The sequence below is a fragment of the Nyctereutes procyonoides genome, unplaced genomic scaffold (assembly GCF_905146905.1).
Source record: "Nyctereutes procyonoides isolate TBG_1078 unplaced genomic scaffold, NYPRO_anot_genome, whole genome shotgun sequence".
NCBI classification, from domain to species: domain Eukaryota; kingdom Metazoa; phylum Chordata; class Mammalia; order Carnivora; family Canidae; genus Nyctereutes; species Nyctereutes procyonoides.
In genome coordinates, this window is record NW_026575034.1 from 23,116,744 (window position 1) to 23,188,832 (window position 72,089).

The window sequence follows — 72,089 nt, forward strand, 5'->3', positions numbered from 1 at the left end:
ACAGTCAGAGTATTCTAGATTATTTAGCAATAAAGAGATACAGAAATATATGTATGCATATATTACTATCTATATATTAATGTATATATATCTCTATTTATTTAAATCTTTTTTTTAATAATAGTTTATTTTTTTTAATTTTTATTTATTTATGATAGTCACAGAGAGAGAGAGAGGCAGAGACACAGGCAGAGGGAGAAGCAGGCTCCATGCACCGGAAGCCCGACGTGGGACTCGATCCCGGGTCTCCAGGATCGCGCCCTGGGCCAAAGGCAGGCGCCAAACCGCTGCGCCACCCAGGGATCCCTAAATCTTTTTTTAAAAAAGAAGTAAAGGGATAGGATATAGAATTCCTGATATTTCACACATTTGTTTTATGATTTGACTATCTATGGAATAGATATTAGTATCAAATATCCTGATATTAATAAAAAATATATATTAATATCAATATCCTGACATTAATAAGACTATGCTTTACTTGCAGTTTATGTATCAAGTAAGGGCCTTTTACATTACACTGAGAAAAAGGTCTTTGAGAAAGGAAACTCAGATCCTGGGATAAAATATGTTATATAGCATTATACATTTTTTCCTCTTTCATTCAAGTGACATATTAAATCTCCCAATTATAAATGTGTTCTTTGGGACATCTTCAGTTACTTTTGTTTGAATTAGGCAAATCATTTATAAGCTTCACTATAAGCTTTAGTGAAGATATCATAAGCAACATAAACATATGCAAAATTAGTGGTGCAGTTGACGGTCTAGGGAAGTCTGTAATAGCAGATTGGACAGAGAAGACTAATGACAGGAGAAGTAGTAGAAAGGGGGACAAAATGACTCATTGAATGGTCTATTTTGACTTATGTCTGGGGTAATAATTGCTCCTTCATGGTCATCAATGATTGTCAGTACTAATTTAAAAGATTCTTTCCAAAGCTATCAATTAATCGCAATAAGGAATTTAATTACACTGCTTGACATTGTTACTTCGTTCTTCATGTCCATTTGGAAATGGAAATCTCAAGCTTACATTTGAAAGGCAATATTAAAAAACAACAACAACAATAATAAATATAAAATGACTTTTTGTCAAATAGTAAATAGGGAATTCTATTTTATATACTTCTAATTTTAATATCACAGAACCCCAGAAAAATAGATATCATCCTCCTTTTTAAGGTAAGGAAATAACATCAACTAAGCTGATATAACTTGGGCAATATCTGGAGGAAATATGAAATTTTAGGGAATATCTGAATACATATGATCATTTCAAGCTATCTCTGAGGCAGGTACTGCATGGGTAATACTTTATTGGCACGGCACCAAAACATACTGACTTAGAACTCTACTGTTCAGAAATGTGGGGCTATAGAAAGTTGAATCAACCTAATGTTGTGAAGATTGTTATTTTCCCTATACAATCTATACTGTTTAGTCCAACAAAAGTACAGTTAAACAATCACCATTATGACCCTAATACCCACAGACTCTTTAATTCTTAGTTCCTGAGGCTAGTCCTTTGGTGACCAAAACTCTTGAAGACTGTCATCTGTCTCCTCTAGAGGAACAAAGAGATATTCTCACTTTTGATCATTGACAGCCAACTCCATGAAACATTAATTTTCCATAACCCTCCTGAAAAACCCATGAGTACCAGAACAAGAAGTAGGAGGCAGCCAGTTTGTCTTATAGCCATCTGAAAGCACAGTACAACACAGTCAAAGACCAGCCAGATGAAGAAATAGGAGGAGTACCTAAGATAGGCATTTCTACTCAAGAGAAAAACTGAAGAATAATTAAAAGCATTAAACAGCTTATATGGCAAGTTTAGTGAGCAGCAAATGGACTCCAACCTAGGACAGAAGTAGGGTCAGAAAGGTCTTCTGCTGGGCCAGTCTTTATGTCAAAAGTTAAATTGTAGGGGCATCTAGAGGGTCTCCAGTATAGGCTAAGGTAAGTAAAAGAAAGGCAGCACTTAGGGAATTTAAAATGGAGGTTGTTTATCTAAAAGAACAGAATTATTTGAACATAATATTTTATGGACCTACTGGTGCAGCTGAACAAAATATTTTGAAGATGTAAAAAGAAATTTGAGACCAAACTTAATGACAAACAAAATAAACTCTAAAATAGTGCTCATTTAGCTGCCACTATAGTGATGTGTCTGAGAGATATGGCTGGATGCTTTGTTTGAACTTCATAAAGTGAGATTAATATAAAGATCAAGTAAAGCCAAAAATTAAGGTTTGGTTTTTAAAACTAAAAATCAGCATGTTATTAAATTGGCTTTATATGATATAGATCATCTCACTTTATTCACAATTTCCATATGACAGTGACTGTATACTTTTTCTGATAATGCAATTGAAATATTTTTTTTGAAAATTCAAACAACATTGAAAAGGCAAAAGGGAAACATTTGTCTAGAAGTGTAAACACAGGGATGCCTAGGTGGCATAACTGGTTAAGCATCTGACTCTTGGTTTTGGCTTGAGACATGATCTCAGGCTTGTGAGATCAAACCCCACGTCAGTCTCCTCACTCAGCAGAGAGTCTGTTTAAGTCTCTCTCTCCCTCTACCCCTCCCCCCCAAAATACATAAATAGATCTTTAAAAAAAGTGTAAATCCAGTATACTGACAACAAACACAATGGACATTTTGTTAGTGTTCCTTTCATGGAACTCTGTGGTTTGCAGTATACATAAATACAATTTTCCATAATGTGGACAGTATACATTTTTACTCTAGAAATTACCTTTTATTTTCTACCACCATTCCCTATATAGTCTAAAAGTCTCTCTCAAGTTAGGTAGTGTGACCAAATTGTCAATCCTGTTATACCTTTTACCATTCTTATTTGTAGTTTAAAGAAATATTAGGAAAAAAAAAGAAATATGAGAATCAAGAGAATGTAGGTGGTTTTAAAAATTGCTGAAAATGGAATACATATTTTACATGATATTCTACACTTTCTGACTCTGAGTGACTTAAGAATAATGCCACTGTCAATATCTAATCCTTTCTGATTTCCACAAAATATTTGTTAGTATAGATATATTGGACCTTATTAAACTCATTCTCTGTTGCTAGGCATTCAATTTAATAAAGAAAAAATTTCATTTATTATCTATCTAGTTATGTAAACTTTATTTTTTAGAAGACATTTAGTTTAGAAGCAAAATTGAGAAGAAGGTACAGAGAATTCCTGTATACTCTCTGACCCCACATACACATAGCATACCCTACTATCAACATCCCTCATAAAGGGGATGCATTTGTTATAGTCAGTTAACTTGCATTGGCACATGACTATTGCTCAAAGTCCACAGTTTGCATTAGGGTTAATCCTTGATATTGTACATTCTGTGTGTGGTGACAAACGTATCATGACATGTGGCGTGTATCCATTGTTATAGTATCATACAGAACAATTTCACTGCAATAAAAGCTTCTGTCCTCTCCATATTCTTCCTTCCCATCCCCCAACTGCTAAAACTGTCTCCCTAGTTTTACATTTTCCAGAGTGTCATAGAATTGGAATCATATAATATGTAGCCTTGGCTTCTTTCATTTAATAATATGCACTTAAGGTTCCTCCATGTTTTTTCATGGCTTGACTTGTTATTTATTTTTAGTGCTGAATAATATTCTATCTGAGTGTACCACAGACTTTTTTTTCTTTTTTTTTTTGTATAACAGACTATTTATTCATTCACCTACTAAAGAAGATCTTGGTTACCTCCATGTTTTGGCAATTAAGAATAAAGTTGTTATAAACATTCATGTGCAGATTTTTGTGTGGGCTTAAGGTTTTCAACTCCTTTGGGTAAATACTAAGGATAGCAATTGCTGACTCATATGGTAAGAGTATGTTTAGTTTTGTAAGAAACCACCAAACTGTCTTCCAAAGTGAGTGTACAATTTTGCATTTCCACAAACTACAAATAAGAGTTCCTATTCTTCTAGATCCTCATCAACATTTGGTATTGTCATTGTGTCTTGAATCTTCCCAATTACAACAGGTATGTTACGCTATATCATTGCTGGTTGAATTTGCAATTCCCTAATAGATGATGTTGAGCATCTTTTCATATGCTCTTTGCCATCTGTATAGCTTCTGGTGAGATGTCTGTTCAAATTGGGTTGATCATTTTCTTCTTGTTGAGTTTCAAGAATTCCTTATATATTTTGTGTAACAATCTTTTACCAGATATATCTTTGCAAATATTTTCTCCCACTTTGTGACTAGTCATCTTATTCTCTTGACTGTCCTTCACAGAACAAAAGTTTTAAATTTTAATTGGAGTCTAATAATCAATTATTATTTCATGTGTCGTGCCTTTGGTGTTGTAAAAACTGATCCCCCAATCCAAGGTCATCTGCATGTTCTCCTATGTTATCTTTCAAGAGTTTTCTAGTTTTGCATTTTACTTTTAAGTCTGATTCATTTAGAACTAATTTTTGTGAATGGTTGTAATATCTGTGTCTAGAATTACTTTTGGCAGGAATTCAATTTACATTTAAGTTTATGTCACTAAATTTTGCTATGCTAACTACTATTGTACATAGTTTCTGCTTCTATTTATTTTATTTGTTTATTTTTTAAAGATTTTATTCTTTTTTTAATTTTTTTTATTGGAGTTCAATTTGCCAACATATAGCATAACACCCAGTGCTCATCCCACCAAGTGCCCCCCTCAGTGCCCATTACCCAGTCACCCCAACCCCCCACCCACCTCCCTTTCCACTACCCCTTGTTCGTTTCCCAGAGTTAGGTGTCTCTCATGTTTTGTCACCCTCACTGATATTTTCACTCATTTTATTCTTAAGTAATTTCTACACCCAACATGGGACCTGAACCCACAACCCCAACATCGATAGTCAGATACTCAACTGACTCAACTAGCCAGGCTCCCTTATTCCTTCTTTTAAAGTCATGTTTATTAAAATATAATTTATGAAGTGTAAATTCTATCCTTTTTAGTGGGTAGTTCTATGAGTTCTATTTATTTATTTTTATAGTAGTCTCCATGCCCAACATGGGGCTTCAGCTCATGACCCTGAGATCCAGAATCACATGCTCTACCAACTGAGCTAGCTAGTGCCCCTCTGCTTCTATTTGTATGCAAATTCTGAATCATTATATTACTTGTTTTACTTATATTACTTGTATTATACTACATTTCAGTTCAAAGTTATATGCATATTGAATATTCTTTAATAAAATGAGCCATTTTTTAAAAAATGTGTAGTCCATAAGAATTGCTCTCTTTTGAATTACTTGCAGATACCCTTTCACTAACTTTTCTGTTTGTTTGAATTGTTTTGTCTTCCATGATCCATATTTCTTTGTACATTGGGGAATTTACCATTTTTGTGCAAGGTATTTTTTCTTCAAATCTCATTTTTTAAAAATTGTGATTGTGTTTTTTTGCAATGATTGTTAAAAATAATTTCTTAATAGTGAGGTAATTCTGTATTTTCATTTGATAATTCCTGCTTTAATTTTTTTATAACTAGCTAGCATGATAAGAAGATAGGTGTGTATATATATATATATATATATATATATATATGTATGTATAAAGAGGAGAGAATATAGATTATGATATATGAAATTAAATTCTATAATATAATGTAAGATATTGTATATACTAAACCATTTTTTGTTGTTTTTTATACATTTAAGTTTTCAGTATAATTTAGCTGAACCTTATTTTTCATATATATTTTGGAGTATTTTTGCATATAAGTAACCTGTTTTACTGGCACCAGTAGTTGCATAAAATGGATTTACCCTACAGATTTAGAAAACTGTATTAGACATATAAAAAATTCCAATGTATATTGGGGTTTATCAATGGGGCTCTTTATATTTTATTATTGTTGGTAGCAGTGGTCCTATTTAAGAGAGCAAAGCCTATTTCAAGATAATAAGATATTTCTGTTTTCTTCTAAAAGCAATATTTTTTATTTTTTTATTTTTAAGATTTTATTTATTTATTCATGAGAGACACAGAGAGAGAGAGAGAGAGGCAGAGACACAGGAAGAGGGAGAAGCAGGCTCCATCCAGGGAGCCTGACGTGGGACTCGATCCCAGGTCTCCAGGATCATGCCCTGGGCCAAAGGTGGCACTAACCCATTGAGCCACCCGGGCTGCCCTAAAAGCAATATTTTCTAATTCACTAATTGTACAAACAATATAAAGTTGATTTTTTTGGGGGGAGGAGGGTGTAATATAGGGTGGACATACACATTTCCTTGATATGGCTACCTAATAATCTAATATTCTTTGTTAGAAACTCCCATTCTATCCACACATTGTTATAGATCATATGTGGGTTTCTTTTTTCCCTGTTTTTTCTTTGTTGAGGTACAATACAGATAACAAAAGATTTACCATCATAACCACTTTTAGGTGTATAGTTCAGTGGAATTAATACATTCACATTGTTTGCTGCTATCAACACCATCCATTCCATGCCTCTTCACCCTGTAAAACTGAAATTCTATGCCTATGAAATAGTAATTCTTCACTTCTTCCTTCACCCAACTCCTAGCAACAAACAAATATATTTTCTCTTATGTTCTCTGTGCCTTTGGTTTCTTATTTAGTAAATCATTGCTAAATTCAATGTCATAAGGCTTTTTCCTGATATTTTCTCCTAAGAGTTTAGGTCTTTGATCTATTTTGAATTAACTTTCATTTATGGTGTTAAGTAAGAATACAACTTCATTCTTTTGCATGTAGATATCCAATATTCCCAGCACCATTTGTTGAAAAGACTGTCCTTTCTTCATTGAATAATGTTAGCACTATTCTGTGGTAGTGAACAAATGTGAAACATATACTTTAGGGTTGTGAACTAATAGTAAATATACATATGTATATACCTGCCTCCTGTTTCCGACTCAGGGCTCCTAAAACTGTTGTAAATTTCTAAGTGATTTGAGCATTAGGAACATCTTTTATTCTAATGAGATGACTCAGTGTGAGCTCCTGGATGGGCACTGGTCACCAGAAAGACCAAACCATAATTAGAAGCTCGAAAGTTTCATCCCTAACCCCCTGCCATTTCTCCAGATAGAGGAAAGGGGCTGGAAATGGACTTAGTCGTTGATCATGCCTAAATGACAAAGTCTACATAAAAATCCCAATTGTATTGGGTTGAAGAGCTTCCGGGTTGGTGAAAACATCATCCACCTACCAGGAGGGTGATGCACTTCAACTGCACAGGGACAAAAGCTCTTATGTCAGGACCTTCCTTGACCTTGTCTTATTATCTCTTCATCTAGCTGTTCATCTCTATCCTTTATCATACCTTTTAAGAAACTAGTAAACGTAGGTAAGTGTTTCTCTGACTTCTGTGACCCACTCTAGCAAATTAATCAAAAGTGAGGAAGATAATATAGCAACCTCTGACTTAGAGCTGATAAATCAGAAGCACAGATGACAGCCTGGATTTGTGACTGGCATCTGAAGTGAGAGCAATGTTGTGAGACTGAGCCTTAACGTGTGGGGTCTGATGCTATCTCTAGGTGGATAGTGTCAGAATTGAGTTATATATAGGACACCCAAATGGTTGTGCAGAATTGCTAGGTGGGGGAAGCCACCCTCACGTCTGGTATCGGAAGTGTTGTAAGGTAGTGGTGTAAGAGTAAATGAGAAATACAAGAGAAAGGACTGAGTTTTTCCTAACACAAAGGTTAAATCCCATTTGTTCATAGTGTGTACTCCTTCTAATATGCTGCTGAAGTTAGTTTGCTGGTATATTAATAAGGATTTGTGCATCAATGTTCATAATGAATATCATCTATAGTTTTCTTTTATCTTCTGGAACACCACATATGACTTTGTTTTATCCTTATTCTGTTTCACTGATCTATTTTTCTATCCCTGAACTGATCCACACTGTCTTAATTATCTTAGCTTTTAATTGTTCTACTATCTTGTATTGAATGCCCTCTAGGAAACTCAAGGGGGGAAATCAAATCTTTTGCCTTTAGTGTGATGCTTATTCTAAGGTTACTTATTTATGTTTTGAATATATTTTCTTGGATAGAGGACATTTCATTCTATAGTCAATTTCTGGGCCATACTAAGACCTTTTATCTTTAGTAATGAATGGCTATTGAATTTTAATAAATGCTTTTTCTGCATATATTAATATAATCATATGTTTCCCTTTCTGTTATATGCATTAATATCAGGTTATCAAATATTAAGTCAAACTTGCATTTCTGGGGTAAATTTAATTGACAATATTTTGATTATCATTAATGTTGAGAAGTCTTCTGTGAAGAATAATTTATATTTACATGCTTATTTGGCTAATCTGTCTTTTTATTCTATCTGCTTTTAAGATCTCTAGGAGTTCAGAACTCTTGACTTTTTTATTTTTATTTATTTATTTATTTATTTATTTATTTATTATTATTTTTTTAATAATAAATTTATTTTTTATTGGTGTTCAATTTGCCAACATACAGAATAACACCCAGTGCTTCTTGACTTTTTTTAAGAAATTATTTATATTGAGATACAGTTGATGTATGACATTGTATAAGTTTAAGTTGTACTGTTGTTAATTTGGCACATTTATATATTTATATATTACGGTGGTAATCATACTACAATATGTTAGCATTAGCTAACATCTTTAATCATATCTTTTTTTTTAATATTTTTGTGTCTTAGTACCATTTCTTTTTTGAAGGTAGGAACACTTAAAATATAATCTCTTAGCTACTTTGAAGTTTATAATACAGCATCTTTGTCTATAATCATTATGCTATGCATTAGATCTCCAGACATATTACTGGTTGCAACTTTCCATTGACTTTTTGTTAATTTTTAGAAGCCTCACTCAAATCAAATTTAATTATCAACTGACATCATGTGATAGAGTAATTGTGAGAATAATTGTGTACTCCCTCTGGTATCATTTATACTTCTCTGAAGGTAAAGAAACATGTGTTGCAGGGTTTGAGCCCTGGGACTGCCCCAGTAGAGCTATAAAATCTGAAATTAGCCTTTCATATGGGAATAATTCAAATCTCTGAGTTCCTGGCTTTCACTCAATACAACACAATTAATCTGGAGGGATAGACAACTCATCTATGTTTACTCAAGCCTAAGAAGTGAGAGAGGCAGTTATGAGGAGATTGTAATGTATTAGTATGAGGAAGACCTTTCTGGAGCTGAAGAACAAATACTCAAAACGACTTTGGACTCCTGAGACTCAACTGGGCCAAAAATCAACTGAGAGCATGAAAACAGGGTGGTCCCTCTGAAGATAAGTTAGAAACTTCTCTGGATTGCCTCGTAGTTGACAGGTACATCAGTGAAGCCCCATCATAAAGAACTACCCACTTAGAAGGTTAGATGAAGATGCTCTTGAAGTTTTCCTCAACCATCCTTTAGAAATTCTGGTTCACAAGTCAACTGGTACCAACTTTGGAAAAGGAAGTGTAACCAGGTATATTCTCTGGGCTTAGGAATAATTTAGTAAGAAATAACATACTAACCATTAGTTTCAGTGGGAATTGATTTCACAGTGAACATCTGGCATTAACAGATATTGTAATAGAAAGTTTAGTATTATTTTATGGATTTTATATAAGCCATATTAGTCAATCTATAAACCATAGTTATAAAACAAAGAAATAAGAATTTATGTCTTTATTGTCTCTCTTTATGCTGTGAGGTTCATTTATGATAAAATTGGTGAAAACCTTTATCATGAGCTTTCCCTTTGTTTTTATTGCATATTGTACTGGAACAAAGGTGAAGTATTGTTTTTTTTTTTTTCTTTTATAAGACTTCATTTATTTATTCATGAGAGACACAGAGAGAGGCAGAGGGAGAAGCAGGCTTCCTGCGGGGAGTCCTATGTGGGACTCAATCCCAGGATCATGACCTGAGTCAAAGGCAGATGCTCAACCACTGAACCACACCCAGGCGCCCCAAGATGAAGTTTTGAAATGAAACTACAGTGTGTTTTCCTTGATAACATGCTAATTGTGTGACTTTGGAGGAATAGTTAGCTTATGTAAAGTATAAGTCTCTTCTTTCAGGGGGATCCCTGGGTGGCTCGGCGGTTTAGCGCCTGCCCTTGGCCCAGGGCACGATCCTGGAGTCCCGGGATCGTGTCCCGCGTCGGGCTCCCTGTATGGAGCCTGCTTCTCCCTCTGCCTGTGTCTCTGTCTCTCTCTCTCTATGTCTATCATGAATAAGTAAATAAAATCTTTAAAAAAAACGTTTCTTCTTTCATAAATTGAGAGTAATATCAGCATCACTAGACTTTATACAAATCAGGAATTGGAGCACTAGAAATGACATTTGCATTTTGTGTGGTAACATGTTATGGTACAAGAAGGTAGCCACTGTTACTACTTTCAAATGTTGATGTTGTTTGATTGATTTAGAGCTCATCAGTCCTTCTTTCCCAAGTGTATTCTGATTTCTTTGGTGTGGTAAGAAGCTCGTGTACCTTAGTTAGCACTTCAGTATAAATCTGATAAGGAGAAAGATTTAATAACTTAATGAATAATGTATGAAATTGTGTAATCACTATGTTGCCTACTTGAAACTAATAAAAAATTGTATATCAACTACACTTCAATAATACTAAAAAGAGGCTGTGTTCTTTAGTAACTTCCTCTCCCTGGGAATTGTTTTAAACAAATTTAATGGTCATCCTTTTGGGGAAATTATATATACATATTATATATGTATATAGTATATATAATTCATATATATGTGTAATATGAATTACCATGAAAACACGGACAATCTGTCTAAGTCACATTTCCCCAGGAATCCTAGAAAATCCAGAGAACGTACTTTTTTGGGTATGTCAATGACTTTGTTGCTGCTTTTAAAGCTATTATACATTTAAGTGCTCAGATGCTGGTTCTTTTATTGCCAAAAACTCCTCAGGGCAGCAAATTTCAAAAGTATTGTCATTCAAAGCATTGTTAAGTTTGGAAAGCTTATTATTCCTTCAGGTCTTGCTTTCAAAAATCTCTATTTAGAATTGACCTCAGGCAAAACGTTTCCAAGACCATAATTATTTTGGAGAGGTACTTTTCACTGAGGACAATGTTATAGGTTCCCTCCATTGGCTTGTTAATGTGAAGAATCTGATTTATTTATCAAAACTTTTGCTCAGCCTGGTATCACAGACAGAAAGAGAATACTTAACATTAAGCAGAGTACTGTAGAGCTTCTGAGCCTTAGAAGGCACTCTCTACTCTAGCTGGTTCTTAGTGAGATTAATAACTTGCAGTGAGTAATGCAATACTTGTAATTTCAGAGAAGCTCATCAAGGAGGACTAAAAATTTGAATAAATTTGCACAGTTGTATTTTTTCACTAAGTAATTCTACCGTATATTTATCCGAGCGTATGTGCATTTGACTACTCCAGGGACAAAGGAGGGAAAGAAAGCAAGAATATATCTTCAGGTAGCCAGAATCACCATGGTTGACTTTAACTCCACTACATTCACCAATCCTAGTACCTTCTTCCTGATGGGCATACCCGGTCTAGAAGACTTGCACATTTGGATATCCATCCCTTTTTGCTCAATGTATATTGTTGCTCTCCTAGGAAACATATTCATCCTTTTCATCATCAAAACTGAGACTGCCCTCCATGAACCCATGTTCTATTTTCTTTCCATGTTAGCCATTACAGACCTCACCTTGTCAACCTCCACTCTTCCCAAGATGTTGGGTATATTCTGGTTCAGTGATCATGAAATCAGCTTCCATGCCTGCCTCACTCAGATGTTTTTCATCCATGCTTTTTCTGGGGTGGAGTCAGGGCTTCTTGTGGCCATGGCACTTGACCGGTATGTGGCAATCTGCAACCCACTGAGACACTCATCCATTCTTACAAATTCTGTGGTGGCTCATGTTGGCATGGTGGCACTTCTACGTGGATTAGTACTAATGACACCACATCCCTTCCTGGTGAGGAGATGGCCATATTGTCAGTCCAATGTAGTTCCCCACACATACTGTGAGCACATGGCTGTGGTGAAATTGGCTTGTGCTGACATTTCCATCAATAGTCTTTATAGTTTGGCTGTCATCATCTTAATTGTTGGGACTGATGTGACATGTATCTCTCTGTCCTATGTACAAATACTTCGTACCGTATTTAATCTCCCTTCTAATGATGCCAGGTTGAAAACTCTCAGCACTTGTGGGTCTCATGTGTGTGTCATCCTCACCTTCTACATCCCTGCTCTTTTCTCCTTCCTCACCCACCGTTTTAGTAAGCATATACCACTGCACACCCACACCCTGCTGGCCAACATATACTTGTTGGTACCTCCTATGCTGAACCCTATCATCTATGGAGTAAGGACCAGACACATCCGAGAATGTGTTCTACAATTATTTATGACTAAAATCAACTGAGAATTCTGGGTCCTACTTTTCCACTTATTCTCATCTTCCTATAATTCTTTGGTACAAATTTTTTTTTTTTTTTTGGATTCTATTCTAGCTTCAGTAAGACCAAGTATTAGAAGCTTAATTCTTCCACTTACTATTCTGTAAGTGGAAGTTATAGTTAATATATAGAGAATGAATATGGATTGTAAAGTGAGTCATTCCCATTGCTAGTGCAAACATTGTGTATCTTTCAAACTTGTGGAAACTTTCAATCAGAACTCTTATTCCTGAAATGAGCAAATAAAATAAAATGATGACTGATTTTGCATTATCTATTCACTCCTTATCTAGCAAGCATCTGTAATGTGCCTAGCATTTATATGGGCATAGAAAACATGACAGTAAACAAAAGAAGCAGAATTACTTCCCTTAGTGGAATTTGTAACCAATAAAAAAAGGTGCTAAATGAAAGTAATTAATGTATACTCACTATCATATAGCCTTTTCTAATACTGTTTAATATCATAAATTTTAGTCAGTTTTTTTAGTCATATCCCACACTTTTTGATTGCTGATTTTCTCTTTGTATTATTGGATACTAAAATAAGAATCTGAAATTCTCCAAATACAATAGTACGTTTGACTATATGTTCTTTCATTCCATCAGTTTCTCTTCATGTAATTTGAAGCTCTACACTTAAGTGCGTATGCACTTAGTATGGTTATGTCTTCTTGGAGGATTCTTTTTTCTTTATATAATACCCGTCTTTATCTTTGACAATATTCCTTTTCTGAATTCTACTTTGTCTTATATTAATATAGCTGCTTCAGCCTCTTTTAAAAACTATCTGCATGGAATATATTTCCCATCTTTTTAACTTACATATGTATTTATATTTAAAGTATGTTTGTGTACACAAATATAGTTTGGATTTTGTTCTTTTATTTTATTTCTATCTCTATCTTAAATTGGTGTGTTTAGACCATTTTCATTTAATGTAACTAGTGATATGGTTGATTTAAGTTTACCATTTTGATGTGTATTTCCTGTTTTTTATTCATCTTCATCCCCTTCCCTCACTGCCTACTTTTGGATTTGAATAGTTTTAGTATTGAGTTTTAATGTATCTATTAGTTTTTGGCTATAATTATTATATTTTTTAGGGATTGCTCCAGAACATGGTTTTCCAGTTTGAGCATGATTACTATTTTCAGCCAGATAATACTTTGATATGAAGGTTGTCCTGTGTACTGCAGGATGTTTAGCAGTTTTTATGGTCTGTGGCTGCTAGATACTAGTAACAACCAATAGTGCCTCTGGAAATTGTCAAATGTATTATTGAGAGCAAAAATAACTGAAAACTACCCATCTACAGATTGCAGTATACATACCTAACCATTCACAATTGACTTCAAGTTAATATTTACCACTTCAAGTGAAATCTAAATGAACCCTACCGTTATAGGATCCTGTACTTCCTTACATGCTGCAGTTGTCATATATACTCCACATGCCTGAAAACCCCACAAGGGCTATTTAAAAGTTATCTTAAACAACTGAAGCAAGTGTGTTTCATGTTTAGCCAAATTATTATAAATTCTGTTGCTCTTCCTTTACTACTGGTCTAATTTTCTCACTTGTATAATTTCCTTTCAAATGGATCTCATTTTAGGTTTTCATTTTAAGAATGTTTGCTGGTGATGGATTCTCTCAGATTTCCCCCATCTAGCAAAGCCTTTATTTCATCTATATTCCTGAAATATATTTTCTCTGTATATAGAATTCTGGGGTAACTGATTTTTTAGAAAGTAAATTTCAGCATTTTAAAAATATCGTTCTACTGTTTTCTGACGTTTCAGCTTCTTTTGAGGAATTACAGTCATTCAAATTATTATTCATCTATATATAATATGACATATATTTCTGACTCTGCAATAAATTTTCATTATCTTTGGTTTTTATCAATTCCATGTTTTTTCTATATGTATGATTTTCATCAAATTTACTTGTTTTGGGAATCTTAAAATCTGTAAATTTATGTCTTTAACAAGTTTGAAAATGATTTCCCATTTTTTTGTTAAATATATTTCTTGTCCAATATTTTTTTCTTTTCCTTCTGGGTTCCCAGTGACATGAATATTAGAGATTTTTAAATGTGCTCCACATCCCTGATGCTCTGTTCATGATTTTATTTTTTTCTCTATTCTTCAGATTGAATCATTTTTTCCTAATCTGTTTTCAAGTTTATGCTTTCCTCATCTTCATTCTGCTTTTGGGTTCATCTGATGAATTTCAGATGTTAAGACTTTTACTTGTAAAATCATGGCTTTGTTCTTTTTTAATACTTTCTATTTTCTCTGCTGAGGACCTCTCTTTTACATATTTTAACAGTGTTTGCTTTTAAGTCAGAATTTAGAGTTGTAATAACTGCTTTAGAGTCTTTGTATAATAATTCCAACACTGAGTGATATTGAGATTGGGATCTGTGGATTATTCTTTTCCTTGATAGTCACATGTTTTCTGGTTTTTCATATGTTTAACAATTTTTGAAAAAATTTATTCTGGACATTTTGAATATGGATCTTTTAAAACTCTTTATAGGGAGTTGATTTTGTTTTCCTTCATTTTGTTTTGCTTTACCAGGAAATCAATTTGGTTATATTCAGGCTACAAGTCCACTTTGCCTCCTGTCGTGGTTCTAATAAGTGCCTTTTGTCTGTCCAATATTTGTGTTACTCATCCGGAGATTTGGAGATGGTTTATACTGTAGTTCAGTTCTCAGTGCCTTTGTGTGTTCTGTTGGGTCTGTCCTATGCATGTGCAGTTCAGGAGTAAGCTCATGGTTTGTGTCAGTTCATATACAGAATTTAAAGAGCTACTTATCCATTTCTCTTCTCTCCAGGATTCTTTTAATATTCTGCAGTTATAAAGGGACACCTCTCACATTTCCATGATCAAAAAGGCAGCATTTCTGAAAGAGTTGTAGCTGCATGTATCACCCTTCCATCAAAACACGTACTGCCCTTGGGGAAAGAAGAAAGGAAAGAAGGAAGGAAGAAATGAAAAAAGGAAGAAAGGAAGAGAGGGAGGGAAGAAGGAAGAAAGGAAGGAAGGAAGAGAGGGAGAGAAACAAAGAAAGAGATAGAAAGAAAGAAGAAAGGGAAGATAATGATAGGAATTTCACATACATTCTCCAGTATCAGCCTTCTCTTTTTTCTTTCCTTTCCCCTCTCTTCCTTCTCTCCTCCTTCTTTCCCTCCCTCCCTTCCTTTCCTCTGTCCCTCCCTCCTCTTTTTTTTGCTTTGCTTTTTTAAAGATTTTATTTTATTTATTCATGACACACACACACACACACACACAGAGAGAGGCAGAGACACAGGCACAGGAAGAAGCAGGCTCCATGCAGGGAGCCCAATGTGGGACTCAATCCCGGGACTCCAGGATCACCACCTGAGCCAAAGACAGACACTTAACCGCTGAGCCACCCAGGCATTCCTTTTCCTGCTTTCCTTATTTTTCTTTCCTTCCTTCCTTCCTTCCTTCCTTCCTTCCTTCCTTCCTTCCTTCTTACTGGCCAGAAAGGTAAACCTTTTCTTGGAGTTTCAGCTGATTGTACTTTTCTATGAAAAGGATACAACTTTCAGTTGGGCCTAGTAGAAAAACAAAGAATAAATCAGGAGGATCCTCCTCTTTCTCTTCAGCCCACAGACACCTTTCTCTTGATCCTCTGACCAGAAAACAATGAGGTTTATTTTGTAATTTTGTTCCCTGTAAAACCTGCTATGTCTCTGTGGGATGCTTGTTCTCTAATAAGTGGAGGAAACAAATATAGGGAAAATTTTCTTGAGAACCTATATGCTATAAGTCATTTCTTCAAAATTTGACTTCAATTTTAACTTGTTTGATCTGCTAACTTTATATAATTCTATGGTAACTGTTTTATAATTTGTCCAGATTTTAGTTTTAATCTGTTGGAGACGCTGGCTATGGTGGACTTGTTGCATTTTAGTAAAACTAGACTCTGTTTATAATATAAAGTTTTAAGTATAAATATAGTAGAACAATTGAAGAGAAATGCTGTGGAAAAAATAAAGAAAGGAGAATGAAGAGATGTTGTGTATGCAGTGGAAGATATATTTCTATTTAGGGTTGTCAGAAAAGTAGCATTTAATAGATGGTACATGAGAAAGTATTTGGAGACAACAGATTTAACAAGACAAACTCTAAGAGTACTTTAAGGAGAAGAAATAGACAAAAGCATTGCATTTTGCACTCTCCTTCAAATCTGAAAGAAATGAGAAAGCCAATATAGCTTCAGAGTAAAAGGAAAATGTAAAGGAGAGAATAGTAGAAGAAATAGTTCAAGGATATCTCAACCCCATATGTAGAACACCCAGGTAATGCTAATATATTTGGCTTATGTTATGAGTAAGAATGGCAGTCATTGGGGATATGTTTTAACAACCTTATTGATGTCTGACATATAGTAAATATAGTTAAAATATACAATTTAAGATATGTTGTCATATGTATTCAACTGTGAAAGAATTCCCAAGATAATAAACATATCTTTTATTACTTTAAATTTCCTCATGTGCCTATGAAATACATACTTATTGTCTTCTCCTGAAGTCCATTCTGTTTTCCCAAGTAATGACAGCCTGTGTCTATAGATTAGGTTGGGGCTTTTGTTTTAATTTTATATAGATGTAATTATACACCATGCCTCTTTTCTTCTGGTATATTCTTTTTTCACTAAACACATTATTTTAATATTTATCCACATGTGATATATATCATCAGCTTATTCCCTTATAACGTTAGGGTATAATATTTATGTAAATAAGCCTGAGTTTGTCCATAAAGTCATTATTGATAAATATGTGAGTTGATTCCAGCTTTTGGGTATTGTGAATGAAGTAGCTCTGAGTATTTGTGCATAAAACTTTCTGTGAATATATGCCTACAATTTTCATAGGTAAAATTATTTAGCGGTAATAAGCAATTACAACAATGTTGCAGGATACAAGGTTAATATGCAAAAGTCAGTTACTTTCCAGACTTCCAGGGAAGATGGTGGAGTAGGAGGACCCTAAGCTCACTCATCCAAGATTCAACTAGAAAACACTCACATCAGTGTAAATAAGCCATAAAATGACCTGAAAACTGGCAGAAGAAACTCCACAACTACACGTAGAGAAGAGGTTTAGACACACCTCAGAGGGTAGACAGTGTAGAAATGCAATCAGGAACTAAACAGACTTGTGGAACTGTCCACAACAAGGAGAGATGCTGTAGGCCTGGAGGAGAGGAAAGCAGACGGTCACACCAGGGAGCCCACATGGGGAAGATGAATCACCATAGGAGTACCAGAACACCAGCTTCTTAAAACTAGCAGGACTTAAACTATGAATTTTTTAAAAAAAATCAGTGTGCTAAGTTCTGGGAGAGCTTGGAGGATGAGAAGACACTGAGTCCTTGCCCTTAAAGAGACAGCATAACAAACAGCCCAAGGAGATACAGCATAGAAGCAACAGTTTGAAAGGTGCTTGGAGCATACAGGAGAGTTATTTACTAATCTCAGAATGTGTCCTGGAGGGACAGAAATCACTGGGGAAGTCCTCCAGGAACAGAGAAACTGCCAGAAGCCATTTCCCCTCTCAGGATAAACACATGGCAACCTGTGGACTCCTTACCTAACTTGCTAGCACTGCTATGTCCCCCCACTCCATGCTGTATTTCCACCCTCTGGACACCCTCCTCCAATCTGGGTGGTATAGCTGCCCCACTGTACTGTACTTGAACAGATCTTCCTTTTCCAATACTCTCTTGGCAAGAGGCTATAGAAAGGGATACCACAGGACAGGCAGTGCATGCAGCCACTACAGTGTCAGCACCAGTCCAAAGTCAGTCCTGTTCTGGAAAGTGGGAAAGATAACCATACGCACTAGTTAGATAGAAATCCAGCAGTGGGCTGGAAGAAGACAACTGATCTGACTTCAGGCCCCACCCACCAAAAAAAGGTTCTCAGGGGACAACACAAGGAAAGCACCCTTCAGTTTTGTGCAACTAGTCTGAGTCAACCAAGCCCAAGGTATCCTTATACTGGCCCAGTAACACCACAGGAACCAAACACTGCCCACAAAAGGCCATTGCAGATGACTGGACTAAAGGAAAAAGTGGCTCAGCCACAAGAGCAGGGCATACACATCACACATAAAAGATACCCTTGAAGTGCCAGGTTCCAGTGAACAGAGGCACTGCATGGTAGGGCACTACAGGACCTCTTCATCATAAGGCAATTACTTTCAAGTGCAGGAGATACAACTGTCTTTCCTAACACAGAGAAACAGACACTGAGTTAAACAAAATGAAGAGACATAGAAATGTATATCAAATGAAAGAACAGGACAAAATCACAGCAAGACACTTAAGCAAGATGTAGATAAGTAGTATACCTAATAGAAAATTAATTAATTAATTTTATTTATTTATTTTTTAAATGTTTCATTTATTTATTCATGAGAGACACAAAGAGAGAGGCAGAGACATGGGCAGAGGGAGACATAGGCAGAGTCCTGCAGAACTCAATCCCAGTATCTCAACCTGGGCCAAAGGCAGATGCTCAACCACTGAGCCACTCAGGTGCCCCTGATAAAGAATTTAAAGTCATGATCATAAAGATAGTGGACTTGAGAAAAGAATAGAGGACATCAGCGAAACCCTTAACAATGAGATAAAAAAAAAGAACCAATCAGAGATGAAGTATTCAAGAAGTGAAATTTAAAACTCACCAGATGGAATAAATAAACTAAACAAAGCAAGAACAAATCAGTGACTTGGATGACAGAGAAATGGAATTAATCAAGCTGAGCAGGTGAAAGGAAAAAAATTGCAAAAGGAGAAAAGACTTAGGGAATTCGGAGGCACTATAAAGCATAATAATATTTACATTATATGAATCCTAGAAGGAGAAGAGGAAGAAAAAAGGAATTGGAAAATTTATTTGAAGAAATAATAGCTGAACACGTCCTGAATCTGGGGAAGAAAACAGAAATCCATATCCAGGAGGCACAGAGATCACCAAATAAAATCAACCCAAAAAGGTCCACATCAAGACACATAGCAATTAAAGATGGCAAAAAGTAGTGACAAAGAGACAATTTAAAAAGCAGCAAAAGAAAAGAAAGCAGTTATATATAAGGGAAACCCCATTAGTCTCTTAGCTTATTTTTCAGCAGAAATTTTGCAGTCCAGAGAGAGTGGCATAATATATTCAAAGCGCTGAAAAGAAAAAAAAAATCTATGGCCAAGAATACTCTATCTCGCAAAGGTTTCATGCAGAATAGAATAAGAGATAATAGAGTTTCCCAGACAAACAAAAGTTAAAGGAATCCATGATCACTAAATGAGCCCTACAAGAAATGTTACAGGGGACTCTTTGAGTGGGAAAACTGTAAGTGAGAGTAAGGAAAGTAGGAAGCACAAAAGCAATAAAAATAAGTATATTCGTAAAAATCATTCAATGTATTCACAAAGTAAAAAGATATAAAGTATGACACTATATCCCTAAAATGTAGGGAGGAGAGGAATAAGAATGGGTTGAAACTAGAGCTACCATCAACTTAATATAGACTGCTATATACAGAAGATGTTATATACAAACCAAATGGTACCAACAAATAAAAAACCAATAATAGATAGACAAAAAATAAAGAGAAAGGAATCTAAACATATCACTAAAGAAAGCCAATTTATTGTGAGAGAAGACAGCAAGGGAAGAAAGGAACAGAGAAGAACTAAAAAAAAAAAAAAAAAAAAAACAAGAAAATAATATGTCAAATAAAAACACACCTATCAATAATTATTTTGAGTGTAAATGAGCTAAATACTCCAATTAAAGGACATAAGGTGGTGGAATGGATAAAAAAAAAGTCCAAAACCCATCGATATGCTACCTATAAGGGACTCATTTCAGACCTGAAGACACATGCAGATTGAAAGTGAAAGGATAGAAAAGCATTTATCATTCAAATGAATATGAAAATAAAAGCCAGAGCAGCAATAACTTATCTCAGAAAAAAAAAGAGACTCTAAAACAAAGATTGTAACAAGATACAAAGAGGGACACTATGCAATTATTCATGGGACTATCCAACAAGGAGATATAATAATTATAAATATTTAAGTACCAATATGGGAGCATTCAAATACTTAAAGAAGTTAAAAACAAAAAACAAAAACAAAAACAAAAAAAGGAGTTAAAAACAAATATAAGGTATATAATTGATAGCAACACAATAATAATAGGGCACTTTAACATCCCATATACATCCATGGACAGATCATCTAAACAGAAAACCAACAAGGAAACAGTGGTTTTGAATGTCACACTGAACCAGATAGATTTAGCAGATACATTCAAAATATCCCATGCTAAAATAACAGAATGCACATTCTTTTCAAGCACACATGGAATATTCTCCAGAATAGATTATATATTAGGCAACAGCACAAGCCTCAACAAATCTAAGAATATTGATCATACCATGCACCTTTTCTGAGCACAATGTTATGAAACTAGAATTCAACCACCAGAAAAAAATTTGGAAAGATCACAAATACATGGAGGTTAAACAACATGCTACTAAACAAAGAATGGGTGATTGAAGAAATCAAAGAGGAAATCAAAAAGTACATTGAAACAAACAAAAATGAAAACACAACTATCCAAAATCTTTGGGATTCAGCAAAAGCAGTTCTAAACGTGATGTTTAGAGCAATACAGGCCTACATCAAGAGGCAAGAAAAATCTTACATAAGAAATCTAACCTTACACCAGTAGGAGCTAGAAAAAGAAGAAAAAGTAAAACACAAAGCCAGCAAAAGGATGGAAATGATAAAGATTAGAGTAGAAATAAGTAACATAGAAACTAAAAACAAAACAAAATAAAACAATAGAACAGGTCAATGAAACCAGGAGTTATTTCTTTGAGAAGATCACCAAAATTTATAAATCTCTAGCCAGACTTATTTTTAGAAAGAGAGAGAAAAGAATCAAATAAACATTACAAATTAAAGAGGTGAAATAACAACCAACATTATAGAATACAAATGATTGTAAAAGAATATTATGAAAAACTATATGCCAACCAATTAGACAACCAAGAAGAAATTGATAAATTCCTAGAAATATATAACCTACAAAAACGGAAGTAGGAAGAAATAGAAAATTTGAATAGACTGATTACCAGTAACGAGCTTAAATAATAAAAAAAAAACATTCCCAACAAATAAAAGTCCAGGACCAAATGGCTTCTCAGGAAAATTCTCCTAATCACTTACAGAAAAATTAACACCTATTCTCAACTATTCCAAAAAATTCGAAGAACTTCTAAATTCAATCTATGAGGTTGATATCGCCATGATACCAGAATCAGATAAAGACATCACAAGAAAGATAACTACAGGCTAATATCTCTGATGAACATAGATGCAAAAATTCTCAATAAAATATTAGCAAACTGAAAGTAACAACATTATAAAAATAAATCATCCATCATGATCCAGTGGGATTTATCCCCAGGATGCAAGAATAGTTCAATGTTCACAAATCAATCAATGTGATATGTTACATCAATAAGAGAAAGGACAAAAACCATATGATCATTTCAGCAGATGCAGAAAAAGCTTTTGACGGAGTACAACATTCATTCACAATAAAAACCCTCAACAAAGTAAGTTTGGAGGGAACTTACCTCAACATAATAAAGGCCTTATATGGAAAACCCATATCCAGCATCATACTCAATAAGAGACTTCCCCCTAATATCAAGAACAAGGCAAGGATGTCCACTATCACCACTTTCATTCAATATAGTACTGGAAGTCCTGGCCACAACAATCAGATAACATAAAAGAATGAAAGACATCCAAATTGGTAATAAAGAACTCAATTTTTCACTATTTGAAGATGACATGATACTCTTAGAGGAAAATCTAAAGACTACACACACACACACACACACACACACACACACAATAATAACCTGCTAGAACTGATAAATGAATTCTAAAATTGCAGGTTAAAATATCAACGGACAGAAATCCATTCCATTTCTACAAGCCAAGAATGAAGCATCAGATAGAGAAATTAAGAATGCAATCCCATTTATAATTCCAACAAAAATAATAAAATACGTAGAAATAAACATAATCAAGTAGGTGAAAACTTTATACTCTGAAAACCGTAAAACACCGATGAAAGAAATTGAAGATGATGCAAACAAATGGAAAATTAACTATGCTTATGATTGGAAGAACAAATATTCTTTAAATGTCCACAATACCCAAAGCAATCTACAGATTTTATGCAATCCCTATCAAAATACCAACATTTTTCAAAGAACCAGAACAAATAATTTTAAAATTTATGTGGAACTACAAAAGACCCTGAATAGCCAAGACAATCCTGTAAAAGAAAAATACAGCTGGAGATATCATAATTCTAGATAATAATATTAAACTACAAACTGTAATACTCAAAACAGGGTGGAATTATCAGAAAAATAGACACATAGATCATCAGAAGCCCAGAAACAAACCAGTGATTAATTGGTCAATTAATCTTCAGTATGGGAGGGAAAAATATATGATGGGGAAAAATATTTTCAATAAATGGTGTTGGGAAAATTGGACAACTACATGCAAAGGAATGAAACTGGATTTACTTTATTACCATAAACAAAAATAAATTCAAAATGCATTAAAGACCTAAACCATAAAATTCCTAGAAGAGAGCACAGGCAATAATTTCTCTGACATCAGCAAAAGCAATGTTTTTCTAAATATGTCTCCTAAGCCAAAGAGGATAATAAAAGCAAAAATAAACCATTGGGACTATATCAAAATCAGAAGCAAAGGAAAACAATCAACAAAACTGAAAGACAATCTACTGAATGGGAGAAGATATTTGCAAATGACATAGCTGACAAAGTATCTGTATCAAGAGTTTATAAAGAACTTATACAATTCAACACCCAAAAACCAAATAATCCAATTAAAAATGGGCAGAAGACATGAATAGACAATTTTCCAGAGATGGGCAACAGACACTTGGAAATATGTTCATCATGACTTGTAAAAGGAAAATGTACATCAAAACTATGATGAGATATCACCCCACATCTGTCATAATGGCTAAAATCAACAACACAAGAAACAACAGGTATTGGCGAGGATGTAGAGAAAAAGGGACACTAGTACATTATTGGTGGGAATGCAAACTGTTGCGTTTGCCATGAACTGTGGTAACTATGGAAAACAGTATGGAGGTTCCTCAAAAAGTTAAAAATAGTACTAAAAATATCCAGTGGTAGCACTGCAAATAATACAAAACACTAATTCCAAAGAATATATTCATCTTTAGGATTATTGCAGGATTATTTGCAATAGCCAAATTATGAAACCAGCCAAACTTTCTATGGATGAATGGATAAAGATGAATGGATAAAGAAGATGCAGTATATATACAATCACATATCATTCAGCCATAAAAAAATGAGATTTTGCTATTTGCTACACATGGATGGAGATAGAGAGTATAATGTTAAGTAAGTCAGTCAGAGAAAGACAAATACCACTCATATGTGGAATTTAAGAAGTGAAACAAGCAAACAAAGGGGGGAAAAGAGAAAGAGAAACAAACCAAGAAATACATTCATAACTGTAGAGAACAAATAGATGGTTACCAGAGGGGAAGTGGGTGGAGTGATGGATAAAATAGGTGATGGGGATTAAGGAGTGCACTTATCATGATGAGCACTGAGTAATGTATAGAATTGTTGAATCACCATATTTTTACACCTATAACTAATATAATACTATATGTTAACAATACTTGAATTAAAATTAAAACCTCTAAAAATGTCAATTACTTTCCTAAATACCAACAATGAAAAAGTGGAATTTAAAATTAAAAACATAATACAATTTACAATAGCAAGTAAAAAATGCTTAGGTGTAAATCTTAAAACATATGTACAATATCTATATGAGAAAACCTGTAAAACTCTGTAAAGGGAAGGATCAAAGAAATAAAAAGAGGAGTAGTACATGTTCATAGTAGGATGACAATATTGTCAAGATGTTAGATCTTCCCAACTTGATGTATAGATTTATTATAATCCCAGTCAAAATCTCAGGAAGTTACTTGTGATTATTGGAAAATTGATTACAGTTTATATGAAGAGGAAAAAGATTTCCAGAATAGCCAATGCAACATTGAAGGAAAAGAACGAAGTTGGAGGTTATACTACCTGACCTAAAGACTTAGTATAAATCTGTATAATATAGACAACAGAATAAACAGATCAATGGAACAGAATAGAGAGCTCAGGAATAGGTCCCTCAAAATAGAGTCAACACATATTAAAGTCATCATAATATTTTTGGACTTCATAATAGTGTGTTGTATGTCACTGAGACTTTAATTACATTTCCTGATTATTAATGGCACTGAGATGTTTTATGCACTGATTTTCAATCTGTATATAATTTTCATTTTATTTTTTTATTTTTATTAAAATAGTTTGTCCACTAATACTGAATGGTTAGGTTTTTTTATCTAATTTTATTCTATTTTTTAAAAAGATTTATTTATTTGAGAGAGAGAGAGAGATTGAGACAGAGAATGCAAAAAGCAGGGGGGGAGCAGCAGAGGGAGAGGGAGAAGAAGACTTCCCGCCTAGTAGGGAGCCAGATGCAGGCCTCTATCCCAGGACCCTGGCATCATGACCTGACCTGAGCTGTAGACAGACATTTACTGGCTGAACCATCCAGGTGCCCATCTTTTTATCTAATTTTAAAACTACCTTGTGTATACTAAATGCAAGTGCACTATCATATAATTAATTTGCTAGATTTTCTTGAACTCTGCAACTTGTGTTTTTATTCTCTTAATTAAACTTTGGAAGAACAGAAGCTCTTAAATTTTATGAAATGCAGCTCAATAATTTAAAAAATATATCTGATTATTAATCTTTAATATAATGTCTCCTAGAAGATTTTTAATTTTAGGTTTTACGTTTAGATTTATGATCCATACTTATTTTTGTATAGGATGGAAGGTATAGATTGAGGGGCATACTTTTGCATATGATCACCCAATTGTTCCAAAATCTATCCATTCTATATTGAATTACCTTAGCATTTTATTTATTTTTTTTAAAGATTTTATTTATTTATTCATGAGAGACACAGAGAGAGAGAGAGAAAGAGAGAGGCAGAGACACAGGCAGAGGGAGAAGCAGGCTCCATGCAGGAAGCCGGATGTGGGACTTGATCCCGGGACTCCAGGATCACGCCCCGGGCCAAAGGCAGGCGCTAAACCTCTGAGCCACCCAGGGATCCCCTACCTTAGCATTTTATTGAAAATCAATTAAGACTATATGTGTGGATCTCTTTTAGGCTTCCTATACTAGTTTGTTGATTAATTTGCATTTCTTTATGCCACTACTTTATGCATACTGTCTTTATTAAATCCTCCAACTTTGTTAACATTTTTTCAAAGTTGTTTGGTTAGTTACCTTACATTTCCACATATATTTTTGAAACAGTTTTTCAATTTCTACAAGAGAAAGCCTGCTGGAAATTAAATTGGAATATGATTAAATCTAAATATCAGCTTGGAGAGAATAGAAATATTCACAATACCAAGGCTTGGATACATGACAATTGTGTATATCGCTCCTTTTATATATGTTCTCACCATTGTTTTTTGTTTTCTTTCTGAAAGTCTTACTTTTTTAAAAAAATAAAATGTGTCCCTAAATATTCTATCTTGAGGCTATTGCAAATAATATTTTTATATAATTTTCTAACAGAATGTCATTAGAATAAGAAATTTAAATGTTTGTATAGTAATCTGGTATCCTCTAAACCCACAGATTAGTTCTAGCAGCTTTTAGTATGTTATGTAAGATTTTTCTACATGGAAACACCATATCAATAGTAAATTTCTTTCTAACATCAATGATTTTTATTTCCTTTAACTGACCTTACTACATTGGCTGGAACCTCCAGGACAAAAGCAAGTAGACATTTTAAGAACAGAGAGCCTTGAATATTTTTGATAATAGAGAGAAAATAGTCTTTCTTCATTATGATGTAATCTATCAATTTCCAGAGGTTTTCCTTATCCTACTGGTGAGTTTCCTTCTCTTTCTCATTTTCTGAAATTTTTATCAGGAATTCATGATGGATTTTGTCAAATTTTTTTCTGCATTTATTAACATTGTATATAATTACCTTTGTTTGAAAATATGTTGAAAAGCATTAATTTATTTTTCAAATTAAAATTTCCCCTGCATTTGTTAGGTAAGTGCTACTTGGCCATAATATAGGATTATGTTATTTATCATTAAACTCAATTTACATAATTCTTAATACTTTTTGCAACTGAGTTTATGAAGGAATTTGATAAATAATTTTGTTTTCATGAATGCTTTCTTCTGGTTTTGTAGAGTTGGCAACATAGAATGAGTTTAACTCTTTCAGAGACTCAGTTGAGTGATAAATAGCATGCAGACTGCCATAACCCTCTGAGTGAAATTAAGAAATATCACCTAAATAAAAGTAATATTGGCAGATAAATAGGTAATTGAAGAACAGATTCCAAAATATTGGTGCATCAATATTTTGAAAAACTGAAGAATTTTATGCCACCAGAATCTTTTTTTAAACTGTACATAAATCTGTACATTTATCTGTACATAAATTTCACTGCTGGCATATTTACACACATTTGAGAATTTTGTTACATTCTTTACGAAGCCCCACAGTCTTCTTTCACCTTCAATGAGAAAAAGCAGTATGTAATCTATTGAAAAAGTGCAAATTACATAAAGGCATGATGAAGTGTGAATTTAGGAGACACTAATAAAGACTGAAGTGATGCCAAAGTGGCCCTTACATGATTCCAGTTTGGGGCACCTTGAGAGATATACAGGTTGAATGAAGGTCAGCCTAAAAGAATTGATTGATTTTTGAACACATTTGGATCACTCTTTCTTTACAAATATTTTCACAACTCGGTCCCGAATTTGCTTTGTCCTGACCCCATAAATGACTGGATTTAAGCAAGGGGGAACAACCACGTACAGATTGGCCAAGAGGATGTGAATGTAGCGAGGAATATTTCTGCCAAATCGGTGTGTCATAAAAGAGAAAAATGCTGGTGTGTAGAAGGCTAGGATGACACAGACATGTGAACCACATGTACTAAGTGCTTTGACTCTGGCATCCCTCGAAGGAAGACGGAAAACAGCTCGTAGGATCTGAACATAGGAAAGGGCAATAAGGATCAAGTCAAAAATCAGGGCAGCAATGGTAAATAAACCATAGATGATGTTGACCCTTATATTAGCACAGGCAAGACGGGCGATTCCCATGTGTTCACAGTAGGTGTGAGGAATAATGTAGTGTCCACAAAAGGGCAATCGTTTGAGAAGAGGGCAGAAGGGGATGACAAGGAGGACTGGCCTCCCCACTACAAAGGAGACCATGATGGCTACCACTCTGTTGGTGAGAATAGTGGTGTATCTCAGTGGATAACAGATAGCAACAAAGCGGTCAATTGCCATGGCCAGCAGTACGACAGATTCCATACCAGTATAGGTATGGATAAAGAACATCTGGATGAGGCAGCCTTCAAATCTTATCTCCCTGAAGTTGAGCCAGAATATAGCTAGCATCTTGGGGATGGTAGAAGTGGAGAGGCCTAGGTCAATAAAGGAGAGGAGAGCCAGAAAATAGAACATGGGTTGATGAAGACTCTGATCAGTCTTAATCACAAACAGGATTGTGACATTCCCCACAAGTGCTATCAGATAAACAACAAAGAAAGGGAAAGCAATCCATATATGGAAAGCTTCCAAACCAGGTATACCCAACAGAAGGAAGGCAGAGGGATATGAGGCACTGTCATTGACAGAAGACATCCTGCTGAGAACTCTTGGAAAATACTCTATGGTCTTCTTCAGTATTTCTGGGGAGACACAAGGGAATATATATGGTGATTGTAAATATATAATGGTACACCAACTAGACACTTACAAACATAATGGGAAAGAATGTAAGGATAATTGGCCTTTAAATTTAAATTATTGACTATTCCATGTAATATTCCATGGAGACTGTGAAAGTTAAAAATAGTCTTTTCTGGCGGTAGTGTGTTGTAGTGATCCATGATCATCTTTATCTCATTCTTTTGTGAAAATCTCATCTGTATTTACTATTATCAACTGAAAACCCTTTCAGTAACCAAAATTTGTATTACATTTTCAAATCAACTTGGTGACTTAGTTGAGTGGATATGTAAGAGAAAACTCTACAAAAATGCTATGGAAAAAAAGAATGAGGAATTGGAATGAGAAGAAACTTTTGATATGATGATCAAGAAGATATCTACTTACAAGGCTTATTTGTCTATCATAGTGCCCTCTTTGTTAGGTGTTACCTTTCCCTTTACTTGCCTTAATAAGACTGTATTTATATTTTCATAAAACTGTGCATTTAGGCTGTAATGAACTTATTAGTAGTGTTTTCTACTTTTACCATCAAAAAATTCACCACATAAACAATACAAAAAGAGAGATAATTGTAGTACATGTAAAAAATATTCATTAAATTCGGAATCTAGATGTGATATTTTTAAGATAAACTTTTAGCAAAGTAGGAGAAAAATAAAACTTGTTCAATTTAGTGAAAGGAATATGAAAAACCCATATAGTGAGTGGTGAAACACAGAAAGGTTTGTTTCTGGGGTTGAGAATAAAGTAAGCATATCAACTACCATCAATTATATTTAATATTTTACTGGAGGTTCCAACAAAGTCAATATATCAAGAAAAAGTAAATAAGAAGACATTAAAATTGGAATGAAGGAAGTAAACTTTCTTATTCATAAGTGATATGAACACTTACATAAAAATCAATAAATTTAGGGATGCCTGGGTGACTCAGCGGTTGAGTATCTTGCTTTTGGCTCAGGGCGTGGCCCCAGAGACCCAGGATCGAGTCCCACATTAGGCTCCCCTCAAGGAGCCTGCTTCTTCCTCAGCCTGTGTCTCTGACTCTCTGTGTCTCTCATAAATAAATAAATAATTTTTTTAAAAAATCAATAATTTAGAACTAATTATTTAGCTTACCAATTAATCAGATACAAGAATCAATACTTTTCTGTAGACTTCCAGCATACAATTAGAAATTAAAATTTTAGGGATCCCTGGGTGGCGCAGCGGTTTGGCGCCTGCCTTTGGCCCAGGGCGCGATCCTGGAGACCCGGGATCGAATCCCACATCGGGCTTCCGGTGCATGGAGCCTGCTTCTCCCTCTGCCTGCGTCTCTGCCTCTCTCTCTCTCTGTGTGACTATCATAAATAAATAAATAAAAATTAAAAAAAAAAAATTTAAAAAAAAAAAAAAAAGAAATTAAAATTTTAAATTAAAATTTTGTGAAAATTCACATACCATTTATAATGGCATCTAAAGCATGGAGTACTTAACAATAAGCACTTAAAATTTTAAAAGACATTTTAAAACATACAACATGTCCATGGTCTGGAAAACTGAAATATATTAAGATGTCAGTTCTTCCTAACTTGATCAATAACTTTAAAACAGCTTCAATTAATACCAAGAAATTTAAGCTTTTTCTAAAATAATTATAAGTTATCCTAAATTCTTTGGAAAAAGAATAACAAGACAGAGGTACTTATAGTAGACTTCAGACTTTAAGAAGTTCAAGGAAGTGTGCTAATTGCACAAAGATGGACAAATAGATAAATACAGCATAATAGAAAGAACAGAATAGACATAATTTCCATCATCAGGTAAATTTTATAAAGTGACCAATGTAGTAATTCAGTGTAGATAGGAGAGTTGTTCCTACCAACAATAATGGTGCAACTAAATATACTTATGGAAAACAAAAAAAGAATCTTGATTCTAGCTTCACAACAAAATCAAATATTAATTACATTTCTAAAATAGACATAGATGTTGAAATAAAAAAAAGCAACTCAAATTCTAACATGTATGAAGTCAAAGGAAGGAGAATATCTTTGCAACCTAATGGAAAGTGATGGTTTCTTAGAACACAAAAAGCAATAACCATAAAAATATAGCCTCTTAAATGCTATTAAATTTTAAAACTTACTCTTAAGAACATGAATTTAGAGGTCAAAGCCAGGGAAAAAACAGTCACAACCTCTTATTTCTGTAAAAGGATTTGTGTTAAGAGCATATGACACTGCTTACAGCTAGCAAATAACCAGTAAAAACTGAACTCCTAGGAGCCTTCTCAAGATGAGTAAAAGTATGTGTCCACACAAAGACTTGTACAAGAATCTTGGTAGCATCAATAGTGAACAGACAAATAAATTTTGAAATACTTATACAATGAAATTCTACTCAGCAATAAAAATGAATTGACTATATGTGTGACAATGTAGATGAATCTATATCATTATAGTGAAATATCAACTGCTACTAATTACTAAAGAGTACTAATTAAATAACTTCATTTATATGAAGATCTAGACCATACAAAGAAAATGGGAACTTCAGCACATGGCTGTCTCAGTTGGTAGAGCTTGTGACTCCTGATCTCATGGTTGTGAGTTCAAGCACCAACTTGGGTGTAGAGATTACTTAAAATTAAATATTTAACAAAAATGGATACTGAAATTATCTATTTAGTGGTTGCCCAGAGTTTGAAAGGGGTCACACAAGGAAGGAACACAAAAGGACTTTTTGAGATGATAGAAAAATTTATATTTTTATAGAGGTATAGGATTTATAGATACATACACTTTCCAAAACTGTACAGATATTTTTATATTTTAACAGAATGCAAATTTTACTTAAAAAAATCAAATCCAAGGCTGGAGAAAATAGAATGTTTACAGTTGTTGACACTGAATACTGAGAACATTATGCATCTCTGCTTAGTTTGTAAATGTTTGAAATGCTCCATTGAAATGGTATAATATATAAATCTAGTTGAAATAAGTGTCATCTTTAATGTTTTATAAAGTACAGTATCATTTGCTTTAATAAAATATTCAGTTTGGGAGCTTATTTTAAACACAGAATATTTACCTCTCTAAAAATTCCCCAAATGTAAAATATTTCAAAATCCCACTCAAGGAGCATAATGTATAATAAATAATCTATGTTAAGTTTAAATATTCTGTAATAATTTTTGTTTCAAATAGCATTTAGCTTTTATTCCTGATATTTTCGTTTTTATTCACACTCATCAGCTTTTAAGTCAAATGCTAACTGTGGTATTTTCTTTATGATTATGTGCAACAGGTTCACTGACCAAAATCACTCTGGATAATGACAAATTTGAGGGGAAGTACACAACCACACAGCATGCTAGCAGTGTATCCTAGGATGTGTTTTACTCTTCTCTCTGAGCTTTCTTAAATTTATTATTTGTTTTGCAGTTAGTAAGGTATTTTTATGTTCCATTGAAATTTCCCAAACATCCTCAACATCTTCAACCAAATTTCAAATTACTCCATTATTAAAATTCATAATTTATTTTAGGAATCCAGAGGCATAATCAACCGAGAATATACCAATTGAGATGGTCTTTGAAATATATTTTTTCTCTAATTCAGATACATACATAGATAATTCAGATACATACATAGATATTATTCTCCTTTATTTGACTGACTTTATGTTACCAAAAGGTCAAGCAAAGAAAAAAATATTTACCAAACGCCAATACTCAATGCTTTATAAATATTCTCACTCAAATTTCAAAACGTATCTCTGAGGTAGCTGTTATCATATCAGATTTATAGGCAAACAAAGCTAAAGTGAAAAGAGTCCAAGGTGTTTGTCTTACATAACTCACAAACATTTGTTGTATGATTAGAAATTGAATTATGTGTCTGTCTCCCTATTATTAAATTTACCCTGGGCAAATTTAATACCACTGCTAAGGTAAATATAGAAGTAGGGATTAATTATAAATTAAAAATAAAAAAACTTCTATTCAGAATTTTGCAGTTATATAAAGCCTATAGACCCACAAAATTATAGAAATAATTGTCTAATTATTAAATATTCATGTTTTTTTCTTCCTGTCTCATTTCCTGTAGTGTTTAGCAGTCAGATCCTAAAATAAAAACAATATATGTGTTCTTCAAGTATAAGAAGAAAGAGTTTGACAGTTTAGACCACAAATTAAATGATCTAGAATTGGTGGGGGTCTAGAGTGATCCCAGGGCCAGGTAGAGGTCAGATTAGAAGGAAAGAAAAGTCTGAGGATTTCAGTGGTTTTAGCAACTAGAGCAATGGAAATATGTTGAGTTTTGGGGGAGTACACAAAGGAAAAGTTAGTGAATTTCAGGGAGCTATTTTTACCTAGGAAAAGTTGTTGTAATTAAAACATAGAAGGTATGACTTGACATTCTGTAGGACTATTTTATCTTCATTTGCTGTTGTGTTGATGATACCATCTGATAAGTACATCCCAGTTGAAACACAGGCATTACAGGCATGTAAAAGGAAATTTCAATGGTTTTGAAGTTTAATTAAAGAGAATCATAAATGTGAGGTTCATGGTGAAAGATTCTCTGTTAACAAAGTCAGTCTTCTCCTTAATATCTATGATTTTGCCACCATTAGGGATTAGTAACTTATTTCAATATTTTCATTACATTCATTTCAGTCTAATTCAGGGTTAAAAATATTTGACACCAACAATACATCATTAGATTATTGAGACTAGGTAGGCTTAATGCCAAAATTTCTCCACAGAGTACTTCCGACATTCACTGTCTATTTATAGACATTTGCCTGACAGATGAACCAGTGTGTCCCATGCCTACCCTTTCTCAAAAGTTGTAAAGGTGTGGATTTATTTGAAAGTCTCATGATTTACATTGTTTCAGACCCTGACCAGCACACAGACCCTCCTAGACTGTTTTTGCCAACTGATGTCCGCTCAGTGTCAAATTCATCTTTCTATCCCTATCAGAACCCACCTTCCTATTGTGACTGATTAAGAATCAGTTAGGTTGGTGTTCAGTGATGCTCTCTTTCAACCTAGGTAGAGGCATTGTCTTCCTTCACTCTCTCACATACTAATAACCTTTAGAAAGTCATTCCTTGAGCTTTATTTTACTTATCTGTAGAGGTTGAGATAATCATTGTATAAACTTCAAATAGATCTAGTGCTAATACAATAAGAGGCTGTATATATGGTGCCTAACAAAATGTCTTGATGCTATAACCTTAGCACCATTAGGTAGAATAATTTGTCATTGTTATCCATAGATGTGATTCTTGATGTTAATATTTGATTTTCTAAAAACAACACAAAGTGAAAAAAACACTATTAGCTTACTAATACTTTAAACATAGTCCATAGAAAGGACCGTGAAAACTGAGTCCTCACCATTCAGGCTAAGTCAAAAATTAAAAACTTAATCAAATTAGATTAGGAGATATGTTTTAAAGCATCTTCATAATATTCCAGGCAAGCATTGCTCATTTAGTTAGGGGACAAATGGTAAGACTTTTAAGACTCCTTTATCGAATTCCATTAAACTTCCTTCCTGAGATAAATATGTAAATTACTTTAATTTCATTCTGAAACACAGAATACATAGGTTGGATTTGATTCAACTGGAACAAAACAGGACTCTATCTCAAATGCTTCGTTTTTTATCACTCAAACTGAAAAACACTCATCTTTACAAAACCTAAACACTGGTTAATTCACAAGTAGAATGAATTTTGCAGCTCAGAGCGCAAAGGTCATTATCCTCACTACCACTTTGGTTTCCATGGTTCTGGCCTCTGATCACTCACCCAGGCTAACATCTGTAGGGAAGTGCTCCTTCCTGTGTGCTCCTTCTCTGTGGGGTAGCTGAAAAAAAAAAAAAGGACTTCCATCTGTGATATATCTGTAAGTGGCACTACTTGATGCAACTTTCCAAAACTCTCCTCAGTGTTCACTATGCTGAGCTGCCCCGCCCATCTCAACTTTTTCATGGGAGACCTCCCATAAGTATGAAAATATAACTTGGGCTACCTTCTCAGGGAAAATGTTATGCCTTCTCCTGCAGTGTCAGTCTGGCCTTTCTGCCCAGGATCTCTCAAGAAGACTTTATGCAGAGGATGTAGCTCCCGTGGGAAGGACATCATTGGTAAATCCCTTCAGGGACTGAGTATCTGGGGAGCTTGAGTCAAGCTTTCTGAAGCATCTGGGTTCATACCTGCTTCCAGGGAACTGAGAATTCTTTTTGTATTTGTCTCTTAGGCGTGCTAATTTTTATGTCATTCATTTTCATGTCCATCTTTTATATCTATTAATTTCCTCTATTTTAATTATAGTATCTTCATATTCAAAGTATATATATATATATATATATATATATATATACTATGTATGTCATCTTTCATTCTCATTTCTGAATATTCATGCTCACTGTGTTATATAATTCCATTTTAAGCTACATAATAATATGTTGACACCTACATGTTTTCTTAACCTTTGAGCACCTATTTCACAGTCTGTTTCTATATTAAATTATAGCAAAGCAGGTAAGGAAAGTGTCCTGAAACTAAATAACTCATTTAAAATCCTGTTACATAATAGTTGTAAAAATTACTTAACTTCTGGATCTCCACTTAACTCATTATAAAATGTGAACTACCCAAGAACCAAATGTAGTTCCTAGAACATTATAAAGGGTCAAGAAATATTAGATGCCATTATTAGTAGCCATATTACCTCTTGTTTCATAGAGTTCAATGATTCTTAAGTCATAAGAGATTGTGGAGTGCATCTTCCCATCAATACCTTATATAAAGAGTTCATTTTTCTTACTAATAGTATCTTATCCCTACTTACATGTAAAATTTACTTACTTGTTTTTGTCCATAGTCTTTTTTATATGCTCATGTTGTGTGTGTAGTTTACTCATCTGAGAAATGAGAGTTTCTATTTCAACTTTGAAAATAGTACTTACTCTAAAATAATGTTAATATGTAATATTATTATTGCTTCAGTTCCCTCAGCTATAATTTTTTTTTTATTTATGATAGTCACACACACAGAAAGAGAGAGGCAGAGACATAGGCAGAGGGAGAAGCAGGCTCCATGCACCGGGAGCCTGACGTGGGACTCGATCCTGGGTCTCCAGGATCGCGCCCTGGGCCAAAGGCAGGCGCCAAACTGCTGCGCCACCCAGGGATCCCTCCCTCAGCTATAGAAAGGGAAAAAAAAAATAGAAACTACTTATTGTAGTTGTAAGAATTTAAAGAATTAACACAAAGTCTTGAAAGCAGTGGCTGGCTCATAATATATGTCTATTTTTGTTATTATTTTTAAATTTTTATCAACTTCATGGAATTTTTTCATGTAAATGCTATTTTATTTATCACAATTTCTGGCATTTGTGATATGTGGTTGAAACTATGCTTATATTAAGTATTTATTATTGTTTCTTTTGGCTGACATTTTCTAAGATGGATGAAAGACTTTATAAATCTGTACATAGGATACCATCTTCCCCAAACATTGTACTGTGGCAATTTTGAGAGTAGAGAATAAGTTCCATTTTCTCATACTAGAGCCTCTTAATTTCTGAAGTCCAAACTTCATAGTTTATATGTTAAAATTCTAGTTACTTTTTCTCTTATCTGCCTAGTTCTGACCTCATAAATTACAGGGTTGAGAGCAGGTGGGATGATGATATAAAAGTTGGCAAGAAGAATGTGGAAGTATTGAGGAACATTTTGGCCAAATCGGTGGGTCATGAAGGAGAAAAATGCTGGAGTGTAGAAAGCCAACATTACATACGCATGGGAGCTACAAGTGCTGGGTGCCTTCATTTGGACATCCCTGGAAGGGAGACAAAAGACAGCATGGAGGGTATAGACATAGGAGATGATAATGGCTATGATGTCAAACACCAAAATAGAGATAGCACATAAGCCATAGATGATGTTTACCTTTATGCTGGCACAGGACAGGCGGGCAATGCCCATGTGCTCACAGTAAGCGTGGTAGATGATTTGGTGTCCACAGAAAGGTTATCTTAAGATGAGCAGAACAAAGGGGATTGCTAGGGATAGCTAGGGATCTCAGAAGGATGATCAATGCTATAATGGATACCACCTTGTTTGTCAACACCAGTGTGTACCGAAGAGGGTTAAAGATGGCCACGTAGCGATCATAGGCGATGGCCACGAGCACAGCCGACTCCATGCCAGTACATAAGTGGATGAAGAACATCTGAATGAGGCAGCCCTCAAAAGTGATTTCTCTCAAGTTGAACCAGAAAATGCCAACCATCTTGGGGATAGTGGATGTGGATAGGCCCATGTCAACAGAGGAGAGAATGGCCAAAAAGTAGAACATAGGATGATAGAGACTATGATCAGTCTGAATCACAAAAAGAATTGTAAGATTTCCCAATAAGGCTGTCAGATATATAACACAAAATGGAAAACCAATCCACATATGCATGTCTTCCAGCCCTGGAATTCCCAGCAAGAGAAAGAAATTGGGATGGAATTGTGTGTCATTAGAAGGCACCATGCTTCTGTAGAACTTGTACAGCTGCATAGACTAGATGTCTCCCAATGTTATTGATTTCCTACACAATGATACAAAAATATGTTTGAGGTTTTCTAATATCCCTGACCATCATGACATAACTGTGTGATTTTTTTTGAAAACTGAAGTACATGCTATTATTATTTTATTTCAACCAAGTTTTCAGATTTATTAGATTTGTTTCCATTCATTTCTATAACATAATTAAACTTTCATCAAGGACCAATAGAATATCATGTAAATGGCTAGATATTTGGTGTACAGATTATACATTGTTACTCTTCTTTAAAGCAGTTCTAGCTTAGGAATTAAAATAATAATAAAATGTATGGTTTCCCTGGGATTTTAGTGAGTACATTTTCCTTTTTTATCCCAAGCAACACCATCTCATAGTCAATTGTTATAGCCTGTGGAAGTAAAATTTACACAAAAACCTTTAAATGTGTGAAACCTAATGGAAAAAGCTGCTAGGTCAATTCTTATACTTCTTTCTTCAGAAACATTACAATTAAGGAAGACTGTATTAAATGCAGGAAATCCAACTTATGGTGTTTATAATACATACAATTGAGATTACTTCACCATTAGATTTTATAGTTGGTTGTTGAAAATAGCAGAAGAGATAACGATGAAACCATAAGAGCAATTTGGGTCAAAGCAGCAGTAACAATCAAAGGTTGACTTTGCATTACCATGTAAAGAAATTTAATTTGAATATTTTATGTAGTGTGCACTTTTCCTTATGAAGCTGTGGTAGGAGATATTTTTAATACCTGTGTAGAAACATTCAAAACAATAATAACAAAATAGTGCCAAGCTGCATTAAAATAAATTTAGTATCTATGTGTCATTAGCATTGTTTCTATTTCACATCATAAAAAGGTGTGACTTGAATTTTTGACTGGCTTCAATAGCTGTTCATGGCCACACATCTTTTGCTATTTTTCCTACAGTTATATCCTCAGTCTGTTTGCGTATATAGATACCCTATCTTTCAATTATTGAACTCCAAGTCGTACAGCCAGACCACACCTCACATTTTCCCCTCCCTCTTACAGATCTTTATTATCACCTCTGTTCCTGGTCATATCAAGTTCTGTAGCCCGTGGTTCATTCTTTTTCTTCGCAATTATGTATTTCCTGACAGTTTCACTTCTTCAACTCTCCAGATCAGATCCTTTCCCATCTCTCTGCACTTTTTTTTTTTTTTGCTGCTATCTCTTCATTCAATTGTGAAACCAACTGCCCCAAATTTAACCCTGACTTCTGCAACCACTTCCTTTCCAAGTGCTCTGGTTGCTGGAGCTAAACCTTGTTTTCAACACAGTGTCTACTGAAGTTTTTAATGTATTTACCTTTCTAGATCTTCACCAGCCTGTGTTAATAAACACAGCTTTGTGTCAACTTGTATATATTATTTAAGAATCCAGAAAGGGGGATGCCTGGGTGGCTCAGCAGTTGAGCATCTGCCTTTGGTTCAGGGTGTGATCCCAGGTCTAGGGATCAAGTCCCATATCAGACTTCCTGGGAGGAGCCTGCTTCTCCCTCTGTCTCTCTGCCTCTCTCTGTCTCTCATGAATTTAAAAAAAAAAAATCCAGAATCCAGAAAGGTAGTAATTATTGACACAATTATAATGAAGAGGAGAGAAAGGCTCTGATGAATCACAAAACCACTTAGTAACCCACCCCAAAAACATCAGAATTAGGATTTGGGATTCAAAGACCATACTAGTGACAATATGTCATGCTGCTTCCTAAGTACTTAACAAACTTAGTCCAAGGGCTATTTAAGAAATAATAATGTCATCGGAGTAGTATTTATAAATTTAAAATAGATTGAGTTGATATGATAGAATTTTTCATACAGGAGAGGGAAAGTCTAGATATTAAAGGTGCATAGCTGAGATGGGCACACTAACAGAATTTTCTGGATTACAAGACAACATGGTCACTTTTCACTATTTCCTTCATTATTTTTTCCTCCTTCTTTATGCCCACACTCTACTTCATTTCTGTGTCAGATTCCAACCACCTTTCAAAAATACCTGTTATATTTCATTAATGTTTAACATTATCATTTTTCTCATATTTTCTAGCAAATATTTACCTTACTGTATCCTAAGAAATTGAAAGAAGTGACTTCACAGATTTACGAGCACCTCATGTTTGGCTTCATTTTTGCCAGGTGGTTATATGTGTGACAACTGACTTGCTCTTCAAGGTTATCCCAAGTTAATGCAAGCAAGAAGTAACCAAAGCTCTGTATGAGTTCCTATAAATACACACTGAGAGAGGGTTTACACAGCAGTGATTTCTAATCCTGACTTTTCATAAAGCCTGTGGATTATTAGACACAAAAACAGATTCTAAGTTCTGACCCTGAAAATTCTGAGATATTAGGTATGGGACAGTACCTTATGATTTCTATAAATCTCCTCAAGTTAATCTGATTTAACTTATTCGACATTTGGAAACTGCTGAAGGATAAGATAATATAGATAAGCAATTATATATGAATTAGAATGTGTTTTAAAAATATAAGGGTGAATTTAATAAAACAGTGTGAATTACAATATCTTGTAGCCCTGATTTTACATGTCTTTTTCTCTCCTTTAAATCCTCAAAACAAAACATGGGCACTGATTCCATTGTGTACTATGATATTCTCAGGTTTTGTAGTGCTCTATCCCTTCCTCAACTAGAGTTATTTGTGAGAGAACTTTTGCTTTACTGAAGTTGTAACTTTCAAGCACTTTTTGAAAAGTATATATTAGGAGCTCTCAAAAGAATTATGTCAAAGAAGAATGACTAGTATGTGGTAAATATAATAATAATAATAATAATAATAACAATAACAACATTAGGTAGCTACTAAAGATTTTCTCAGGGTTTTACTGTGTTGATGTTCTCCTTTTAGAGGTGAAAGGAGAAGAAAAAGATAAATAGAATTGACCCAGACAAGACATTTTCTGCCTTTTGGAGTTTCTAGAGGTTCAGAGATTCTTAGAAACCTACTTATTCATCAACTCTCATTCAGAAGACTTCCATGAATTTCGCAATTATTATGCAAAACTATGGTTACCATGGAAAGGAATATTTTATTTTGTTGATCCTATTCATAGGAAGAATAGTAAGTTAGGTGGTCAGATCTTTTTCAGTTAACTGGATTATGACTGTTTTGGTGACAAGGAGTAAAAATAATAAATTTACATAGAAAAGACAGTGATTGGTAGCAATGATACATACTCAAGGGCAATAATTTGGACTCAGAAATATAGAAAGGGCTTTATGGGATTGCAGTTTGGGCCCACGTAACCAAAACTGACTTTATGATATGTAATAATGGAAAAAGTTCAGGATTTGGAGCTAATAAATTTTGTTTAAATCATAGCTCTGTTTCTTTCAAGCTGTCTATCAGTATTCTGTAGCCCTATTTCTTTAAAAAATATAGTCTCCACATATGGCAATGAAATGATACATATCTTGCAAATTTAATTCATGAATTATAAACAAATATGATAACATATTAGGAGGCCAACATAAATAAGGAAATTTTAATAATATAATTGCTAGATTATTTGAGTCTTTGTACTTGGTGTATATTGTCATATTGTTACCTTTCAATAAGGAAAAAAATTAAAGCAGCTTATAGAAATGAAATTTAGACAGACTATTGCTTAATGATTCTGGTATATATGGATTTAGATATGTTTGGAAAATTTTGGAATTGGTTTTATAAATGATGAGTCAAGCCTTTATTTTTTTTTTTTTGAGTCAAGCCTTTAAAAAAACTGTTTTTGTTTTTGTTTTTTTGTTTTTGTTTTGTAATAGCTTTGAAAATATAAGGATTCTAGATCTGGTATTTTTTTCTGCCAGTTATATGAAGGCATGAATTGTGAAATATTTATCTTGAGAGCTGAATGGAGAACAGAGGGGTATACAAAGTTGGGTAAAGTTCAGCAAGATAGATATAAAATGGTGACAGCTAAGAGAAGGCAAGAGAGACAAGATTGAAGGTAAAGTTACAACCATAGGAAGCAAAGGAAAAAGTAAATGGAATGACAAAGACTTAAGAAAGAACACAGAAAGCAAGTCAAAAAGGTATTTGCATAAGCATTCACACACATGCACATACCACTTATCCAAATATTTAAGAATGAGATTTATAAAGTCTTCCTCATAGTACAAACCTGAGTCTGCATAAATTATTATCTTGTTACACTCTGGGCTCATTGATACATTCTATATTCAGTGAGCTTTCCTTTTTTTCTCCATTTCCGTAATCTGTTTTATCTCTTTAATCTACATCTCAATGAAATGGCTTCTTCTTGCTTCTTTGTTTGAAAACAAAAAATGTTCCTGTCTTAGTGCATCCTTCTTGAACCCAAGGCCAAATTCATCAGCATAGCTTCTAACCTTCTTGATGAGCTAGTTCACCCACCTGCCCCAGAATGTTTCCATTTCCATCTGCTCTGACTGAAATGGAAGACTTCTACCATAAACACTGGCATTAATATGGAGTGTCTCTGAAGAAAACAGAGTTGTCCAGAGGCACTGAGCTACATGCTTCATAAATATGAAGCAAAGCATCATTGGTAATGAAAGAAAGGAAGGAAGGAAAGAAGGAAGGAAGGAAAGGAAGGAAGAGAAAAAGAGAAAGAAAGAAAGAAAGAAGAAAGAAAAAGAAAGAAAGAAAAAAAGAAAGAAGAAAGAAAGGAAAGAAAGAAGAAAGAAAGAAAGAAAGAAAGAAGAAAGAAAGAAAGAAAGAAAGAAAGAAAGAAAGAAAGAAAGAAAGAAAGAGAAAGAAAGAAAGAAAGTCCTGATTCTGGATGCTATTTCCCAAGCTTGGGATAATTTGTGATAAATTGGCTTATCTCTAGGTATGGGAGGCTATAAGGAGGGCTTACATCCCATTCTTTCTCCTCAAGATTCCTCTAGTTCTAGATTCCCTCTTATGGGCTCCATGTACAAGTCCAGGTCACAGAAAATCTGGGGTGATTTTATGTAAGGGATTGGCAAGTCATTCTGGCTCTTTTTTCATTACCATATTGTTTACATTACTGTTATCTCATCAATTTCTCCAAAACTTACCTACCTCCTCACTTTCATTTCCATCCTAAACACAATTCAACCTTAAATACTATCATGAAAAAATTGAAGTCCAGCTAGTATCCGTCATTCTATGGAGTATTCATTAGAACTTTGATGGGAGAGAAAATATAATAAATCAAAGACCAGTTGTTTTGAGCACAAATCTCTGCTTCTTGGTTCTTATTAACAGTAAAATATGACAGAGTTAATATACTGGTAAAAGGAGATCTAGGGGAAGAAGTATGAGATATTGAAAATTGGTTCAATGGATGGACTTTGAGGCAGACTATGTGAGTTAGAATCCCATCTTCCCTACTTAATGGACATATGAGTTTGGGAAAGATTTAAACTCTGGCTCCATTTCCATATCTATAATGAGCAGGATAATACCTAGTACAAAACATTATTGTGAAGATTTTAAAAAGTTAATACTTGTATAACACTTAAAACATTTCCTGATATATAGTACGTAATTTGTAATGGTTTGTTGATAATAATCTAAACTACTTAACTAATACTCAGTATTCCCAGGTTAGGATATTTTGTGGAAATTCATACTGATGGAGTTGCCATGGAGATGTGTCCTAGAGTCACTTTTGGGGTTTTAGGGAAGTTAATAAATATGATATCATCTTCCTTCCAAGATTTATTTCCAATAAAGAACAAAACATATGAGTAAAACAAATAGCTTTAGAACAGCAGCATTATTACTGAGTAAAATCTCTGTAGTATTTCTTGGTTTAGTTGTGCATCCAAACTGGTCAATTGGGCTTCCTAACAATCTTTGCCCTTTCAAGCCCCTAAACTTAAACTACCTCAAAAGCTCAGGTTTTTGGTTGGAGGGGCAGAGGCTTGTCAGGAAAGTTATGGAATTCCTGAAATTTTGGAAAGTGATACTGAGATCTGCAATGTCAGCACTGTCATGTGACAATTAAATCTCTGAGTTTCTGGAATTCTCTATTCAGTGTATTCACTTTTTTTGTTTATTCTTTTGTCAGTTATTTTCTTTGATACTTTCACCAGTATATTAAAATTGTGGATACTTCATAGAACATACCCTGTTTCTGTCTCCTAGGTATATAAGGTAATTTCTGATTACCTATCTGATTTTCTATCTGCTTTTTAAAAAGTTTATTTATAACACTTGTAGATTACAGAAAAATGAAAATATAGGACAAAGAGCTTTCATATAAACACATACATAATTTCCCCTACTAGTAACATTTATTATAATTGGTAAAACAATATTAACTAAAGTTCATATTTTATTAACATTCATATTCAGATTTCTATAATCATACTTTATGTTCTTCTCTAATGGGATCCCATCCAAGACACCAAATTACATTTACTAGTTTTATCTAGTAGGTCTCTTAGGTTCTCTTGACTGTGACAGTTACTCCAGCTTTTCTTAGTTTTGACGACTTCACAATTTTTAGAAGTACTAGTCGGGTTTTGGAGGTGCCTGGGTGGCTCAGCAATTGAGCCTCTGACTTTTGGTTTCCATTCGGGTTCATGATCCCATAGGTGGTGGACTTCCCAGCTTAGCCTGGAGCCCTGCTTGAAGATTCTTTCCCACTGCCCTTCCTATCGCTGGGACCCATGCGCATATGCATGTGCACACTCCAGCTCAAGTACATAAATTCCTTTTTTCTTTTTAAGATTTTATTTATTTATGAAAGACAGAAAGAGGCAGAGACATAGACAGAGAGCAGAATCCCTGCAAGGAGCCAGATGCGAGACTCCCTGGGACCAGGAGAGGACCCAGTCCCAAGACCCTGGGATCAAGACCTGAGCCAAAGGCAAACGCTCAACCACTGAGCCACCTAGGCACCCCTCTTTTCTTTTTTATAAAGAAGTACTCGTCAGGTTTTTGTAAAATATCCCTAAATTGAAATTAGGCTGATTATTTCCCCCATGATTAGACCAGAGTTATGTGACTGGGGAAGATCAATGAAGTAAAATACTATTTATGTTAAACCACGTCAAGGATACATACTATCAACACGGTTTATCACTGTTGATATTGAGCTTCATCACCTTGCTGAGGTCATGTTTGTCAGATTCTCTTTCTCTTCCATTTCCAAGTTTTCTCTTTAGAAGTAAGTTACAAAGTGTATGCCACAAATGAAACAGGGAATAGTTATGTTCCACCTCTTGGACATGAGGCATCCTCATATATTGCTTGGATTTTTTTTTTTTTTTGCATGAGAGATAATCTATTCCACCTTTTGTTTATATATTCACTCATTTATTTTTATCAGTATGGCCTCAAATATTTATTTTGTACTTTATGTCATAATCCAGTTCTACTTTATTTTGTCACGTTGATCAGCTTTGGCTATTGGGAGCTCTTTCAGTTGGCTCCTGTGTCCCTTTGACTTATACCCATAAATGTGTGTTCTTTTTTGGTAGGGGAGGGCCACTTCCTTATTTACCGAGACCATAGGATGCTACAGTCATATCCATACATCACCTCTCCAATCTTAGAAAATCTTAGAATGTGGTATTTCTCCAAGGATTACTGATACTTTTAATTGGATAATAGTATTAGAAACAAAGTTTGGGGTGTTGGATGTATTTGCTCCTGGGATGTCATTGGTTTAGACCATCTCAGCTAGCAGTGAAATACATGTGTGTATGCCAACCTGTTTGCATATACATGTATCTGTGAACACATAGCATCTGTTTATCTATCATCTTTCTATCATCTGTCATCTACCTAGAACTAAACATAGTGATGTCTCTAATCTGTTATATGAATTATTCTAATATCCTTTCATGTTTCTCTATAAACTAATAAACTCCAAAAATGAGAAACATAGTCCTCACTACATGCCATACATTTACAAAATTATTCAATATGCATATGTAGATGCATTAGAATTGTTAACCTATAACTCCATGGGAAAAAAAATTATCCAATAGAGTACAATGCTTTATGTGTAGTTCTTTTTGCCTACTCCACTCATTTCCAGAGTTACTTAGGTTAACACATTTTCTTCATCCACTTTAGTGAGGTTTTTTTTTTTTTTCCTACATTTTGAATGCATAGTATTTCTCATACTGAGCATTTCATCATGGAATTCCCTGAACTCCTCGATGATTTTTTAAGATTTGCAGACATTAAGATCATCTTTTGGGATTATAATTCTAAGGGTTTTGCCAAATGTATTATCAAACATCCACAATTACAGTATCATATAGAATAGTTTCACCAACCTAAAAATTTCCATGTGCTTCACATATTCAACATCTCCCCAGTCCTTCTTCTCCTGGCCACCCTGGATATTTTTGCAGTCTGTATAATTTTGCTTTTCCTCGAATGTAATTTCACTAGAATCACAATGTGATTCTTCATAGTGTGAAGCCCTGTCAGATTGGTTTCATTGACTTCAGAATATATATTTAAGATTTATCTGTGTCTTTCATGGCTCAGCATCTTATTTCTTATTAATGCTGGATATATCCATTGTTTTAGTTATACTGTATATACCATAGTTTGGATATTCATTTACCTATTGAGGGCATTTTGGTTGTTTCCAGTTCTTTATGAATAAAGTTGCTGTAAGTATCCATGTGCAGGTTTATGCATGGACATAGTTTAGAAACCCACTGGGTAAATTCTTTAGAATGTAATTATTGGATCATATGGTAAGACTGTATTTAGCTTTGTAAGAAACTTCCAAATTTTCTTCTAAAATGACTGTGCCATTTTGCATTTCCACCAAAAATGAATGAAAAGTTCTATTATTTTCTTTGCATGCTCACCTATCTATGGTATTGCTTTATTTATTTATTTTTAACTTTAGCCATTTTTAGAGGTGTGAAGTGGAATCATATTTCATTTTTTAATTTGTAATTCCTTGACGGAAAAATATACTGAGCATTTTTTCATGTCTTTCTTTTCAGTCTGTATATTGTCTTTAGGAGGTGTCTGGACAAATTTTTAGCTCAATTTTTATTTTTATTTTTTTTTTATTTATTTTTTTTTAAATTAATTTTTATTGGTGTTCAATTTACCAACATACAGAATAACACCCAGTGCTCATCCCGTCAAGTGTACCCCTCAGTGCCCGTCACCCATTCACCCCCCACCCCCGCCCTCCTCCCCCTCCACCACCCCTAGTTCATTTCCCAGAGTTAGAAGTCTTTATGTTCTGTCTCCCTTTCTGATATTTCTCACACATTTCTTCTCCCTTCCCTTATATTCTCTTTCACTATTATTCATATTCCCCAAATGAATGAGAACATACACTGTCCTTCTCCGGTTACTGTGGCCAAGTTCAAAAAGGGTGTTGCCTGAGTTCTCCTCTGGGATTTTGATGGAATCTTGTCTCACATTTAGATCTTTCATCTATTTTGAGTTTATCTTTGTGTATGGTGCAAGAGAGTGGTCCAGTTTCATTCTTCTGCATGTGGATGTCCAATTTTCCCAGCACCATTTATTGAAGAGACTGTCTTTCTTCCAGTGGATAGTCTTTCCTCCTTTATCGTATATTAGTTGACCATAAAGTTCAGGGTCCACTTCTGGGTTCTCTGTTCTGTTCCATTGATCTATATGTCTGTTTTTGTGCCAGTACCACACTGTCTTGATGAACACAGCTTTGTAGTACAACCTGAAATCTGGCATTGTGATGCCCCCAGATATGGTTTTCTTTTTTAAAATTCCCCTGGCTGTTTGGGGTCTTTTCTGATTCCACACAAATCTTAAAATAATTTGTTCTAAGTCTCTGAAGTAAGTCCATGGTATTTTGATAGGGATTGCATTATACGTGTAAATTGCCCTGGGTAACATTGACATTTTCACAATATTAATTCTGCCAATCCATGAGCATGGAATATTTTTCCATCTCTTTGTGTCTTCCTCAATTTCTTTCAGAAGTGTTCTATAGTTTTTAGGGTATATTTTGAGAACCATTTGAATGGTAAATGGTTCTCCAACCTTTTATTTTCAGGTGGTAGGTGTCCTTCTGTCTAAAATGAGTCTCTTGTAGACAGCAAATAGATGGGTCCTGCTTTTTTATCCAGTCTGAAACCCTGCGCCTTTTGATGGGGTCATTAAGCCCATTCACGTTCAGAGTTACTATTGACAGATATGAGTTTAGTGTCATCATGATATCTATTTAGTCCTTGTTTTTGGATTGTTCCACTGAACTTCTTCTTAAAGGGGAGTTTTAAGAGTCCCCCTTAAAATTTCTTGCAGAGCTGGTTTGGAGGTCACATATTCTTTCAGTTCCTGCCTGTCTTGGAAGCTCTTTATCTCTCCTTCCATTTTGAATGAGAGCCTTGCTGGATAAAGTATTCTTGGTTGCATGTTCTTCTCATTTAGGACCCTGAATATATCCTGCCAGCCCTTTCTGGCCTGCCAGGTCTCTGTGGAGAGGTCTGCTGTTACCCTAATATTCCTCCCCATGAAAGTCAGGGACTTCTTGTCTCTTGCTGCTTTAAGGATCTTCTCTTTATCTTTGGAATTTGCAAGCTTCACTATTAGATGTCGAGGTGTTGAACGGTTTTTATTGATTTTAGGGGGGGATCTCTCTATTTCCTGGATCTGAATGCCTGTTTCCCTTCCCAGATTGGGAAAGTTTTCAGCTAGGATTTGTTCAAATACATATTCTGGCCCTCTGTCCCTTTCGGCGCCCTCGGGAACCCCAATTAAACGTAGGTTTTTCTTCCTTAGGCTGTCATTTATTTGCCTTAATCTGTCTTCGTGGTCCCTTAATTGATTGTCTCTTTTTTCCTCAGTTTCCCTCTTTGCCATTAACTTGTCTTCTATGTCACTCACTCGTTCTTCCACCTCGTTAACCCTCGTCGTTAGGACTTCTAGTTTGGATTGCATCTCATTCAATTGATTTTTAATTTCTGCCTGATTGGATCTAAATTCTGCAGTCATGAAGTCTCGTGAGGCCTTAATGCTTTTTTCTAGAGCCACCAGTAGCTGTATGATAGTGCTTCTGAATTGGCTTTCTGACATTGAAGTGTAATCCAGATTTTGTAACTCTGTGGGAGAGAGGGCTGTTTCTGATTCTTTCTTTTGAGGTGAGGTTTTCCTTCTAGTCATTTTGCTCAGTGCAGAGTGGCCAAAAACAAGTTGTATTGGAACACGGGGGAGTATCACTGGTCCGTCCAGCTGGTCTTCTGGGGGAGGGGCCTGCTGTGCTGATTTTCAGGTGTTAGCACTTGGGGGAGCTGCTCTGCCCCTGCCTGCTGCAGGGCTCAGCGGGGGTTGTTTACCCCGTGAGGCCCCAGGAGGAACAGCCGCAGTTGCTATGGCAACTCTGGAAGCCTGGATTCAGCCTCCGCAGGAACTACGGGGCTCGGGGCTCTCGGCTCTCCGTCCGCAGGGCCTGGAGGCTCCGGGGCGGGGCCGCTGATCTGCTCAGCTCGGGGCAGGAGCGTCCTCGCTGTCCTGGGCCCTCCCGGCCTCTGCCTGTCCCGGGGGAGGCCGGATCCTGGGCTGTGTCCCGGCGCCCTGTGCTCCGGGGCCTGCGCTGTTGGACTCGCGCTCCCGCCCCGCAGCCCCCTCCGCGGAGCCGCCGCCCGAGCCCCTCCGAGCTGCTCCCGGTCCCGCGGTGCGCGCTGCAGCCCTTAGGGAGCTCGGAGCACTCCCCTGCGCTCGCAGGTGCCTGTTAGTGTCCCCGGGAGCCCGAGGGCATCCCCGCCCTCCTGGGTCCTGCTCCAACTCCCTGCGAGCCCCTTTCCGCCCGCCCGGGAAGGTTGGTGCAGCTCCTGCTCCTCCGGGACGGGACGGGGCTCTCCTGTCCTGGGGACACTCGCCCCGGCCTCAGCCCGGCTCCTCGCGGGGCCCCTCCCCCTCGGAGGCCTTTTGTGTCTTTATTTCTTTTTCCCCGTCTTCCTACCTGGATAGAAGCGTGGACTCTTCTCACTGTAGCATTCCAGCTGGTCTCTCTTTACATCTGAGGCCGAATTCGTAAATTTTCAGGATTGTTTGAAGGTTATCTAGGTAATTTGGTGGGGACAGGTGATTTGGGGACCCTGCTCTTCCGCCATCTTGCCCCTCCCCCCTTAGCTCAATTTTTAATTGGGTTATTATTATTTTTTAAAGTTACATGTTTTATTTTTTAAATCAAATTGAGGAAGTTCTTTATTCCTTGTTACCGTGTGTTGTTATAAATATGTGTTTTTGTCATTTTTTTAAAAAAATGTTTTTCTTCAACTATTGATATGATTAATATGATTTTTCTTCTTTAGGTTGATGTTCTAGGTTACATTGTTTGTTTTTTAAACATGGAGTCAGTCTTATATACCAAGAATAAATACCATTTAGTCAATGTTGTATAGTTATTCTGTAAATTGTTAGTTTTAATTTACTAATATTTCATTGAGGATTTTTGCATCCGTTTATGAGATGTAGTTTTGAGACATGGCCTATATATATGTTTGGGGTTTTTTTGTTTTGTTTTGTTTTTGGACATCTTAACTGACTCTGGTGTTCAGGTATGTCCAGCTTCATAAAATTACTGAGTATTTTTTGTGCTTCTGTGATCTGGAAGTGATTTTAGAGAATTGACATCATTTCTTTCCTTAGTGTTTGGTAGAATTCACCAGTGAAACCCTCAGAACCTTATTTTTTTTTAAGATTATTAATTAGTGATGCAATTTTTAAAATAGATATATTTAGTATTCAGAACTATAAATTTTCTTCTGTGGGCTTTATATCATTTATATATATTCAGTTGACCATTGAACAACATGAGTTTAAACTGTGTGGATCCACTTAAATACAGTACAGTACTATGATAAGTTCTTTATTATAAGAATACAGTACATAATACATATAACTTACAAAATATATATTATTTGACAGTTTATATTATCAGTTAGACTTCAAGTCAACAGTAGGCTATTAGTAGTTAAGTTTGGGGGGTGTCAAAAGTTGTAAGTGGATTTTTGACTGTGTGGGGGTGGGAGAAGAGTGCTCCAATTCTTGTGCTGTTTGGGATCAAGAATCCAACAACACAGCGGTTAGAGGTGCTGACCCTATATATATGACTTAAAGATATTTTCAATGCTCTTGCTGCTAAACCCTGCTTAGCTTTTAGTTGTAGTGCATGGAATTTACATAAAATTAGGAGATGGTAAAAAAAAAAAGTTAGGAGATGGTTGGAGACAATGAACATTATCACTATAAAAAACATGGTTAGGACATGAATATAAGGTAGCCTTTAACATTTTAATAGAGAACATCATTACTTACAGATTAGCATATCAGAATCTTATCAATCAGACCAAATGGAAATATGTAGGAACTTTCCCTTAAAAGGTAAAATGCTGAATTTAGTTTTTTGATAACACCTGCTGTTAATCCTGTGTGACTTTGGAGGTAGGGGGTTCCATATTGGATGGAGATTTAAAATCAACTTATAAAAATAAATAATTTATAAATGTAAAAATATCAATCTTTATTTTGTGTATTTTATTATTAAATATTATTAAATTTGAGGTGTCCTTAAAATAAGACACAACTTCCGAATTAGGGAAAACACTGGAAAGAATGCTGTTGATATTCTTTTGACAAAAGCTCAGAATGTACATCTTTCTGTCTCTGAGAGAAAAGAGCATTTAATGTGCTCAAAGTGCTCACAGGAAATAAACTCTTCAGGTTCTAAATATCATATTTAGATATCCCTTGTGTCACCTTCCATTAACTCCTTTCAGAAACTGTTTACTGAAATCTCTAGTCCATGCCCCTTACTGAAAGAATCTTCCAGACTTCCAAACCCTGAAGATACATGTTCTGGTTCAGTCACTTTGAAGAGTTGTACTGTCATTTTTGTACCATCAGATGGTGAACATGCCATCAGGAAATTAGTTCTTGGCGTCCTGAGCTGTCACTTTTGTGTTCTATTTCATGATTTTTTTTTATGTGCACAGCAGTTTCTGCTGACAACAAATTCAGGAAGAATAATAAAAAGATCTTTGATCCCCAGAAGTCATGGAGGAAATACGTCCCTAAGAGATTACACAAAATGCTTGTAAGAATATCCAGCAAATTCTTGAAAATGTAGGGTACTTTGAAAATTTATTTGCCACCTCAACTTGTCTGGGATTCATCTACTTTGCAGAGCACCAACCTCCAAAGGATGCATGTATGTTGCAGTCCACAAAGAAAGAGGGCTTTGGAAAGGCAGAACTGACGCTATAGATAAAAGTTGCCTAAATACACTTACCACACACATACACACATACATACACACTTTACAGCACACCACACACTCTCCCAAGGAAACAATCTGATTAATCATGACTCAAAACCACAGTTAGAATTCCATACATTCAAGCTTCTCTTAAAAATAAGATTTTCATTCTTTAACACAAGTATTATTTTCAGGTATGTTAACTTCATGTTTCTCCTGAAAAGGAGGTGGTGGCACATAGTGCCTACAGGTTTTATGAAGAATAAAAACAAAAACAAAAACAAACAAACAAAAAAAAAAAAAAAAACGTTGCTAAAATGAAAGGTAAAAACTGGAGACTTTTTTTTTTTAACTGCACTAAATATCCCGGTATTGTCTTCAGATAAATCAGACACGTTTAAGTTTTTAACTGAGAAATCTATGAAGATCTTTCTAATTTTACATTCAAATTTAGTTCTTTCTTTCAGAGGAAGCAAGACAATTGACATAAACTAATTGTGCTAGCTGGAATATTATCCTATTTTCAAACACAGAGAAATTGAGACTCACAAAATCTCCATGTTTAAAAGGGAAAGGGCTCTCAGTGGGATGTTTCCCCTACTGTAATGGAACCCTATATTCAGAAGAATAAGCACTCAACACCAATACAGAGAGGAAACATTAAGATTTAAAAACATAAATCATTCTCCAGAGTTTGTACCTTTAGTAGTTGTAAGATCTCTTGATATGAGGAACATTTAAAAAGATAATCAACTTAGCATTAGGGTCAAAATTAACTTCTTTCAGCTACATCCATACCCTCAAGAACTAAGGAAATAAGAGACTCTACTTTGAGGTGAAGGTATGGATCACACGCTCACGAATCTGCTTTGTCCTCACACCATAGATAATAGGATTGAGGGCAGGTGGGAAGACCACATAGAGATTGGCAACCAGGATGTGGACATAACGGGGAATTTTTTTGCCAAATCTGTGGGTGAGGAAGGAGAAGAGAGAAGGTGTATAGAAAACACACATGACCCCAACATGTGACCCACATGTGCTCAAAGCTTTGTGACGAGCATCTTGAGATGGGAGACGGAAAACTGCTCGAAGGATGTAGGCATAAGAGATTCCAACTAGCGCCACATCCAAAATAAGAAAAGAAGCCACAAAGAGTCCATAAATGGCATTAACTCTAATGTTGGCACAGGCCAACTTGGCAATGCCCATGTGCTCACAGTAGGAATGGGCAATAATTCGTGTCTCACAGAAGGGTAGACGATGGGTTAGGTAGAGAATGGGCAACATGAGGAGGACAGGGCGCATTATAATACCGACCCCAATGCCTGCTAGCACTCGGGGTGTCAGGATGGTTGTGTAGAGGAGTGGTACACAGATAGCCACATAGCGGTCAAAAGCCATAGCCAGCAGAACGGCAGACTCCATTCCTGTAAAAGTGTGTATCAGGAACATCTGAGCCACACATGTTCCAAAACCAATTTCATGTGCATCAAACCAGAAGATACCCAACATTCGGGGCACTGAGGATGTGGAAAGGGCCAAATCTATGGCTGATAAGATGGCCAGAAAGTAGAACATAGGATCCCGCAGAGCACGATCAGACCAGATGATCAGCAAAATTGTAGCATTGCCCAACAGAGCCATTAAGTAAATGGAGCAAAAAGGCAGGGAGATCCAGCCATGGGAACCCTCATGTCCTGGAATGCCTATAAGATAAAAGGTTTCTGGGTGGAAAGTGGAAGTATTTGTGTGGAACATCTTGCCACTGATGAGAAGAGAAATAGTTGACTACCTCTAGAAGGAAAAATAAGAGCTATAAATGCATATCTCAAAACTTTCCAGTAGAGTTATTTTTTATCTGTAGTTTTATTATTATAAAATCTAATACTAAAACTTGAGTTCAGAGTAATATGCAGGCAAAGACTGAGCCCCCTTCAAATGGGAGGAATATTAACTTTATGAAAGGTATCCCTCTCAAATTTTGGATGATAATATCTGATATTGATTTGCTGAAACTCCATATAAAACCTGGAATGAATTTTAAAAACATGAAAGGGCTTATATTTACACTGAGATATCAATCTTCTTTGGAAACAAAATACACTTTACCTAAACACGTCAACACAAAACCACAGAACAACTGAAACAAACACTTGCACACAGAATATGACAACATAATAAGAATATAAGTGTATCTAGACTTGTAGAATGATAGAAAAAACAGCAGGACTTCTTAAACCAGTTTTATCAGCATCAGTTATTAATCCAAAATGAAGAACTGTGCTTCATTAATGCATCCCTCCATATTTACTCATATGCTCCCATAGACATTCTGGGCTATATCTCAGATATAGTAAAGTTGCACAAAGATGAATAGACACATTGTACTGTACCTCAGATATGAAAAGAGCCACACAAAGATAGGAGAGCAATGCAGATGGAAATCACCTCCAAGAGAGAAATGCATCCCTTTCCTCTACTGTTCTGATGGGAATTAATTTAATAAAGAATCCCAGTTTCTGTCAGTTGCCAAATTCTCAAAAATTCCCCAAGATACCCAACAATTCTCCCCACCCTTGTATGTGTGTGAGGGAGAGGTTTGGTTGAAGAATAGTGAAAAGGTGTATTCAAAGGAGAAGCTTTGAGAGAAGTAAGATTTGTTTCCAATGACAATGATGGTGGTCAACACCAGGCTTAAGAAACCCATGCTCCTGATTCACTACACTGTAGTTGTGATTTCTCTCTCTCTTCTCCTTTGTTCCTTCTTTTCTTTCTTCTTCCCGCTCTCCTTCCTTCCCTCCCTTCCTTGCCTTCCTTGCCTTACTTCCTTCTTTACTTTCTCTCTTCATTCTTTCATTCTTTCTTTCTTTCTTTAGGAAAAAAAAAGCAGAGAGAAGATAGTACTATAGAAAAAAGAAGGAAAGGATAAAGAACTATAGGGCTGGAGGGAGTAAAAAAAGAAGTAAAAAGGAAAGAAAAACAGAAGGAAGATAGGGAGGAAGATCATCTCAACTCTAATTGACTCCTGAGAAAAGTGACAAAGACCAAATTTGAAGAAATATGTTATTAATGACATTTAAAAAATAGAGGCTCTCCAGCTAGTTTTAAGTCCTGCAAAACTGTACATAATGTTGTTGTTCATCTGCAGGCTGTTTTTTTTTTCTGCTTCCCTCTTCGTAATCAATTCTATAAACCTACACTTTACTCTGGGCCTCTGATGAGCATATGTTTAAATTATTATTATGGAAGATCATACCCTAATGCACAATTATCACTGAGAATTGGGCTCATTTATAGCACAAATTTAAGTTCTTTCTATAGAGGGTTATTTTAAAAATTTAAGTTGTCTCAGTATAATCTAGTAAGGACCTCTTTCAATCTGGTAATCTTTCTACAGTAATGAGATAGAATATATCAGCTTAATAAATTCAGTGGTAGCCTGTTCCTTAACTGTTAGACAGGACTCTGATCACTATTCATTTCCATCAGGCATTTAATAGGAAACTCACCTCCAGCAGGTCTAGAGCTAGAGAGCTCTGGTATATCTACTAAGGGGAATAAGGCTTTATACTACCCATACTTAGGGTCCTTGGTGGCCTGAAAACAAACCCAACTCAAATTCCCTGCATGAATCAGAACTAATCACCTGAAAGTCTCCTGAGGAAGATCTCATTCTCTGCACCTGGGATAGAGGGACTGATGGAGATGCAGACATCTCCCTCATTCCTCTCCACCTAACACATCTTGTCAATAGACAAGAAGTCAGAGACACAAAACTAATGCTACCAAATGTATTCATATGAAATATGAAATGGGGGTTCCTGGATGGCTCGGTCGGTTAAAGTTTGACTGGCTCAGGTCATGATCCTGGGGTCCTGGGACCTAGCCCTGAGTTGGGGTCCCTACATTCCAGGGAGTCGGCCTCTCCCTCTCCCCCTGTCTCTCCCTCCACTCGTTGTTTATGCTCTCTCTCTGGCTTGCCCTCTCTTTCCCTCTCAAGTAAATAAATAAAAGCTTAAAAAAAGAAAGAGAAAGATGAAATGAACAGAATCTCCTACTGGGTAAATTTTGCAACCTGGTTTTTATTAGCTCTTCTAGAAATGCAGATTTAGAACATTAATGAACAATACATTTATCTCCCCTCCCCACACCCATTTCTTAGCAGCCTCTATAATTTATTAATATATCATAGTTATCAAATAAGACAAAATTTTTTGTTTCTTTTCTTTGTAGTGCTGGTCTTACTGGCTTTAACTAAAAGACAATAAATTAATTTAACAGAAAAGGGATCCCTGGGTGGCGCAGCAGTTTAGCGCCTGCCTTTGGCCCAGGGCGCGATCCTGGGGACCCGGGATCGAATCCCACGTCGGGCTCCTGGTGCATGGAACCTGTTTCACCCTCTGCCTATGTCTCTGCCTCTCTCTCTCTCTCTCACTGTGTGCCTATCATAAATAAATAAAAAAAAATTAAAAAATTATTAAAAAAATAATTTAACAGAAAAATAAAATAACATAAAATGTATTTGAAGAGACAAAATATGTGGAAGCCAAAGAAAGGAGAGATGTTACCCTAATATTACAAAATACAAGTCAAAATGTATTTTTCAACATAATGAATAAAAGATAAAAGTGAAATGACATTACTTAGTCATAGAAAAATATAAGAACACCACTTACTAAAGTTTCTATTAAAATGGTGATGCAGTAGGAAAATCATTGACTCGGAGATGATATACCCATTATATATATATATAGGTTACGCCCTTATATTAATAACACATTAAAATAGTGGATTGAAATTACTATAAGTCTACAGAGAAATGACAACTGAATATAAAATTATAAAAGCAAAAACTTATTCTGGCAATTTAAAGGAAAAGAAGACCTGATGAAAATAAGGATTTACCCCAAAGATTCAGATGCAATGAAACGCCGGGACACCTGCACCCTGATGTTTCTAGCAGCAATGTCCACAATAGCCAAACTGTGGAAGGAGCCTCGGTGTCCATCGAAAGATGAATGGATAAAAGATGTGGTTTATGTATACAAGGGAATATTACTCAGCCATTAGAAACGACAAATACCCACCATTTGCTTCAACGTGGATGGAACTGGAGGGTATTATGCTGAGTGAAGTAAGTCAATCAGAGAAGGACACACAGTGTATGTTCTCATTCATTTGCGGAATATGAATAATAGTGAAAGGGAATATAAGGGAAGGGAAAAGAAATGTGTGGGAAATATCAGAAGGGGAGACAGAACATAAAGACTCCTAACTCTGGGAAACGAACTAGGGGTGGTGGAAAGGGAGGAGGGCGGGGGGTGGGGGTGAATGGGTGACGGGCACTGGGGTGGGCACTTGACGGGATGAGCACTGGGTGTTATTCTGTATGTTGGTAAATTGAACACCAATAAAAAATAAATTTATTATTAAAAAAAGAAAAAAAAAAGAAAATTTTTTCATCACTTTTACTTATCAGAAAAATGTGAATTCAAAGGACAGTGTGACACCCTGCAACCTTTCCAGTACGGCCGAAATTACAACTGCTAATTCTAAGTATTCTTCATAATAAGGAGCTTCTATGACCACTTTGGAAACTGGAAGTGTCTATGTATTCTAAATATTCCCTATGTACCAGCAATTACTACTAGGTAAATGTTCAAAGCAAATAAATGATTGTGTTCACCAAAATACATATACAAAAATATTCATAAGAGTGTATTCAGAAAAGTGAAAAAATCAAACAAGTCAAATTATTCAACAATAGTAGACTACATTATTGGGTTTATTCATTAAAGAAAATACTATCTATGAAGAAATAAAACAACACATAAATAAAACAATAAGAAGCAAACAAATGGGAAAAAAACACAACTGAACTATTGTTATATGCAAAATGGATTAATATAACAGAAATCTTGTAAAGATAAAACCAGACACATCAAATTGTGCTCTTAAGATTTTTACACTTGATTGTTTTTATGTGGAACTTTGGGGACAAGAAACAGGAACAAAAAAAACAAAAAACAAAAAACAAAAACAAAAACAAAACAAAACAAAAAACCAAGCGTTCTATCTTCATGGATTAAAAGATAAATATAAGGGGTTCCTGGGTGGCTCAGTCGGTTGAGCATCCAACTCTTGATTTAGCTCAGGTCATGATTTCAGGGTGGTGAGATTAAGTCCCACATTGGGTTCTGTGCTGGGTGTGGAGTCGAGATTCTCTCTCTCCCTCTGCCCCTCCCCCTGCTTGTGCTCTCTCACTCTTCTCACAATAAGTAGATAATATGTTTAAAAATATATTTTAAAAACAAGAAAAAAATAAGAAGGAATGAAATGAGTATTAAACATTTCTGACAAGCACATTTAAAATTACTTAGTATAACAAGGCAAGTATCTTTGCTCAGAAGTTCCATCTCATATACATTAGGTGCTATTCCTTTTTAATTCTTTATCTTTGCAATAATATTTTCTTCACCCGGTCATAGATCTGCTTGGTCCTGACTCCATATATGACAGGGTTGAGCATTGGTGGCACTATGACATAAAGATTGGCCAGGAGTATGTGGATATAGCGGGGAACATTTCGGCCAAAGCGATGTGTCATAAAGGAAAAGAGGGCCGGTGTATAGAAGGCAAGAATTACACAAACATGAGAACCGCACGTGCTGAGGGATTTGAGTCGGGCTTCATGGGAAGGAAGACGGAAAACAGCTCGCAGTATCTGAACATAAGAAAGGGCAATGCCTATGATGTCAAATACTAGATTACAAATTGCACATAAGCCATAAATAATATTGATCTTGATGCTGGCACAAGAGAGACGAGCAAGACCCATATGTTCACAATAGGTATGGGCAATGACACGATTCCCACAGAAGGGCAATCGCAAAATCAGAAACACAAATGGAATCACAGAAATAAATGCCCTCACTAACACACCAACACCAATCACAGAAACAACCCTGTTGGTGAGGATGGTGCTATATCGAAGTGGGTTGCAGATGGCCACGTAGCGGTCATAAGCCATTGCCAACAGGACAGCTGACTCCATACCAGTGAAGTTGTGGATAAAAAACATCTGAGTGAGACAAGCATCAAAGAGTATCTCCCTGAGACTAAACCAGAAGATTCCAAGCATCTTGGGGATGGTAGCTGTGGACAGACCCAAATCAATAGTAGCCAACATGGCTAGGAAGTAGAACATTGGTTGGTGTAGGCTGCTCTCAGCCTGGATGACAAATAGAATAGTGAGGTTTCCTAGAAGTGCAATCATGTACACAGCACAAAAGGGAAAGCCAATCCACATGTGGACTGTTTCCAGTCCTGGGATACCCAGCAACAAGAATGAAGAGGGATGAAACTGGGTGTCATTGGGAAGGGGCATCCTGCTTGGTAATGCAAAAGTCCATATTCTTACAGATGTGTGTTCACCAATCTGCAGGACACTGGGTAAAACTCTGCAATGTTTTAAACCTAGAGAAAAATAAAAACATCATACAATTGTATACATTCTCTTCGTCAGTTAATTCACACAATCAGAAATATACAAGTAGAAATCCATATAGAGCAATATGAAGAAGTGAATTCTCAGCAAGAAGCCTTTGGAAGAAGTACGCAGTGGATTGCAATAAAACATTTTACATAATATATTCATCTTTGTTAGCACCTTTCTTTAATTTATAGTGGTCTCACCACTGGTAACATGCTAAGATTTTGCCTTAATACCTATTTCCTTAATTACCTTCTATCATCATCAATGTAATGTACTTTCCATTTTTGGCATATATATGGGGATATGCCAGTATCTGTAAATAGTTATTTCTGTTAGTTCCATTTGGTTATATGGTAACACATAGGTGTGACTTTATAAGGTGGTTAACAAACACAGAATCATTAAAATGTAGTCTAAACTATTAATAACAAGTCGATGGGATTAAAATCAATCCATTTGTTAATATTCATTCACTATTATTACAAAATAAGAAGTAATTGTGGTTAAAACAGCAGTAATTGCCATTCATTAAGGTATTGCCTATTTCCAAGTTGCCACAACCTGTGCCATTATCAGCTCTAAGCTTTATAAACACATGTAGAGAAACATGGTTACCATAGTTTTATATTTGTATCTGAACCTAAAATAGTTCAAAACAATTGTCAAATGCTTGAAGTGCTTATAGTTACAGAAATGCAGAGAGTAGAGAAGAAACAATTAAATCAAAATGGAAAGAGAATGGATAGTAAGGAAAAGTCATGCCTCAGTCATGTCAGACACTCAGGTTTCCTTTGTCCACTCACAGTTACACAATCTCTTTTTAAACTCATATCCATTGGAATAAGAGATATCAGTGTCTTCATGATACATTTTAATAGTTTAAGATACATGACAAATATCTTGAAGAAAAGACTAGATGGCATATTCTGAGTGAGCTGAATGGATCATTTTCAAAGTTATTCAAACGGTTCTTACATATTTTCATATACCTTATTTATTGCAATCGTTAGGGTATTTTCAAAGCATTTGATCATTCATTACATTTAATTGTTTTGTAGTGAAAAGTGTCTTTTTATCATTTTGTATCATTGGAGGATTCCAGAGGAGCAGTACTAAGGATGATCACAGTTTCAGTAAGACAATCAGGGTATTTACCAGACATGGTTATATGGAAAGCAAAGCCAAGAGTGCCATGCCCATGATAAATGAGCAATAGAAGGCATAGTACACTATGGGTAAAGAAAGCTGGAACTCTAGAAAGAAATGGTAGACATTTGAAAAGAAAGGAAGCAAAAAACAATAGATCTTATTTGTAGGAGACACTGTGAAATGACCATAAGAATAAAATCTTTCTTCTATTGTGTTCTGGGCAGATGATGGAATAAAGAATACTCTAAAAAGGTGTGATGTGAACAACGCAAGTATAAAAAGTATGATTCAATGATGAGGGCTTAATTTTCTGTGATTTATCAATGCCAGTAAAGTGCCAATGGCAGATTATCTTATTAATTTTTTTGTATTCCTCAAGAACATCTCTGAAGCTCAGGAATGTACGCAGCAGTCTCAGAAAGCTATAAAAACCATGCTTTCCTTTTTTCATCATACCCATACATAATAGATTCTCAGTAAATAAGAAAAGTACTTTACTTTTAGGTACAGAGTTCATCATTAAAGGAAAACACAAGTTCCATTTCTGTTTTGTTGTTGTTAATAGAGAGGTAGATAATATGTTCTTTGTTAAAAAAATAAAATAGTGGAGAGAAATAAATTAGTGTGTTTCTTTACTCAAATAATTATATCTTACAATGGGGCCTCAGTAGCTAGTGAAGCAGAGAGGCAGTGTTATGAGTAGCCAAGTAGAAATAGTTGGGAGACAGAGAGAACAATGAGATTTGGTAGTTGTCTGTTTTATGTTATTACCAATTAGTGAACTGGCTAGATCGAAACTCTGATTAACTTTGTATGGTGATGAATACTAACCAGTCTTATTGAGGGGATCATTTAGCAATTATACATCATGTTGTACACCTGAAACTAATATAATGTTCTATGTTAATTATATCTAAATTCTTTTTAAAAAATTAAAAAGAAAAAATCTGAAAAGCATCCTCTTCCCCTTTCATATATATATAAAAAAACTAAAAAGGCCACAACGGATTCTACTTTTCCGATATCTTTAAAATCAGTACATTTGTCTCCATCTTAATGGGATCATTTTGGGAATTTATCACAACACAGTACTTTACAGTGCCTAAAAGCATGAGCTCCTCAGTCTGACCAATTGTGTTGAAACCCAGCTTCATAACTTATTCACTCTGTAATCAAAGGAAAGTAACAAGTACTTTTCATCTATAACATAGAGGTAATAAAAATAAAAACCTTAAGTACGTTGTTGTTAGTTTTAAACTGATAATTTCTTAAAACACTCTGAGCCATGTTCCAGAGATACTAGTTGTTTATCCTTCCTTAGATATCAGACAGACTGATTTTTCCAAAATGCACATTGAATGGATTCAGGCTAAAATCCAAATGCTTTCACCAGGACTAGATGGTTTTTCCTAACATGATCCTACTCCTTCTCTAAGCATCAGTCTTAATCTTTCCACCCAACTTATCCCACATCTCTTCTCGTCCTTTCCTATCCCCCTTTCATTCCCTTCAGCCATCACTGTGAAGTAAGAATGCCCTGTGAGCTGGGATATGGGAAACTCACCAGGCTAAGGACCAGGATGCAATCCTGTCTCTGTTTTATCTCAAACTGCTCAGTCTTTATGAGGATGCTGCTCTTTGCCGGGAGGGGTGGGGTGGGGTGGGGGCAGTTTTTAATAGAAAATCCCCTAGAGCCAATTTTGTAAAAAACAGAAGGTCTTTGAGGATTCTAGTGTCTAATTCTGATTCAAAAAGAGAACCATTAGGGGTCCCTGATTTCTAAGGAAATAAAAGCAGAAAAGTGAGATTTAGGTCAGCAAAATGACAAAATAGGAAGACTCAGCACTCCTCCCAATACAAAAACACAGATTTAACAAGCATTAATGAATGAAAAGACCTTTATGAGAGGACCAGAATTTGGATGAGATTACAGGACCCTGGCCGGGCATACAAGAAAAGACAAATTGAAAAGGAAAAGAAGAAAAGTTTCACTTTACCCACATCCCCTTTTCCCCAACCTAGTACTGTTCTGTCCCAAGGGAAATTCCCTCAGCGCATGAGTTCTCTCATGGAAGAAAGAAAGGGCAAGCTGGCCCTGAGACGTGTGTGCTTGTGCGTGTGTGTGTGTATATGTGAATGTGTGTGTGTAGACACATATATGTATTCATACAAACATAGTCAGTTCTCATTATTTTCAGTAGCTATGTTCTATAAAGTCACCTTGAACACTGAATTAGACAATTTGGTGCCATTGCTCTTAAAGGAAATCCAGAGTAAGTTTCCCAAGCCTCTTGTCACAACATTTTTGTCAATCAATCAATACATAACCTTTTTTTATGTGTTTCTGTGAAAAGATAGCTCCTTTAATACATAGTTATTATCATAGTTTAATCATAGTTCTTGATTAATCATAGTTCATAGTTAATCACAGTTCATAATTAACTATAGTTCACAGTAAATCACAGCTCATCATAGTTCATAATTAATTGTGCAGCCTTTACATGATCAAAAACCAGAAGCTCTGGAGTCCACTTGTGTTTCATTCACCAACATCTTGTACAAGGGAGTCTCATCAGTGTTGAAACTTGTTTTCTACATAATCCTTTTCCGGAACACTTAATAAGCATTTTAAAAACTTTTCTGAAGCTTCCTAATTAGCAGAACCTGCCTAGACTCTAAGTTTAATATTGTCTATGATTTGTTGCCTTTTGAAATGTGCTGGCCAGTCAGCGTTAGCCTAGAAGAGCTTGATTTTTTTTTTTTTTTTCTGACTCTGGGTAACGTAAATGTAAATATCTTTGACCTTGCCACAATGTTGTCCACTATACTTTTTGCGGAGGCTGAAGAAATTAAGGCCATTCCACCTTAAATTCAGGTTAGGACGAGTACAGCCATCTCAGGCCCCTGTGAATAAGAGCTGAACTTTACATTACTTCAGTTACAGGGAAAAAACAGTTTACAGCTTAACGCCCTAGAAAGCCCCATATTAGAATAAGAACAGAGCTCAAGCCAGTGGCAGGAAGCCCCAAATTAGAATGAGAACAGAGCTCAATGCCCTTGAAAGCCCCATATCAGAATGTAAACAGAATTTGAGAAATTCCTCCCCCTTCTGGAGGTCCCCTAGACCAGCCCATAAAACTAAGCTGGAACCTACCTCGGGGTCCAAGTCCCTGCTCTGCTGTGTCAGGTACACTTGGACCCAAGCTCGAGTTTGTAAATAAACCCTCGTGCGCTTGCATCGATGTGGGCTCCTTGGTGGTTTCTCGGATTCACAATCTTGGGCACAACACTTTTATTAGTTGTCATCTCAAGAATCCATAAATTTAGCCTCTTTTTAATCTTTTCCATATTCCTATCACATGCTACCAATGTTACTTTAGTACTTTCCATAGTGAGTTCATATACAGATAGACGAATTTCCCCTTCCTTTGAGTGGTTATATCATATTTTTGATTCATTAACTTTGAACTCACATCCAACAGTGCTACAACTCACACCTGAATGAAGTTTATCCAACATGGTTATTTTCTCCATAAAGAACAGTGCAACCTTCCTGCACTTAGGAACACTAGGAAAATATTATTGTATTCTGGTGCACTCCACAAATAAGTAACAAGGTATTTACTTATTCTAGTGCACTTTAGCACTAAACTGGAGCTCCATGTTAAACAGTGGAATCAACAACAAGCACAAAAATAAGAAAAACCTGGCATTAAATTGAGTGTAAAAACAGTTGTTTATAGCTGAAATAAGTCAGAACCTCACTTTGTTCAGCCTCAGCTAAGAATGTGATTGTCAGGCAACTCAAATTTTTCCCAGCTCTTTGCATGTCTGCAAATGACAGCTAAAGTGCCATGAGAAGGGCGCCTGGGTGACTCAGTCGGTTAAGCATTCACTTTTGACTTTGGTCATCATCTCAGGGTCCTGGGATCAAGCCCCTCCTTGGGCTCCCTCCTCAGTGGAGAGTCTGCTTTTTCCTCTCCCTTAGCCTCTCACCTCCCACTAGTGCATACTCTTTCTCTCTCTTTCAAATAAATTATTTTTAAGATAAATAAATATATAAATAAATAGCCATGAGAATTTATTTGGGGTTACAAATAAATTTTACTGAGTAGACAAACTTATAAATATGGAATTTACATATAATAGGTCCCCACTATGTATATGTAATTTATATGACTGTACCCAAAACATACATACATAAAGACATACATAAAGAATATAAGTAAATGTGGGCAGCTCAGGTGGCTCAGCGGTTTAGCGCCACCTTCAGCCCAGGGTATAATCCTGGAGACCCAGGACTGAGTCCCAAGTCAGGTTCCCTGCATGGAGCCTGCTTCTCCCTCTGCCTGTGTCTCTGCCTCAATCTCTCTCTTTCTCTCTCTCTCTCTCTCTCTCTCTCTGTGTGTGTGTGTGTGTGTGTTTCTCATGAATAAATAAATAAAATATTTTAAAAAAAGAATATAAGTAAATGTAAAATAATGTGATAAAGTTCCAATTTAAAAATTGGTGAGGTTGACACAAAAATAATTTAGAAACTGTTCAAAGCTCTCAAAGGATCCTGGAATACATGTAAAAGCACAATCAATCTAGATGGCTGAGAGGATTGCATGTTTAGAGTTGTCAAAATTTCATTAATGTTTAGATGCAATTCAACTTTCATCAAAAACCCATTTTGATTAATTTTGTCTAAATAAGTTTTCTGTGAAATTTATTCTGAAAAATTACAAAAGATAAGGTACATGTCATAACATGCAATTTAAATTAAGATATAAAGTTTTAAAGTCTACTATGACTTGAATATTATAAATCATAGGAATATGAAAATCAAGGAATAAAATTAAACCAAATATCAAAATGACATGATGGTTGATGCTTGTTTTTTATTTATATTTTCCTATATTAAAAATAAAAAGGCACTATTTAAAGTGAAGGAAATAGACATTCATCTATCCTTTTTTCATACATATACATGATGTATTTAAGAACAAACAATTCTGAGACTCAAGCAATACTGCTGAAAGGCAGGCTCCAGGGACAGTCCAGAAAAACTCTCCTGCCTGCCCCCCCACCTTGGATTCTCCTCTTATTAAGATGTGAGCTCCAAAGACTTGGAATGAGTTCTGAACTCAAATTCAACTCCCAGTGGCCTCTTTTCTTGACATGTGGGGAGGCCATCCCCACTCTGTGCCCATGGGAGCCATAGAAATCAGGAGACATGTCTATAACTGAGCTCATTTAGAAACACTGTAAGTCTTGAGAGAAGTAAAGCCTTCCTCAGACCAAGGTGCTCATTCTCATCCTCACAGAAACCCTGGTACTTAAGGTGGTTTTTAGTCACACTCATTTGTATCATGAGCTAAGTGGACAATAGCCAAATAGGTTTCAGAACTCTAATTGGAGCAAACAGGCTCTAGGAAAGATATCTTGTTTAACATTTCTTTTTTTTTTTTTAATTTTTTTTTTAAATTTTTATTTATTTATGATAGTCACAGAGAGAGAAAGAGAGAGAGGCAGAGACATAGGCAGAGTGAGAAGCAGGCTCCATGCACCGGGAGCCCGATGTGGGATTCGATCCCGGGTCTCCAGGATCGCGCCCTGGGCCAAAGGCAGGCGCCAAACCGCTGCGCCACCCAGGGATCCTTGTTTAACATTTCTTAGAGCACCTGAATCCATTTGGATTTGTGACCCCTGAGTGGATTGCTTCTGTTTTACTATGTTTGGGTTGAGATTAGGCTACAACTTTTACTGAGAATAAATGTGTGCCTGAGGTTCTCCACTTAGTCTAGTAGATCAAAGGAAAGCTGATAAAGGAAAGGATGAAGATATAGATGTATCAGTCCGATATCTTGAGCAAATCTATGGTATTTGAGCAATGTTTCATGCTTCTCAAGTAGTCTTAAATGCATTATGCCATTTTATATTTATAAAACCTATGGAATGTTCATCTTCTATAATGTAAAGATTGCAAACCTGGTAATTATACTTGGGTTCAAATTCCAGATTCTTGAATTCATAGCAGAATGGTTTTGGGGAACTTAAATTATGTTCTTAGGTGTTGGTTTTTTAAATCTGTGTTGTAAGTATAGTTATCTACCTAAAAACTCCCTTAAGCATTAAATGGAATAATGCCTACAATGTAAATACCATATGTACCTACTGTATGTCAACTCATGTTGATTTATTTTATTTTTGTAAAGAGATGAATAGGGGCGTAGAATTTATCCAGAAGACACTATAAGGTTTTTTTTTTTTCCATTTTATTCCTCCCCAAAAGCAGATATGAGTTTCTTTCCCTCCAATCCTTCTTTTTTTTCCATGCTATGTTGTCAGGCAAGGAATCAAATGTTGGCAGATTTCGATTTTGTTGAAAAGTAATAACTGAGTATGTCTTGAAGATTTAATATTAGAATCAGGAAAACTATTAATGCATTTAGTGTTTGAGGATAGTGTGTACTATAATAAATTTATAGTGATTCCACTGTTTGTCTTAAATTTATATTGAAATTATTTACCAGAAAAATAATAACACTCCATTATCTTCTCCTTTTCTTTTTTTTTTTTCTTTCATTCTTTGGAACAAATATATAAAAATACACGGCCTCTGCTAAGTAAGAATCTGCAGTATAATAAAGGAGAAAAACATGATGAAACATAAAATACAAAATGACAAGAGATAGAGGACAGGTAAGTACACGTATCAAAGGAACACTTGAAGATGAATATCCATGATGGTGCAAAGTTTTAGAAAAATATTCTCATAGGAGCTGATATATGATCAGTCTTCAATTCTAACCATGTTACTAAGGGTCTGATTGTGTAAAGAAATGCCATGACAAACAAAGACATGGGGTTACCATCTTCATAAATTGAGTAGATGACCAGTTCTGTATATGCAAAGAGATATAGAAAAGGTATTTCCAGAGGTTAGAAAACTTGCTAACATTTGATAAGACATGGAAGATCACATTTTCTTTGTGATTTCTTGGTCTGTATTTTTTTCTGATAAATAATGATTGTAATTCTACATTATTTATTTACTTACTTTAAACTGTGTGGCTAACACATGAATATGTATAGAATAAATACATTGACACTGTTTAAAAAGTCAAGCCATATAGATATAGCTAAATTATACTGTCTATATTCTTTTCCATCCATACTACATTTTAGATCTCTTCTACATTGCCTATGTATCCTTTTTAGGTTATTTCTTATGTTTGTAAAATTCTCATTATAAATGTGTGTATATGCCTGTCTATATATATGCTTAATTTTTACATATGTATCAATATTAATGGAAGATTCAAATTTTTGCTTCATCTTTTTCATTGTAATGCTTTTCTCTGTCAGTTGACATAAGTATACTTATTCTAAGCATTTCTGGGTGTTCTATAATATAAAGAAACCACAGGTTTTTAAGTTTGGTATTACTTTATTGATGAACATTTTGAATGCTTCAAAATTAATTTTATTATAGGCACTTTTACAGCGAGAATTACTTTGTATACTTCCTGCTATATGTATATGTGAACATTATTCCCTAGGATGGTAAGTAGTTAAATTGCTCTTCCTAGGTCTTTGTTTTCAATAAGAATAGTCACTATGCAATTTTCCTCTAAGAGTAGAGTGAATTTTCTCCAATCAGTTGGGCGTAAGAACCACTCTTTAACCCAAATCTCACTAATGCTTATTATCATCAATCTTAAAAATTTGTTGGTTAAAAATATAATAGTGTATGAATTGTATCATATTCATTTAATTTTTAATTTCCTAATTACCCGTAAGAATAAGTCTATTTTGTGTGATTGAATATTTGCATTCACTGCAGTGTGAATATTTTCTCTACATAATCTGTCCAGATATTTTCTTTCATTTTTTAAAGACTTACTTGTTTATTTCAAGAGAGAGAGAGACTGAGACAGAGAGCGGAGGGGAGAGGTCTGAGAGAGGGGGAGAGAATCTCTAGCAGACTCCCCACTGAGCATGGAGCCCCATCCAGGGCTCTATCTCATGACCCTGAAATCATGACACTAGCAGAAATCAAGAGTTGGACACTTAACTGCCTGAGCCACTCAGGTGCCCCCGTCCACATATTTTCTGTTGGTAAAATATGTATAAATTATGTAATGGCATAGGGCAAATAGAAGGAATGAAGGCAAAAGTGCAAGAGAAATATGAGAATGTTGATGGAACTACAAATATAGATAAAAAGATATGAAGTTTCATTGTAGGACAGAAGAAGTGAAAGTATGTGAAAATGCATTAACTTGATGTATATACATACACATAAACTTCATGGTAGGACAGGGTAAGATTGACAGCTATCTGGTTGCAAGTGTTAACCTCTCTGGGGTTAAGAGTTTAATTTTACCTCTGACAGGTCACCTATTGAAAGTGCAGGAAGGGTTAATTAAGAAAAGAAAGGCTTCGATTTGGACCAGTTCCCTTATGGAATATACTTGGGGCCTTTCAACCAATATTCATAGTCAAATTAATGGTGATGGATTTCTTTACTGTTAGATACAGAACAATCCTCATTTATATGCAAAAATGCAAACAGACTGTCACATCATTAGGGCAATTTTTATCACCACAGTTAAGAATAAGTGCTTTAGAATCAGTAAATGGAGTAGAAGCAGGTCCATCCCCTACGGGCTATTTAACTATATAGAAATTACCTAAATTCTTCTGATTTTAAAATGGAGATAAAATTTATGAGCTAATACGTGAAATGTTTTCAGGAAAACAACTGACTCACATCAACATTGTAAAATGTTTAACTATTACAGTTATTACATAATTCCCCAATAAGCTGGTTTCCCTAGATTTCTCTCCTGTCCCAATTCATCGCGTGCTTTAGACAGAAATGTTATGTAAATTTTCTATAGCTCTGTGACGCTGTATCCAGTTGATTTCACGTTCAAAAGAGAATATTTATCTCTAGGGATCTTGAAGGCCAAGTAACCACAGTGAGCAGAAAATCTCTATGCATGAAACTTCAACAGAGAAAGAGGAAAATACATGTCATCACTGTCACTCCATATTGATGCCTAGTCTGCTGTATATATCCAATCTCGGCTTCAGTGAATACTCCCTTAAGGATTATTTTTTCTGATCACAACACTCCAAAATCTTCAACTGTCTGCAATAGTGATAGGGTAAAAGAAGTGTCTTTGGAATAGTATCAATCGTGTTTCTAAGAAGAAAAGGGGAGGAAGTCTGTTGATTATGGGATCAATATGACTTTCAAAATGTTCTAATAGTCTTAAAAAATGGTAAAAGTATAGTCAGCAAATCACAGTATGGGGTGGGGAGATGGATCATCCAATGCAGGAAGAAGTGTGCAGAGCAAAAGAAGGTCATGAGGGAAGTTTGTGTGAAAACTGCCTTGAGAGGAAGCTGAATGGAGAGCAAGTCATAAAGTAGTATATATACATGAATACATGCAAGGAAGTGGAAATTCATGATAGAGGTAATAATCACGTTGTTGCAATTCTTGTCTGGGAAGTCAAGAGTAAACCCAAATGAGTCCCAAGCGATGCAACGAGCTGGAGCTGTTCATTTCCTGACACACTGCTATCAGCCCCACTCTTGCCATCATACTTAATGAGTTCCATGTTGATGTGAATAAACCTCCTTCTGGTACTTCCAAAGCAAGCAATGTATATCCCCAAATTTCAGTGTTCCATTCTCAAAACTACACCCTATAACGGCTTCTTGCCATGTCCCAGAACTAAGATAGATAAAATCTAAAAAAGAAAGATATATTTTCTATTCAAAACTTCCTGTCATCCCTCCTGCCTAATTTGTGTTACAACCATTTCTAAGCCCTCCAAACCCATGACTCTTACACGTTTTTCCCATATGATTCTACATAAATGGTTACAAATACATGTATCTTAATGAGAGAAGTTAGTTGAAGGAGCCATTACATACAGTGTAGTTCAATGAGGTAAGCATACAGCTATTCCATGTGCATCTATGATTCTGTTTATTTTATTTTTTGTCTTTTTTTAAGTTCTAGTTAGTTAACATATGATAATACAGGTCTTATATGTAAGTACTGAATCACTAAATTATACACTTGAGGCTCTTACACATTTTTTAGCTTTCAGTTGATACTACTTTCTTCTCAGTGGATAGAAGATTATGGGTTTTCATTTTTCATACAGTTAGCTCCAGTTTTTGGTACCTACATATTTTCCTTCATTTGGCATCTACAGATCAACCACACTGCAAAATAAAACTGTGAAACAATATCTGATGGTCAGATATGATGATGAAATCATGTATAAATACTTATAGACATTGTAACTACTCCATGACATCCAATTCCCTGCATTTTGACTGACTTAACTCACCAAAAGTTTAAAACATTATAAGCTATTATTTTTGTTTGTTGTAGAGAAAAGCTCCTGAAGAGGAAGCTGAAACTTCTGATGCTAGGTATGTCAGCATACAATAAGACTGATGTCCATCCATCAATCTTCATTCTCATTGGCATTCCTGGGCTGGAGGCAGCCCACATCTGGATCTCCATCCCCTTTTGTGTGGTCTACCTTTTGGCCCTCCTGGGAAACTGTTCTCTTCTGTTTATCATCAAGACAGACTCCAGCCTCCATGAGCCAATGTACCTCTTCCTCTGCATGCTGGCTGTGGCTGATCTTATTGTGTGTACTACAGCTGTACCAAAACTCCTTAGCCTTTTCTGGTTCCATGATGGAGAAATTCGTATTGAAGCCTGCCTCACTCAAGTGTTCCTGATTCACTCTTGCTCCACCATGGAATCGGGCTTCTTCCTGGCTATGGCTTTTGACCGTTATATAGCCATTTGTAACCCATTAAGACATTCAGCTATTCTGACACAGGCTGTAATAGGGGGGATGGGTCTAGGTATAGTACTCCGTGGCACGGTACTTCTCAGTCCTCACCCCTTTCTGTTACGTTGGCTTCCCTACTGCAGAACCAATATTATTTCCCACACCTACTGTGAGTTCATGGCCCTCATTAAGATTGCCTGTGCTGAGACAAGAATCCGTAGAGCATACAGCCTCATTGTTGCCTTCCTTACTGGTGGGGTGGACTTCATATTGATTATTTGTTCTTATGTTCTCATACTCCACACAGTCTTCCACCTTCCATCCAAGGAGGCCCGACTCAAGACCTTGGGCACCTGTGGCTCCCATATCTGTGTCATCTTAGTGTCTTATACTCCAGCATTCTTCTCTTTCCTCACCCACAGGTTTGGGCACCATGTGGCTCCCCATGTCCACATATTTGTGGCCAACATCTATCTTCTGGTCCCACCCATGGTGAACCCTATTATCTATGGAGTAAGGACCAAGAGGATACGAGACAGGTTCCTTAAATTTTTCAGTTTTTCAAAGTCTGTGAACTAAGTCTTATGTGTATATATGAGTAATATATGAACAAATGTTATATTATCTACCTTAGAATGTGTGATTTCTTCGTGAAACTCCTCTTTTAATGGTCAGAGGGCTAGGATTTTTCTGTGGGAAGTAACTCACCTAAAGATATATTTTATGCTGGAACAATCATCACATATATGACTCATCACCAAAATGTTAAAATATTATTTCCTAAAAAACACAAAACAAACATAAAGACTATATAGAATCATCTGTGGCTAAAAACAAGAAATATTTAAAATTAACATGATATATAATCACATATCTTAGGTTTACCATTTAAGATTTACTACCAGATTTACAGGTTTCCTTTCTTTCCCCAGTCATTTTTTCTTAACTAATGTCCTTTCTCAAGTACATAACTCATTACATTTTTATTGGTAATAGTTTGGTGCTAACTTTTGTGTTCTATGTTCATCTAATGTTTTCTTTATTTCTTCTTGCATGATGCTTTTCTAACTACACAGTTCCATTCTCCAATTATTACATTTCCTTAGCCTTTTGAAATCATTATTCTACAGTCTTCTAGAATCTACTATTACTTTGAAGAAATCTGTTCTTGGCCAAGTTTTTTTTTTTTAATATTTATTTATTTATTTATTTATTTATTTATTTATTTATTTATTTATGATAGTCACAGAGAGAGAGAGAGAGACACAGGCAGAGGGAGAAGCAGGCTCCATGCACC

General features: G+C 35.4%; 5 protein-coding genes and 1 pseudogene across 5 annotated transcripts; 2 read left to right on the forward strand and 4 right to left on the reverse strand.

Annotated features, from left to right (window-relative positions):
• The first annotated feature begins 11,494 nt into the window (after positions 1-11,494).
• On the forward strand, positions 11,495-12,442 carry LOC129504993 (olfactory receptor 52E4-like). Its single transcript, XM_055317916.1, has one exon. The coding sequence runs from the start codon at positions 11,495-11,497 to the stop codon at positions 12,440-12,442; it is 948 nt and encodes a 315-aa protein (XP_055173891.1).
• Positions 12,443-27,478: 15,036 nt separating this feature from the next.
• Positions 27,479-28,423, reverse strand: LOC129504984 (olfactory receptor 52E4-like). The gene has a single exon (XM_055317903.1). It carries the CDS (start codon positions 28,415-28,417, stop codon positions 27,479-27,481), a length of 939 nt encoding a protein of 312 aa, XP_055173878.1. The 5' UTR covers positions 28,418-28,423.
• A 7,686-nt stretch (positions 28,424-36,109) lies between these two features.
• LOC129505011 (olfactory receptor 52E1-like) lies at positions 36,110-37,052 on the reverse strand (annotated as a pseudogene).
• A 15,095-nt stretch (positions 37,053-52,147) lies between these two features.
• Positions 52,148-53,089, reverse strand: LOC129504998 (olfactory receptor 52J3-like). Its single transcript, XM_055317921.1, has one exon. It carries the CDS (start codon positions 53,081-53,083, stop codon positions 52,148-52,150), a length of 936 nt encoding a protein of 311 aa, XP_055173896.1. The 5' UTR covers positions 53,084-53,089.
• Positions 53,090-55,997: 2,908 nt separating this feature from the next.
• On the reverse strand, positions 55,998-58,712 carry LOC129504990 (olfactory receptor 52E2). The gene is made up of 2 exons (XM_055317911.1): positions 57,804-58,712; positions 55,998-56,000 (listed from the first exon to the last, which is right to left on the reverse strand). Exons 1-2 carry the CDS (start codon positions 58,710-58,712, stop codon positions 55,998-56,000), a joined length of 912 nt encoding a protein of 303 aa, XP_055173886.1.
• Positions 58,713-70,393: 11,681 nt separating this feature from the next.
• LOC129504766 (olfactory receptor 52D1-like) lies at positions 70,394-71,371 on the forward strand. Its single transcript, XM_055317622.1, has one exon. The coding sequence runs from the start codon at positions 70,412-70,414 to the stop codon at positions 71,369-71,371; it is 960 nt and encodes a 319-aa protein (XP_055173597.1). The 5' UTR covers positions 70,394-70,411.
• The last annotated feature ends 718 nt before the right edge of the window (positions 71,372-72,089 follow it).

Excerpts from the sequence above, each read along its gene's own strand:
- LOC129504984 (XM_055317903.1), bottom strand. The coding sequence starts at position 28,417 with ATGTCTTCTGTCAATGACAGTGCCTCATATCCCTCTGCCTTCCTTCTG.
- LOC129504990 (XM_055317911.1), bottom strand. The coding sequence starts at position 58,712 with ATGCCCCTTCCCAATGACACCCAGTTTCATCCCTCTTCATTCTTGTTG.
- LOC129504993 (XM_055317916.1), top strand. The coding sequence starts at position 11,495 with ATGGTTGACTTTAACTCCACTACATTCACCAATCCTAGTACCTTCTTC.
- LOC129504998 (XM_055317921.1), bottom strand. The coding sequence starts at position 53,083 with ATGTTCCACACAAATACTTCCACTTTCCACCCAGAAACCTTTTATCTT.
- LOC129504766 (XM_055317622.1), top strand. The coding sequence starts at position 70,412 with ATGCTAGGTATGTCAGCATACAATAAGACTGATGTCCATCCATCAATC.